At 41.1% G+C, this 56,873-nt stretch overlaps 2 protein-coding genes across 2 annotated transcripts; both read right to left on the bottom strand.

Annotated features, from left to right (window-relative positions):
* Positions 1 to 9,806: 9,806 nt before the first annotated feature.
* LOC114444314 (alpha-2-macroglobulin-like) lies at positions 9,807 to 22,670 on the bottom strand. Its single transcript, XM_028418774.1, has 37 exons — positions 22,517 to 22,670; positions 22,224 to 22,351; positions 21,941 to 22,121; positions 21,545 to 21,701; positions 21,346 to 21,398; positions 20,921 to 20,941; positions 20,568 to 20,733; positions 20,403 to 20,487; positions 20,180 to 20,324; positions 19,582 to 19,699; positions 19,374 to 19,483; positions 19,125 to 19,292; positions 18,762 to 18,989; positions 18,339 to 18,402; positions 18,106 to 18,251; positions 17,796 to 17,945; positions 17,476 to 17,619; positions 17,198 to 17,288; positions 16,920 to 17,109; positions 16,605 to 16,830; positions 15,884 to 16,010; positions 15,636 to 15,757; positions 15,442 to 15,493; positions 15,177 to 15,260; positions 14,867 to 15,043; positions 14,706 to 14,781; positions 12,584 to 12,740; positions 12,234 to 12,308; positions 11,776 to 11,938; positions 11,514 to 11,701; positions 11,084 to 11,296; positions 10,862 to 10,980; positions 10,632 to 10,722; positions 10,482 to 10,550; positions 10,299 to 10,404; positions 10,132 to 10,173; positions 9,807 to 9,985 (listed from the first exon to the last, which is right to left on the bottom strand). The coding sequence occupies exons 2-37, from the start codon at positions 22,307 to 22,309 to the stop codon at positions 9,981 to 9,983; spliced, it is 4,395 nt and encodes a 1,464-aa protein (XP_028274575.1). The 5' UTR covers positions 22,310 to 22,351; positions 22,517 to 22,670; the 3' UTR covers positions 9,807 to 9,980.
* A 394-nt stretch (positions 22,671 to 23,064) lies between these two features.
* On the bottom strand, positions 23,065 to 40,082 carry LOC114444317 (alpha-2-macroglobulin-like). The gene is made up of 36 exons (XM_028418777.1): positions 39,903 to 40,082; positions 39,513 to 39,693; positions 39,256 to 39,412; positions 38,433 to 38,485; positions 37,855 to 37,875; positions 37,446 to 37,611; positions 37,290 to 37,374; positions 35,735 to 35,834; positions 35,061 to 35,196; positions 34,869 to 34,978; positions 34,637 to 34,801; positions 34,035 to 34,259; positions 33,194 to 33,257; positions 32,855 to 33,000; positions 32,209 to 32,358; positions 31,862 to 31,936; positions 31,686 to 31,770; positions 31,364 to 31,592; positions 30,849 to 31,074; positions 30,210 to 30,336; positions 29,887 to 30,008; positions 29,729 to 29,780; positions 29,505 to 29,588; positions 29,103 to 29,279; positions 28,842 to 28,917; positions 28,563 to 28,719; positions 28,250 to 28,318; positions 27,954 to 28,116; positions 27,692 to 27,879; positions 26,990 to 27,202; positions 26,750 to 26,868; positions 26,576 to 26,666; positions 26,418 to 26,486; positions 26,234 to 26,339; positions 26,055 to 26,096; positions 23,065 to 23,898 (listed from the first exon to the last, which is right to left on the bottom strand). The coding sequence occupies exons 1-36, from the start codon at positions 39,986 to 39,988 to the stop codon at positions 23,894 to 23,896; spliced, it is 4,320 nt and encodes a 1,439-aa protein (XP_028274578.1). The 5' UTR covers positions 39,989 to 40,082; the 3' UTR covers positions 23,065 to 23,893.
* Between the last annotated feature and the right edge of the window lie 16,791 nt (positions 40,083 to 56,873).

Raw genomic sequence — 56,873 nt, forward strand, 5'->3', positions numbered from 1 at the left:
TGGACGTGCTGGCGGGATGATAAACGCATGAAGGACTGTGCAGAGCATGGGGATGATAGCGAAGGTAGCGGAACTAACAATGGTTTCGCCCAGCCTCCAGCCCGCACTAGCACGCCACAAATCCCAAGTGTTCACACTGCTCCACCTGTCGATTTCAGTATGGGACAAGGGAGTAGCTTTCCTCATAGTGGCTCGGGGGTGCACGCTGGGGTAGACAACAGCTATCAGTGGGCTCGGCCTAAAATAAGGTTGACACCTATAAGTTTACCAAAGTTCTCCGGGGATAGGAGGGACTATTGGCATTGGAAAGCTGAGTGGGAGAGTATCCAGGCACAAGCAGAACCTACAGGGTCACTGGAATGTAAGAAGCTTCATTTGCTAGACAGTGTGGGTGAAGTAAAAAACAAACTCAGACTGTTGCGTTGTAGAGATGCAAATGAGATATTCAGAGAGCTGGAAGACCGTTATGGTGACAGAGCGCAAACAGCTGAAGAGATCATGTTGGCGCTACAGTCCCACCCGGCTGTAAAGAATCACCAGCCACGAGAGACGCTAGAGTTAATCCTAGCAGTGGAGCGGGCAGTACTGGACCGCACAGATCTGGGGTGTGAAGACGTCATACATAACCAGTTAGTGATTCGTTCTTTGGAAAGTAAGCTTCCTGACACCATGAAAAGAGAGTGGCTCATGTATGCAGGAAACCCTGTTAACCAGGTTCACCCAGGGAACTATTTCAACAGGCTTTTGCTGTTCTTAAGGGACCAAAAGTTGTTACTTGTGAGGCTGGAGCAGTTACTACCCAGCAAGCCATGGTCTACCAACGCTCCTGAGAGACCAAGTTACCGGGAGAAGCTAGATGAACGAAAGAAATTCAAAAAGTCGTTCACTAAGACAACAGCATGTGAAACCAAGAGAAACCCTAAGCAGGTGCCATGTTCTCTATGTGGTGATAAGGAACATGGAGGAAAACTGTTTCGCTGCAAAACCTTCAGGGAGGCCAATCTGTCAGAGAAAAGGTCACAGGTGAAAAGGGCGAAGGCCTGTGTAAAGTGCCTGGATGTTCACAAGAGCGACGACATCTGCACTCCTAAGTTTCTCTGCCGGAGGGAGGAGTGTAGCCAAGGTGACACTCTGGCAGATCACCACTATTTCCTCTGTCCTAAAGCATCGGAAAGGAAGGAGACCACTGGGAGGGAAACCAAAGCAAAGATGTGCAAACAGGTAATGAGTGAGCTTCCACTCGAACGGACTAAGCCTGCTGCACCTTTCGAGTTCACGACACTGGACCTCTTCGGCCCATATGTCATCAGAGATGCTGTAAAGTGGAGACCAAAGATGAAAGTGTGGGGGGTGGTGTTCAGCTGTATGGATTCCAGGGCTATGCATGCGGACATAGTGGAAGACCTGTCCACAGAAGGATTTCTAAAAACGTATCAGCACTTCACAGCCCTCAGGGGCCACCCACGGAAGCTCTGGTCAGATCAAGGCACCAACTTTGTGGGTGCCAGACCGATGTTACAGGAACTGTATGAGTTTCTAATGGACATTAACAGGGATCAGATCCAGAAGAAGGCAGCAGCTACAGGAACTGATTGGACGTGGGTATTTCATCCAGCGGACTCTCCCCACCAAAATGGGGCGGCTGAACTAGCTGTCCGGGTATTTAAAAAGGCGTTGAGCAGTGTTGGTGAAGAAAATAACCTAACAGCGTTGGAGTTCCAGACCCTCCTATACTTGGCCGCTAACCTGTCAAATGAGAGACCAATTGGCGCCAGGGCCCAAGTACAAGATGAAACCGTGGAAGTCATCACCCCTAACTCCCTCCTGCTTGGCCGTGCAGGGCCTAGTGGGGATACCAAAGGGTTTGAGTATCCAACTTTCCCTACCGTGCGACTGAGAGCGATCCAGATCGAGGTTGATAAATTCTGGAAGCGGTGGAGTCAGCTAGCAGGTCCAAACCTCTTCATCCGTCAAAAATGGCACGTACCCTACCGGAACGTCACGGCGGGGGACCTAGTATGGTTAGCTGACCAGAATGCATGGAGGGGTCAGTTCAGGCTGGGTCGGGTGGTGGAAGCCTACCCCGACATAAAAGGGGTGGTACAAGATGTGAAGGTGAGGACATGCCAAAGCTGTCCAGTTTTCAGTGGACAGTCCAGGAGAAACCAGGACATTGAGAGTTGCCCCTCAACCATCCTTCACAGGGATGTTAGGAGGCTGGTGGTTTTGCTACCAGTGGAGGAGCAAGAAAAGACTTCCCCACTATGGTGTGTTCCGGTTTTGGATCAAGACCCCCCCCCCCCCTGCTGGACATCTTTGAGGCTGGTGGAGTGTTTCAGCGAAGGATCTCACAACGTCAATAAGAACAATTTGTGTTGGACGTTAGAACCACTGTGATTCCTTTGTTAGTTATGTTAAGATGTAGCATCTCCATATAAATATAAGTGTAAGCATGGGGTGAAATTTAACATCACAAACCCGACATGCTATGGTGGCCTACTTGGATCTCGGGATCAGTAGGCCAAGTGGGAGGTGTAGGATTTTCCAGTAGAAAACTGTATTTCCTGATGAGGGTGTGGGAAGTTCAAGGTACTGTGTCATGTGTTTGACTGTAATAGTTGTTCATGACTGTTAGATGTATACATGAATGATGCAACTGCGGAGTATGCGCAGTTGTAGTGCAGCTATAGCAACGATGTTTGTAATGTAGCCATAGCAACGCTTGTTGCTTTGGAGTGCAGCTATAGACAGTTTGTTTATTATTTCTGATTGCCCGTCGAAACCCGCACGGCACGTCGGTGAGTGGGCATTATTAGTTTTGAAATGTTACAGTCAAAATGTTAGCCGTTAATAACGGTTTGTTCATGTGTTTTATTGCGGGTTTACAACCTAATACCACTAATAGTTCTAAGACTTACTAATAGTTCTAATGGCTTACTAATGGTTCTAAGAGTTACTAATAGTTCAGCTGGAAGTTAGTTCAGCTCACAGTTCATGTAGTATGTGTGTGTGTGTGTGAAATAAAGAGTGTGGAAACTACGAGTTGTATCCGCCGTGCTTGTTCTGACAACCCATCCAGAGGGGAGACTAACGAAGAGTAAATCTGGACAATGTAAACCGTGGTCGGAGCCGTGCAAGAGAGTACACAAGCCCCGAGCAGAGAGCGACAGACAGGATTACCAGATGGGACCGGAGACCCGGAAGGAAACTACGGTCAATTACGCCTTACAACGGGAGAGCTGAAGAAGAGCTAATAGTTGTCCTCTATGTAAGACAAGCCTAGAGCGCCCTCTAGCAGCTTTCAGTGTGAAAATAACAAACTTTTGAAATTATATATATGAAATTATATATTTTAATACCTACTCAGCACCTGAGTAAAAGTTGCATACCCAGCCAAAAGGATGAATAAAAGTGCAACTTATAGTCCGGAAAATAACAAAAAAAAAAAAACAAGCCAGCCTCACTCAAGGTTAACAACAGCAAAGTGCTATTCGGTGGTTAGCATGTGGCTAACACACCAGGAAGATTCAATAACCGTCAGCTACGTGCTGGCTGCTGTCCGACTGCTCGATCGTCTTCGCAGATGAATACCACAGAAAGACCGGCACACGCTCTGCCAGCTGCCTGTCTCATCCTCGCCACTAGAGGGCAGCAACAGTCCATTATAAAGAGAGGTGTACTTATTCGCCAGCAGGGGGCACCACAGACCACAAATGGTTGATGAAGCACTTCTTGCTTTTAACGCTCATTGAACATCATCTACACACACCTTTGTGAGTTACACAGCCATTCAAATGTTGAAAGACTGTATAATAAGCAGAAAACATTTGTAAATGTTAATTTTCACAAAGAAATAAACAGCTGTTAAAAACATTAGTCAACTACTACCATATAGTTGTGAGTTATTCTATATATTACCTTTTTTCAATTAAATTAAATAAATTCAGTTTTATTTATATTACGCATTTTACAATCAGAAATTGTCTCAAAGCGCTTCACCGAAACTCAGAGCATGAGACCCAGAGCCTGAACCCCCTTAAGAGCACTTTGGCAAGGAAAAACTCCCTTTCAGAGGAAGAAACCTTGAGCAGGACCCGTCTCTTAAGGAAGAACCTTCCTGCTGCCAGTCGGCCGGGTGGAGGAGGAGAAGAAGAGGGAGACAGGACAGAGAGGATGAAGGAGAGAGAGAGAGAGAGAGAGAGAGAGGAGCAAACATGATACAGTACAGAGCAAACATGACAAGCAAGATGAAACGGTGATTATATTATAATGGATATCTATATATATCGTCAGTACATAAGTAGTAATAGTAATTTGATAGTAATCAAAGCAAAGATGAGCAGCAGAGGCTGATGAAGTCAATGAGCACAGGAGAGTTCAGGGGCCGGACTGCAGGTCAGCATGCAGGTCTTGAGACCTGCAAAGAGAGAGAGAGAGAGAGAGAGAGCACAAAACTATGAGGAAGACAGTAAAGACAGATTATGAGACGGTATTAACAGTATGAGCCAGACTAAGGAGAGTAGAGGAGAGGTCAGAGGGTGAGAGGGAAACTGCTCAGTGAGTCATGTTTGTGCCCCCCTGACAACTTAGGCCTAGAGCAGCATAGCTGTGCTAAAAGAGGCGACTGTAACTATACCTATCAGCCCCACACACTAGGTCTAAGGCTAACTGTACGCCTTACTAAACAGAAAAGTTTTAAGTCTAGTCTTAAAGGTGGAGGCAGTGTCTGCCTCTCGGACCCAGATTGGTAACTGGTTCCATAGTAGCGGTGCCTGATAGCTAAAAGCTCGTCCTCCCATTCTACTTTTATGAATCCTAGGAGCTACAAGTAAACCTGCACTCAGAGATCTGAGTGTCCTATTAGGAACATATGGTACAATCAGGTCCTGCAGATATAATGGAGCAAGTCCACGAAGAGCCTTGTAGGTTAGAAGAAGGATCTTGAAGTGTATTCTTGAGTCCACTGGGAGCCAGTGAAGAGATGCTAGAACAGGAGAAATATGATCCCTTTGGCTGCTTCCTGTCAGAACTCTGGATCAGCTGCAGACTGTTGATGGAGTAATGTGGACATCCAGAGAATAAAGAGTTGCAGTAGTCCAGTCTTGAAGTGACAAAAGCATGGATGAGCTCCTGATCTTAGCAATATTACACAGGTGAAAGAAAGCGGTCTTGGAGACCTGTTTAATATCAGAGACAAACAACATGTCTTGATCAAAGATAATCCGAGGTTCCTCACAGTCGTACTGGAGGCCAAAGTAATTCCATCCAGAGAGGAAGTATTATCTGATAATCTAGTTCTGAGATGTTTAGGTCCAAAAACAATGACCTCCGTCTTGTCCCAGTTTAATAGTAAAAAGTTGGAGGACATCCAGTCCTTTATGTCCTTTAGACATGCCTGTAGTCTGACTAGAGGCTCCGTTTCTTCAGGCTTCATGGATAAATACAGCTGGGTATCATCAGCATAACAATGAAAGTTTATGCCGTGCTTCTGGATGATGTTTCCTAGAGGGAGCATGTAGAGGGTGAACAAGATCGGTCCGAGCACAGAACCCTGTGGAACACCGTGATTAACCCTTGTACCTGTGAAAGAAACATCGTTAGCATGAACAAAGTGAAATCTGTCAGATAAATATGATTTAAACCAGCACAGTGCTGTTCCTGTAATCCTAATCTCGTGTTCTAATCTGTGTAGCAGGATGCGATGATCTACTGTGTCGAAGGCAGCACTGAGATCCAGTAGAATGAGAACAGAGATGAGTCAATGGTCCGATGCCATGAGGAGGTCATTAGTGACTTTAAGCAGTGCTGTTTCTGTGCCTGTGATGGGCTCTGAATCCAGACTGGAAAGCATCGAGCAGACTGTTCCTATGCAGGTGGTCATTTAGCTGATTTACAACAGCTCTTTCAAGTATTTTAGAAATAAAGGTGAGGTTGGAGATCGGTCTGTAGTTTCCTAAGACGTCCGGGTCCAGTGAAGGTTTTTTAAGTATCGGAATGATCACAGCAGTTTTAAAAACCTGTGGTACATATCCTGTTTCCAGAGACAGGTTGATCTGTCCTAATACAGAGTCTCCGATCAGAGGAATAGCATCCTTGAGGAGCCGTGATGGGATCGGATCCAAACGACAGGTCGTCCAGAGTTAGATCAGGATCCGTTTCCAGAAGTGGCGGTGTATCCTCAGCGGTTACAAAGAGATTGTGGTTGATTAGTTGATTATCAGTGAAGAAGCTCATGAAGTCTTCACTACTAAGAGCTGCAGGAATATGATGCTCCACAGAGCTGTGGCTCTTTGTCAGCCTGGCTACAGCGTTAAAGAGAAAGTGCGGGTTGTTCTTGTTTTCTTCTATTAGTGATGAAGCTCTAAGTAAGCTGTCCTAGCTTTACGAAGGGCCTTCTTATACGTCAGAAAACTGTCTCTCCAGGCCCTCTGGGAGTCATCTGATTTAGAGGACTGCCACTTCCTCTCCATCCTTCATGTAATCCGTTTCAGTGATCGGATATTTGAGTTATACCATGGAGCTAGCCTCTTCTGATTTGTAGTTTTCTTCTTCAGTGGAACAATCCTGTTTAAGACTGAGTGTAATGTGTCTGCAGTGTTGTTGACCAAGCAGTCCATTTCTGCAATATTTAAGTTGGTACCCCCATCAGTACTTATACATGGGTCTGTGAGAAGTACTGGTAGGTTTGCTGTCCTAAACTGTGATACGGCATCTTCAGACAGACATCTGCTGTAGTAGACCTTTTCCTCAGATGCTGGTAGGTCTGAAAGAGAGAAGTCAAAGGTTATTAATGAGTGATCTGAAAGAACTGGATTTTGAGACCACACTAGCAGATTCTCAGCTTCCAGGCCGTAGGTGAGAACCAGGTCGAGGGTGTGACTGTGACAGTGAGTGGGTTCATTTACTAACTGAGAGAACCCAACTGAATCCAAGAGTGAGTTGAAGGCAGTCTTCAGACTGTCAGAGTCGTCCATATGAATGTTAAAGTCACCCACTATAATGACTTTATCTGTGCTAAGCACTAAACTCGATAAGAAGTCTGAAAACTCCAGCAGGAACTCTGAATAAGCAGCAGCAGGTGGACGACACTACGACGAGTAAAACAAATTCAGACTTTTTCCAGCTTCCGTGAGACAGGCTGAGAGTGAGACTCTCAAAAGAAGTATCAGTAGACTTAGGTTTAGGATTCATCTGAAGACTGGAGCAGTAGATTGCTGCTACTCCTCTGCGACCTGTAACTCGAGGATCATGACAGTTAACATAAGACGGAGTTGATTCATTTAAAGCAACATATTCTTCATCCTGTAACCAAGTCTCAGTGAGACAAAATATATCAGTGTGATGATCAATAATTAAGTCATTAACTAAGAGCGACTTAGAGTGGAGGGATCGTATGTTAAACAATCCACACCTGAGTGTTCTGTTACCTTGTTCTATGTGTTTGTGTGTGTTAGTGTGTATTTTTATGAGGTTATTATGATTAATATATCTTAACTTGTGTGCTTGATGAACTGTAGGAGGACGTGCGACTGACACTACTTCAATAACATTATTAAGCTTAGTGTTTCTATGTGTATTTGTATTTAATATGTTTTTAACGGATGGCGGCAGTCCTCCAGAAGCAGCAGAGAGGTGTAGGCGAGCGACTCCGCCTCCTGGTCTCGACCCTGGGTTGTCAGGTTGCTCTAATAAACTTGGCTATGTGATTAGAAATCAGAGCTGCACCACCCTGGGTGGGATGAATGCCGTCTCTCCTAATAAGACCCAGAAAGTTTCCCAGTTATCTCTAAAGGCCACGTTGTTTTCTGGACACCACCATGACAGCCAGCGACGGAGCGAGGACATGCGGCTAAACATGTCATCACTGGTCAGAATCGGGAGGGGACCAAAGAACGCTACGGAGTCCGACATGGTTTTAGCTAAATTCCACACTGACTCAATATTAACTTTAGTGACCTCTGACTGGCAAAGCTGGGTGTCATTAACACCGACATGAATTATAATCCTACTATATTTATGCTTATCTCTCGCCAGCAGCTTCAGGCTACCCTCTATGTCTAGGCCTGGCTTAAATGCCTGTCTGTCTGCCACAACCTCCAGAGATAAAGGTATGTGCATTATGTCTAGTTTGGATTATTTACATTGTTAATTATCAGGCTGATCGTCATGGTCTTATACAACATAGGTCATGGGGAGTGAACAGGAGTTAAAACAGCTAACCACATAGACAGTCAATAACCGAAGGATGTCTAGGATCGTCAGGCAGGCAGGAGTAAGGAAAAGCTGGAAGCTGGAAAAACCTTCCCTTAACAGAGGTGGTGGACTCAGACATCATCTTTCTACCACATACAATGCAGCTTCCATCCATCCCAGGAAGTTTCACTCCAAGTGCTCACAGCAAGAACAAAGGGCTGTCCACTGGTCCCACCACCACAGCCCCCCTGTAGTCTCATAGTCATCAGCCAGTCATTAAACACACCAGACACAGTCAGCCAGACCAACACAAATAATTATGGAAACATTTACAACTATTGTTTGTGAGTTTCACACAGACCCACCCACATATAAACCATGTTTCCCCACCAAACAGTTAGAACTGATGAAGCTGCTTGGAGGAGCAGAGAAACATTTATAAGAAAACTCTACAAGTCCAGATGTCCAGCATTAACAAAAGATAAAAGGAGCACACATGAACAACTAAATACTGCAACTCAGAGTGACAATCCAGGAGTGAACACTGACAAACTGACAAAGACGAGCACAGGAATGCAAAAAGATTACAAGACATGATGAATGTCTTGCAAGACAGGACAGATGAGAACAATCAGGGCGAGGCAGGCAATCAACAAGGAGGGAACCACGAAGTAAAACACACAGATACACAAGGAAACCAGAATTTCAAAATAAGACAGGAAGTCAAACCAAATCAGGACAAAATAAACCAAAATGAGAAAAACTACTAAGACAATAGAACATACAGTAAAGTGGTATGATTAAGGTCCCATTAAGATATATCCCACCAGACAGCTGAAACATTTCAATCCAAACTCAAAACCCACCTGTTCCAGTCCACTTTCAAATCAGAATCAAAAATACTTTATTGATCCCAGGGGGAAATTGCTTTCATTCCAGGTGCTCCATGTATAAAAACAATAAAAAAACAGGTTAGAAAAATAAAGTAAAAAAAAATAGTGTAAATAGAGTAAAATAAAAATAAAACCTAATAAATCACCTTGACATTAGCCACAACAGGGGGCACAGGTGACCCCATGCTGCCTGTGTCAGCCATATTGTATAGGACTGAATTGGTGCTGCTTACAATGGGCCTAAGAGGAATTCCATCCTTATGTATTATAGGGAGTCCATACATCTCTGTGTATATGAGTATTTCTGCAGCCCCCTTTTGATGTCATAAGGGGGACAAGTCACACCTACGATTGTATAGTTGGCAGCAACAGCTCATCAGCATTTAAAATTACAGACCACAAGCACATTTCAAAGAGGCTATAGCCAGTTATTATGATGTAATAACATCATCTCTGTGGTATTTTGAAAATTGTAAGGACATGACCCTGTTAAAGGGGGGGACCTTTAACTTTATTGCAGTGAAAAATATGTGTTCCTTCTCAGGAGTACCACATTTTTATAGTCAAACATAATGTGCACTCTCACTTTCCCCCTACATGATTGACTCAAAATAAATAAGACTTCCTGCTTTTGTGAGTTTTCTTCCACACGAGGTTTTGTTTCTGGTGACAATGCACAGAATGCTACATACAGCTGAAACTGTAGAAACAGAGACCAGATTTAAGCTGGATGTTCACATCACTTTACTGTATTTTAGGATTGATTTCAACATTGAACACAGTTACAATAACCAGCAAACACATGTTTAACTGCAAAATGACACATTAAGACATGGAGGTACAAAACGTCAGTAAAGGAATCTTTACATCACACTGGAAACAGTGATGAGCTCTTCAAGCTGCAAAAGAAAGAATAAAAAGTGAGCACTCACTGAGGAAGTGTGGCTGATGTTAAACACATTTTGTGTTTAGCTTAAAAAAACAATACCTTCACTGAATATTGTGAGAATTGCTGCAGGGTTATTGTGTTTAGATGGTTTGTTACCTGTAGCACACGAGAAGATGTATTCTGTCTCAGCCTGGTCACCTGAAAGAAAAAGAAAACAGTAAAACTATATTCAACACATTTTAAACTTCAAACAAAACTGTGGTCAGTTTGTCGTCTGGCTCAGTTTCAGCATGTGGTGTCAGTAAAGGGGTTTAAAGGTGTACTTGGTTGGTAGTAGTCATAGATCTTGACCACGGCTGGCTTCAGGTTCTGCACTGGGAGCTCCTGTATGAGGTCTAAACTGTGGTTGATGGGGGTGGCCTTCAGTAACTAAAGAGACAGAGACGTCACAGTCAGTCCCAAAATCATACAGCATCAGTGACTGTGTCTCCACCGTGGATCCTCACCCCTCGTAGATACATCAGAACATGATCGTCCTTCTGTTCTACACGATCCACCAGGAGGGCACTTTTGAGCTGGTAGAAGAGAATAATCGGTTAAGACAGAGGTGACACCCACTCTCCGTTCTGTTAAGGTGAGTCAGCGTAATAACTCACCATCTCCAGAGACTTTGGGTCTGGGACAAATCCAGACAGCATTTTGATATCCAGGATCACCATGTTGGTGCTGTCCTGCTCACCACTGTATCTGTAATAGAACAATAGCAATGTTAACGTCACGTCTTACTCTGAGCCTGTGGAGAAGTAACTACTTCATGTCTCATGTACGTCCACCACACTGACAGATGCACACTTTCCTCTGTCACATCAGCGTGTCAATCACTTACAGGGACTTGAGCTTCAGACTGAGTTTGGGTCTCTGACTGGTACAGTCATCCTCTGATTGGACCTCCACCCCAAGCGTGGTGACATCACCCAGAGTTGGGATGTTGTAGAGGAGACCCAACTGGAAGGTTGGTTTGACATTGTTATATTTATAGAAAACATCCACTAGATGAAAAAGGGGGCTAATTATGGTTAAGCAGTAAACTCTCTCACATGTCACTGACCTGCACTGAAGCACATGCAGTGCCCTTCACCTCCAGGCTGTACTTCCCTTTCACGTCCTGCAGCAGGGTCTCCTGGTAGAGCAGCTTGTTGTCCTGATTCACATCAAATGTCAGCTGGCCACTGGGAGACTGGACTGTCACTGTGCTGGAGCCCTCTGGACTGAAGACCAGAGTGGAGTAGAGAGCCAGAGCCTGAAGAGCCACCACAGTGTCCTACAACACACACACTGTGGTTTGTAGAGGCAGCAGGTTTCATGTGTAGGAGTCTATATTATCAGCTATAATGAGCATTATCTTTTAGAAGCAATGCAACACATATCATCAATAAATCCATGGATTTAACAAAGCTACAACAAATTTGTAAAGCCTCAGAATGATGTGACACTGAATTTGGTATCCATGTGTCCCAGACCTTTGAGTTCTGTTGTACCTGTGTGGAGGAGAATCCTCCGTAGTAGTTCTGCTGCTTCGTCAGCCACCTGACGATGCGGGAGGCGTAGCCCAGGTCTTCAACAGTGGGAGAGGTGCCGAGTTTGGCCAAGAGAACATAAGAGCTGATCTCCACAGACAGAGAGGCTGATGTTTCCTTTGCTGTCTGAGACCAGTAGAGGAGACCCCCTGCAAACAGACACAGTGTAAGAAACATCCAGGTTATTGTGACCTGAATGATTTCCTTCAGGACAATGACTCACCGTCTGTTACTGAGACTGTGTCCAGGTGCTGCAGAAGCTGAGCACGGGTCTCCATGTCTCCTGCCAGTGTGAAGACGTACGCCAGCAGAGCTGTGGTGTAGGTGTTGCTGAGGTCACTGAGGGACTCCTTTAGGCAAGACAGGCTCTTCATCACCACAGGATTCTACAACATAAAAAAAACAAGTTTAAAACTGATTTGGCTGTTTACACACAGATGTAAAATCACGTCCACAAACAATGCTACTGTTCACTCATTACTGCTTCCACTCATGACCATGATGTCCTTCTAAACTGATGGTCATAATAATAGCAAACAGCATTTATGTATCTTTCCCCCTCTTCAAGGAGAAAGACAGTCTCTGCTTGTTATTGCACAGTAGTACATAGTAGTGTTATATTAGGAGTGATGCTTGGACTGATACAATTTAAGGATATTTGTGTAGATCATGTGTACTCACACTTGCTGACATATTCATCTCCAAGAAGGCTGCAGTGATGTACGCACTGAGAGTCACTACATCTGACACACCACCCTGGACAGACAAAGCATCACATACATAATTCAGTGGTCACACAAGACCACAAAAGAGATGTTATGCTCTGTTTAACACACTGCAAACAGTGGCAGAAACCTGCTTTACAAACAATTGACAGTCAAGCCTGACCCGTCAGGAGAAGCTAGCATGGTGTTAAAACCTGTTCATGTCTACCTGAGAGGGGATAATTAGTGGTTACTGTCCAACTATGCATGGAAGAGGGCTCATGCTGCTAGATGTCACTGTGTACGTCTCGCAGACAGTCAGCTTGCCTTCATTCTGTTGTTAAATAGTGTTCCAGATTTCCTGAAACACCCATTTTCCTGTTGTTCCTGCTCCAGCCACACTCTGGACTGCTCGATGGTTGCAGGATCAATGTAGACAAAAGCCTGAGCTTTGGCAAAAGATCTCATCACAAACGTTGTTAGCCTGAGAAGGAGCAGAAAGGCAGAAAGAAATGACTTTAAGATGCTGAACTGTAAAACTGAATCATGAAGTGGAGATGGCAGATAAATCTGTGAATTCTCTCATTCATCCAGGTCATAGTCATTTCCAAGAGTTTAAATTGAGGCAACTGGACTCAAGGATTGTTTTTCAAAGACGTTTCGCCACCCCCCATGGGGTCACCTGTATCCCCAATTGTGGCCAACCTTTACATGGAAGTGGTGGAGGCTAGAGCTCTAGCTTCCTTTCCAGGAACAGCTCCATCCCACTGGTTCAGATATGTGGATGACACATGGGTGAAGATCCGGGCTAGTGAGGTGGAGCACTTCACCACCCACATAAATGCAGTGGACAAAAACATCCAATTCACTCGGGAGGATGTTAAAGACAACAGTCTGGTATTTCTTGACTGCCTTGTTCACATTGAAGCAGACAGGGGCCTAAGCATTGAGGTATACAGGAAACCGTTTGACTCACACCACCCACTGGAGCATAAGCTGGGGGTCATCAGGACCTTACAACACCGGGTACAAACAATACCCACTAAGACAGAAGGTAGAACCAAGGAGCAAAAACAAGTAAACACAGCTCTCAGAACTTGTGGCTACCCAAACTGGGCCCTGGTGAAAGCTGGCAAAAGGAAAGAGCAGCAGACAGCCAAAACAGAACAGGACCAGTCACGCCGAAAAAACATTGTCATCCCATATATATCAGGAGTTTCTGAGAAACTGAGAAGGATTTTCAGTGCACATCAGATCCCAGTACACTTTAAGCCCAGCTCTACGCTGAGACAAAAACTGGTCCACCCTAAGGACAAAACTCACAGGGACAGACAGAGCAATGTAATCTATGCAGTTCAGTGCAGTGAGGAATGCTCTGATCTCTGTTGGTGAAACCAAACAACCACTACACAGAAGGATGGCACAGCACAGGAGAGCCACCTCGTCAGGACAAGACTCAGCAGTTCACCTTCACCTCAAAGAGAGTGCTCATTCCTTTGAGGATAATAATGTCCAAATTCTAGACAGGGAGGACAGATGGTATGAAAGAGGAGTCAAAGAAGCATCTATGTGAAATGGAAAAAAACCTCTCTAAACAGAGGAGGAGGGCTGGGGCATCAGTTCTCACCTGTTTACAACTATGTCCTTTCATCCCTTCCTAGCAGACTTCACTCACATTCAAACTCTAACAATGGGCCGTCAACTAGTCCTGCACATGGCCCAGGCATAGTTTCTGGTTGTTAACTGACCATTAACCAACTATAGGGATCTTAGTCATGTGAGTTCCTGCAAGATCCACAGACAGAGGTCCTGAACACATAAAACTCAAGATTCCCAACCAGAATAGTTGCAGAACTGAAGAAGCCACTTGGGGGAGTGGCAAAACGTCTTCAAAAAACAATGCATGAGTCCAGTTGCCTCGATTTAAACTCTTGGAGATGGCAGATAAAATTATGCTTTACATTATTGACATTAAAGTGGAGAACATTGGCAACAGTACATATCTAAATTGGTATGTTTAATTTTTCTTAGGATAAGATAAGTACATTACAAAGTACATTATTTACACAGTAACAGCTATACTGAGTATCATAACACAAGCTGCCTAAGATGAACGCTAGCTGCCAAATAGTGAGGTCATGACCTCACTATTTGTCCTCAAAGTGACTTTTGTCTTGATTTGTTTGTCTTAATAAAAGGTTGGTGTCATGATGTTTGAAGATGTGTGACAAAGGGGCAAGGCAGCAGAGAAGCCCATGTGACAGAGACAGGAACTATTTTTTCACCCACCTTGCCATTAATTTGGTATTTAAGGAGGAGTCAACCCCTTTCCCCTACCATGCTAATTTTATGTCTGATTGTGTCTGATTATGTCTGAGGTCACCTGTATGTGATGCTATGGTATAAATGTAATTATTCTGTGTGGAATATTGATCATTAATGTTCTCACCAAGTGTTCCCTGGTCCCGATCCAAAAGTAGTGTAAGCACCTGTGCTATCTTTGTAGTTCAGCTGTCTCTGGTAGCCTGTGGAGCAGACAGAACAAGCTTTGTCACATCTTGTATGGTATAAGTATGAGCTGGCACTCTCAGATTTGAATTTCAAACTCACCGCTGGTCAGGAAGTTGGCTGCCTTCTCCATGATGGCTGGGGTCAGCTGCTGTGTGCCTTTCAGGTACTGCAGGATGAAGATGTTTGGAGCCAGCAGAGCCATGTTCTGTTCTCCACATCCATACGGCATCTGCAGCAGACCATCCAGGTTCTTGAGGGCCCGACCGAGGATGTCACCTTCACAAAAAAAAAAAAAAAAAACAGGATGAGTGGATCTAATCCAGCCAGCAGGATACAGGTGGTATAAAATGAGATTAGGAAACACAAAGCTACAGCACAGGAATTATACTAAAACAAATGAGAGGTTTACCCAGCACTGATACTGAAGCACGAGCAGATCCATGGATCACATTCTCAGGGAGCTGTATGTCCATTTCCTCGGTCAGAGCATCTCCTGTGTGCACACAGAAACAACTGTCTAACAGAAACTGCAACAGCAGGTCAGTACCTCTACTTGAGTGCATGACAGGCCATACTGGAAATCCAGGTTACAGAAATGGGAGTATGATCAGTTAGTGAAATGAGGAAAATGTACTGAAGTAATGGCATTTGAAAACGGTGGAACACACACTGACCTTTGGGGCAGAGCAGCCAGTTGTACGTCTTTGTCATTTCAGTTCCTTCAGCCTGCAGAGAAGAAGAAAGAAAACAATTGTCGACATTAAATCCTCAAAAATGCATCATCAACTGAAAGTGAAAAGTGACAGCTATAATGTAATGTCAGGTATAATATCTTTATTTACACCAAAGAATATTTTTTGGCACACACCTTTACAATGAGAGATTTTGTGACCACATCGATGCGACCTCTCTCAGGGACCTCCACAATCTCATTGTCACATGAAGCGTGAGAAGGCACAGCCTCAGCACGCACCGTCACGTTCAAGGCCCCTAAAAAAGATTAGTAAAACAGTTATTTGGTGAGGTGATCTGATTTCATACAGATGATATAAAGGACATTCGTTAATCCATCTAGTCACCCTTCACACCAGTGAGGGGAAAAACCCAGAATCTCACCTAAGACTGAGGGGACCATGGTCCAACTGAGGGTCTTGCGTTCACTGGCGCACAAACAGGATGTGTATTGGTCACCAGATAGAGGTGTGAGGTTGTACTCCAAAGAGGGTGTGGGAGTCACACTGATCTGTTCAGGAGACGATAATCACATCAGAGATGGAACGCTGAATAAAAGCAGCAGGCGTTTGGTACATTAAAGATGGATTCATGAACACATGTAAACAAGTACGATTTGTAAGGGACATCATCCTCGCTCCCTGAAACTCTAATGGTACTTAAATGCACCATGTGGTGCCAAACAGACAAATTTAAGCATAAAATCCTGATATTTATTCAGAACCACTTTATTCCACCCCTCACTTTAAAAATCTGCATGGACTAACAAAATCCTGAAAAAACAAAAATCCTTGTGCACGTAAAAAGCCATGTTGGAGCAGCAGTTAAGTTGTTTTTTCTACAGTTGATGTGCATTACAGAGTGAAAAACTGTTCTTTGGAGTTGTAATCGTGTAGTTACAACTCTTTATTATTATTTCACTCTTTATTTATTTCAACATCTGTAAAATAAAGGGATTCACCTTTCCTTTTCAGTGATTGATATCTTTCTAATTGTTTTACACTGCACAAAGACATGTTTGAGTTATCTCTACTTGAAGCCATGATTGTTAGCAATGAGGTGCAGCCTGACACAATAATTCAGTTCATGTAGAGTCATATTTTACCATGATGCAGCTGGTCAGGTAGTTGAAGACAGTTGCCTTCAGTTCAAAGTGCTCCCCTCGGATAATGGAGTACGGCATGGTCAGCTCCAAGAAGAAGGGCTGGAAGACGGTGAAGTTTTTACGAGGAGCCAAACCAAAACCCTGAGGAGACAAACAGAAAGCTTCCGTCTCCCAGGTGGTGATGGTGTCTGGGACAGTGAGGGACACGTCCTTCTTTCCAGACTCTCTAAATGAGAGGTGATACAGACAATCCACGTGAGTGAGGTTTGTTCGTTCCATCAATGTGCTCATCATAATGCCCCTTTCAAAGCTCACCCAACTTCCACCAGGTCCCATATCCAAGTCTCAGGGAAGAAAGTGCGGATGGTCTCTATTGGAGGAGGAGGAGGAGGAAGGTATCCAACAGCTCCCCCAGCAGGACCAGGTGCTCCCCCTAATCCTACCATATCCATTCTGGCTACATTAGGAGCTGCTTCAAAACCAACATGGTATCTATAACTAATGCCTGAAAAAAAAGCAGAAAATAGTGAAGCAGATGCACAGATCACATGTAAGTAGATGTTCTGTATGTGACAGAGATGTTAAAAAATCACCATAGTGGCCCTGGTAGTACTCTTTTCCTTTGTATTTCAGACATGAAGGCATTCGGATGGGTATGTTTGTCGCCATTTTCAGTCCTACATTCTAGATGATACAACAACAAACAACTATCACCACAAAGTTCATTACAGCTACAACACAAAAACTATTCAAAGTATATTAAGGCTGTCAGAGGTAATCCTCTAGTAATAACAAGGAATTTGTGATTTTTTTTTTACAACCTCATATATACAATATTATTCTTCACTCTTCACATTTATTGTAGAAGTACCTGAAAAACTGAATAAACATCCCCTCTCTCTTGATTAGGAGGTGGCAAAATGTATCTTCTTGGTCTGACATGCAAACACTCTGTAGGATCTTCAACCTGATATGGGATGTATGTCATTTTCCTAACAGGCAGCAAGTCAAAGATCTGAAAAAAATAAATAAATTATAAAGTAAAAAAGCAAACCTTAAATGTTTTATCTCTATCTTGTATATCTACAGACATGTTTATCCCAACACCAGGTGATTGGATGATTTGTGACAGCTTGTGATCCCACAAATCTCACAATTCTAGATGTATTTGTGGTTGATTCCTCCAGTTACCTTGGCTGCAGTCAGAGCTTCCCCGGGCTCCTTGATGAGAACACTCTGGTCGATGGCGCTCACACCGCACAAAGAGTCTGGATGGGCCGTCACCTGCATGCTGGTCTGCTCTCCTGGCACAGCTGAAGGAGGTGTAAACTCCACTGATACCTAAAACATACAAGACACACCTTCTAAACTTTGACGTCTCTACTATATACAGTGGAGCTGGTACAGTCAGTGTATTCACTGCAACCATCTATAATCTTGTGTGTTTATACAACTAACTCTTAAAAGTGCAATCAGTACCCCTTTGTCTTCTCACACTGACCTTGTGACTGAAGCATTTCTCAGTGGAGAAGTCAGCACTGTGGGCGATCACACTCTCACTGGGGAGGACAGCATAGACCACAATCTGGATTTCAGGGGACATCTCTGGAGACACCTTGAGCTTAAAGGACACTTCACCCTCATTCACTGAAAAACACAACGATTAGAAATCTGATCATCCACACAAACACAAAATCAATAACAGTATTCAAATATGACTTGAACATTACAAACCAGGTTTATCCTGCACTTCAACCTCTTCATGTCCTTGCATGACAATCGCTCCTTTGGAAAGAACCTGGTGGGTTTTGGAGAAAATGACACCAACAGTGAGTAAGGCAGTTTCAGTCATTCATACATAAATATGGCAATAAATACATACATTATTCCTTGGAGTATATTTCACCCACAGTTAGCTTCTCATATCCTCTACAGTCATATTCATTCATTCATTCATTCATATTGATCACATTCACATTCATCACAGTCAAGATTCAGTTCACAAGTATATCTTGATGATTAATCAGAAGTTATCAGCACAATGACATGTTTGAAGAGGAACATACCATCCTCACTTTTGCCTTTTAAATTAGTGTGACCCAAAGGTCATTCCTTCCACTGAATGTGGCGGCTTTTGAGGAGTAAAATGAGCCTCACCAGATACACCACATCCACAGAGCCCCTGGCTTCTTTTACTACAGTGTACTGGACGGAAATGTCTTCTTCTGTATCACAGCGAAGTGGTGCATCCTTTGTCTTCACCTCCAGTGAGCTGACTGTTTTAGTATAAGGAGAGGAGGCTTGGGACAGAGGCAGTGTGTAAAGGCCATTCTCATAGAAAGGAGTTCTATATTCAACATACTGCTCTGTTGGATTGCTCTTAACCTGGATTAGAGAAAAAATATCCATGAGCTCATGATGGATGTGAGATCACTTTTTGTTGATGAAAATGCAAACAAACAGCTGTTGGGCTGCGTTACATGTTGATGACAGACTGCATGTGTGGTACTTTTTACTTACATGGAGACTAACTTCCTCTTCAAAGAATTCTGTGCTAACTGAGAATGCAGCGATGCCATTGCTGTCAGTTGTGAGATTCAGAAGATGATGGAAAGATGATCTTTGACTCTTAAGCAGGTACACCGGCATGTCAGGAATGGGTGTGTTATTGTGGTACACTGCTTTGATCTGAAACCACAAGATAGTCAGACCATGTGATTTGGGTTCCCTGTGTGATGCAAGCACAGCAACAGTGAAGACAAGATTTACCTTTCCTTCCACATTTGATCCTTTTTCATAAACTTTGGGCATGTCAAAAAAAGACAGTCTCCCAATAACATATGAAATGGTTAATCTCTTCCCCTGTGAATGTGTAACACCTGAAAATAAAAAGCCTCCATGTTACAAAGCCGCAAAAGGTTTACGTTTAAATACATGATCTTGCATTGTTTTCATTCACTGTCCATTAATGACGTACCTGTTCCCTCCTCTTCCACTGACACACTGACATCCAGATTATCTTGCAAAGCCTTTTTGTCAATTGTGGTGAAAGCTGACATCTTAAAGACAAACTTAGCACAGCCGCTCTTGTCTGCCTAGAAAGTAAAATAAAATAACATTAAAAACAGCCTGAAATACATTTAACATTCAAACTCAGTGAGCCAACAGGCCTGCTGCATGCTTGTACTAATATATTAAACAATGGTGATTGTCTGTGTAACGTTATATAACCACAATGTTAGTAACGGTAATGGAAAAAAATATCTTGTGATATAGATTTATGTTCAACTGCAGAAAAAATATACCACCTTCCTCTTTTAGCAGGGTTAGCAATGTCGCTATTGTCAACGTTCCTCGTTTAACGCCTGTTATACAGCAGAAACTACTACAGCCCTGGTCTGGACCTTGAGAGCTCTCAGGATCACTTGACCACACAGACTGCCACAACAAAGTAGTTGGCATGAGACTGGACATAATACAAAGACACAGTACTACACTAGTTTGTGTGTGACACATTAACTATAACAGTAAGAAGAGGAAACACATGCATGTGTTCTGTCACTACAGCAACTTACCTGTTTGGTCTCTGTGGTGCATGGAGGAGATAATTCCACTTCACTGTTTTTAATGCTGACAGCAGGGTAACCATAAATATAATGATTAATAGGTCGGCACATCTGGACTGTAACACCCCCTGGAACAGGCTGTCCGTATGTGTACCTAAAAATATACAAATAAGTCATTTACTGTACAAACTGAACCTGCTGTTGACATTTTGCCAAAAAGACTTTTACTCACGTTCCACAAACCTCAGCTTCAACTTCTTCCTGGACAATGCTAACCTCTTCCTTTACTTTTATATTTATGTCAAATTTTGGCAAAACTAGGGACAAAATAAGCATGTTAGTGTCCATTCTCCTACTTTACACAGTGAGAATGAAAAGGGAAAAATCACTAACTTACCATACTTCTCCACCTTGAAGCTGTGATACTTTTGATCTCCACCCACTGACACAGTGATCTGGTACGATCCTTCTGGGGCCTCCGAGTTCAAGGAGTAGGAAAGCTGTAAAATGTTACTATTGGATGTTACGTTCAGCCACTGTCCGATCCTGTTGTCATGACGATCCTGTCAAATGTAATGAATCAGAGAAAACATGCTCTCATGACACAAGAAGGAAAATACAGGTGAAAATACAGATAGGCTGCTTCTTTCAATTTGATCATATTACTATTAGGTATAAACACTGTAGTAAAAAAATCTGACAGAAAGTTTGGCTGTATTGTGATGCAAAGTAATAAAAGTAATTTCTCACCTTGAGCTCGATTATGTTGTACTGTGAGAAAAAAAGGGGGAGAGAGGAAAAAAAGGGTGTGACTACATATGAATCCATGTGGACAGATAACACATTAAAATGAAAATGAGCATCTTTCATACTGAAGTTTACCACTGTACAAATATCCAACATTCTCTGCAACAAAATGTCAAACTCGTCAGCAACTAAAGTTCTAACTCAGCACATAGAGGTTTTCATCAAGAGGTCCTGGTTCCACTATTGATCCATCAGAGCAAACTGACTAATGCAACTCAGGTTAAAGAGCATACCCATGTTGTTCCCTTCATTGCATAACTCTTTGACTCCACACAACACTCTGCTAGTGTTTGTACTCCAGTTCACTTGGGCACATATAATATAAGGCACAGTTATCACATTGTGTCAAAAAGAGAGTTCACACTCACCAGCTGATTGACAGGTCTCATCTTGGTGTCCAGAGAGACTACTCTGAAATGCACTGACAGGAAATAAACAAGATCATATATATCATCTACAGCAGTGTTAAGAACACTGACAGGCACATGTAACACTGTCTGTGGATAACTGTATACACCTCTTTCCAACACTAAGGTTTACATTGATGGCATTTTAACAACCGATTACCTGTTTGTCCTGGAAGGTAGATTGGTTTATCCGTTTGGATGAACGTCATTGGTCGATATGTTTTGATCATGACTTTTCTGACTTGTCTTGAGTGAAAGGTGCCGCCTCGAACCTCCACTTCAAACTCCTGCACTGCTTCATTCTGCACCAATGGAACCTGTGACAAGTGGGGATGATATTTGACTTATTATTATCAAAGTTCTGGACTACAGTGGAGACATGGTGGTGCACACATGGCAGGCTTCATGACAGACCTGCTCCCTTGGAGATATAAAACTCCTTCTAAGCTAGTGAAAGTATTTTCCAATTCATCAAACAGATCCAACACGCTGATCCTTCAGCACAGTGTCTAAGAACGTTTGAGGAAATTAAAAAGAGCGTTGCCCATGTGCTGACCTGAAACTGAAAGCAGGTGTGGAACTCTTTACTGGAAGTCTGTGTGAACAGAGTGGTGTTCTTCTCCTGGGATCTCAGAGTGACAGTCATCAGCAGAGACTCGGTGGGCTGTAGGAGACTTGCACAGAATTTGGTCTCAGCTCCAGCTTCAAGGACTGCAGGAATGGCCACCATGTACTGCCTACAGACACATCCACACAGCTGTTAACTAGCTGGATCTGACACTGAAGAAACTCCAGTACTATTTTCATGTTATAAATCAGTACAGTACAGATACACTCACGGGTCAGCCGCCGCTCGACTCGCACACATCCAGCTCAAAAAGACACATATTGTCCACGTCCACATGTGAGTCCCAGGACGACCCATGACTGACTGCAATGATCCTCAGAGTCGGCTTCTGTTAAATATCTGCTGACAGAAACCCACCCCTGCTTCATCAATACCAACACACCTACTCACCACACAGGCCCTTCTGATTGATTTCCATGTAATCATTTACAGATATAGTGTTACTAGCTGCAATTAAAAAACAATGTTAAACAGTTAGCAGTTTGAAAATAAATCTAATATCACCATTATGATGATTCTGTCCATGCAGCTTCACTTCAGTATAGTTTCCCTTCATGATGTCTGTGATCATCACTGTCACTGAAATCAGTGGGAGGCATTCAGGTTACAGTCAGCAAAATCCTGCAACAGTGCCCTTTACCCAGCGTGGGATGTTTGAGTTTGTCATGCAAACAGCTTTTAACCTCTGTGCGAGTAAACTTTTGCGGAGCGATAATGTCCCCAAAGACAACTCTTGGATTACAACACAGTAAGGAATGTGCTTACTATTTAAAATGGCGCCACTGACTGCACTAACTTACATGCAGATCTTACCCCCTTCAGAACAATCGGAGCATTGATGATTTCATTGTTCATATTCAACTGTACCTCACTAGTATCTGGATGGAGATTCTCAGTCAGACTTGATTCCAGTTTTCCCAATTTTCTTTTGCCAACATCTTTACAACCATGATCTTAAGATAACAAAGCCTCCTGTGTTGTGTTTTCTCATGACAAAGAGTCTGTTGCATAGAAAATTGTTGCTTATTATTTAAAAGTGTGATGACGCTGAAAATGACCAGGCAGTTTTAATTTTACAGTTACTTGACATTATCATAGACCTTTTTTGCTGGCCGCAGTGGAGGATCTAACTGCAGCAAACAAATCTATATGCCTTCATGTATTGGTACTGCTCAGTGATGGACTGCCCATGACAGCTATGACAGCAATCCTGATTGTAATTAAATATTGTTTTCTCTTAAATTGTCCTGTGATAATCAGTTTAAATGTATTTCACTGAAATCTTTACATGAACAATATCTAAATGAAAGTTTTGTCACTCAACAATACAACTGAATATTTACTCACTGATGGGATATGGATATGGATTGGGATACAGAACACAGAGGTTTTTAAGTCATTCTTCATTGTCACACACAGGGGATGACAGCCTTTGTGTACTGTGATGATCTGATTCAATTTGCACTTATAACAAATCTGTAACAGTGTTGAATGAACATACATGAGCTGCAAACTTTGAAATCACAATCTTTGTCCACATTGTAACAATATTGTTTTAGGCATCGAGTTATTCTGATTTGAAAGATTGGATGATAATTAGTAACACATACAGCAGATTAAATGTGTGCAGGAATGGGTTGTTATAAATTATTTCAGCAATGTACAGAACTGTGTATAGAAGAGACACAACAACTGCAGTGTCCGTCCAACTACTAATGATGAGTTGTAGGTGCTGTTTCTTGAACCCCCTACAATTATTACGGCACTATAAATCATTCAGAATGTTTCTTCGGTCAGATCTACAGGAAGATGCAGCTTCTGTTGTATTTATGGCATAATCTTTGAGGATCTGAAGTCTGAGTGTTGACCACAATTCACTCTTCAAGCTAGAACAGAGAAAAATATCTTAAATTACTATTCATTTAAGTAATGGAAAATCATTGTATCTGCTGGTTAGACTACATCAAAAAATGATATATGTCTAAATCAGCAGTTTTGACAAATCTATACATTGATGACCATTGATATGTTTATGGCCTAAAGCAGGAGATGAAGTGCACAGTTGTCACTATATGCATGTTCAAATCTACCAACATTTGAAAAAGATTTCCGTTTCAGGCGCATGTGTGAAGATTCTCAGCCTCAATGGTATAGCCACTTATGGGTCATTTACTGTCATGTTCAAAAAGTTAGTACCAACTTTTACTTCTATGTTTCCATACTTCCAGAGGTTTCCATTTTGAGGTATGTGTGAAGAGTGTCAGCCATCCACATCACATGATACCCAAGAAAATGGATTTTTGTTTGAGATGTTTTACTTCTCATCCAACAGGGCAGTTCAACTGTTACGGGATGGTGGAGAGTTGAAGGTTTGTATTTAAGGCAATGCGTGGTGGTTTACTTGAATCTCCCATGACTAAAGGCTTGTTAGAAAAAGCTCACCTCACAGATGAACTGTAACATCACTGTGTAAACAGTGATGAACCTGCCTGAAGACTTATCATAAGACTGCTTCATATAGCCATGTTCAAATGTTAGTAACTCCACGTTAACATTTAAACTCCGAATTGGTTGAACCTCCTTAACAAAATGGACCCCTGTCTGGAGCATTTAGGTGTATGTTAACACAGCGCCAGGCATAAACAATGTTGTTAGAGAAGCAATTGTTGCTGCACAGTGAAAAGCTGTGTGGTGATTCAAATAGAGTACAGCCAACAATCTACACTTTATGTTGTACATTTAAACATACAACATAGACAAGACACAAGGTTACATCGCCATCGGTCCTGCATCCTTCTTCAGTGGCTCTGCCATAACACCCACTCAGACAAAAACAAGCTACAGAGCTCCATCTTATAGTTGGCTGCCTGCTTAGCTCTCTGAATAGCTATAGTGATCAGAGGTGCCACTTGTCAACAGGCAATACAGGCAAATTCTTGGGGCCCTAGGCCAGAAGGGGGTCCCTAAGGGCTGACCAAATTTGAATCACTAAGTCAGTGACAAGTTTGCAATGACAGTGATCGACTGGCGCACACTCTCTCACTTTCAGCAAGTACAATCAGTCTTATGTAAACAAGAAGTGAGAGCAGTATTGTGCTTTAAAAATATGCTATGCACTGAAATAAAAATTGTTTACATTTCATATTATTTTGTTAGTGTCAGATTATTTATTATATAGGGGTATGTTGATGTTTACTGTAAAGCAGATTATGTGTTGTTCCCTGTGTGTTCCTACCAGAAGCACAGAACTGCATAGTACAGGTGTCAGGGTTTGAGCCAGGGCTTTTATTTTGTTAATCTGTTTTCCGTTTGCATTAATTTGAGTTTTACTAGTTGCTTCCTGTTTTATTTTGGTACTTGACTTCTCTCCTTGTGTTTCAGATCTGTTGACTTCCTCATGTGTGCACCCTTCCCCCTCCCGTGATTACCTGCTCCGCCCTAATGTGCTTCACCTGTGTCCTATTGTCTTCCCGCCCTCCTGTGTATAAAGCCTGTGTGTTTCCTCCCTCTTGTTGCCAGTTCGTTTTGTGAGTTATCCTGCGACACAGCTGTCCAAGTAGCCGTTCCGCTCTTGTGATTTTCCCTGCGAGTTTTTCGAGTAACTTTTGGATTTTCTTGTGTGTGACTTGGTTTGGATTTGACTACTGTTTTTTGCCTTTGCCCTTTTGGATACCTTTGCCTCGTGGACTGAACTCCTGTGTACCGAACTTTGCCTGCATTAAAACACTGAGAATTGCCTGATACTTCCGGCTCTGCTGCATTTGTGTCCTCCATCTTATATCTGCCCTGACACCAGGTGCTAAATGCCTGTGAGTTGTAAGGGGGAGGGGCCAGTGACACTATTGCAAGTTTATATGCCATCAAAACATTTTGTAAGCATTATTTTATTGGGAAAAACAAGATTGTATCACTTTACACCCTGGGACCAGGGTCCACCACTTACAACCACTGACAAAACAACATACTGTAATCCTACCTCTGTGTGCTCTGATATCTTACATTGTTTAAATGTTCCTGTATCTTTTGTATTATAGGGGCCTACCTGCAGCGCAATCGTACATGTATTCTGTCTCTGCCTGGTCACCTGTCAATAAGGAAAAAATAATTAGCAATAATATTACTTGTGTACATGTGAATTTTTTTTGCGTTTAATATATGACACCTCCTATTTAGTATTTTTAAGAGGAATGTGAACATGTAATGTAAGTATGTAAGTTTTACTTGGTTGGTAGTAGTCATAGATCTTGACCACGGCTGGCTTCAGGTTCTTCACTGGGAGCTCCTGTATGAGCTCTAAGCTGTGGTTGATGGCCACATGCTGCAGTAACTGTTGGTATTTAACACACAGTCAGTCTTAAAGCCACAGAGCCTCATTGACTGTTTAGCCGCAGTGAATTCCTCTCACCTCTCTTAGATACACCAGAACGTGATCGTCCTTTTGTTCAACACGATCCACCAGCTGACCACCTTTGAGCTACGACAACATATTCCCATTGTTACTATCACAATGCCAAAAACATTTCCTTACATTTTATTCAGGTGAAAGTTGCAGTGATAGCTCACCATCTTCAGAGACTCTAGGTCTGGGACAAATCCAGAGAGGATTTTGATATCAAGGATCACCATGTTTGTGCTCTGCTCTGCTCCACTGTATCTGGTATGTTGATGTTTGTACATGAGATTATTTCACGAGAATTGCAGCATTATAATGGAAAATGGATCTGCTTGTTAACTCACAGGGACTTAAGCTTCAGAGTCAGTTTGGGTCCATCAGATTTGTAGCTGCACTCTGGCTGGGCCTCCACGCTCAGAGTGGTGACATCAGTTGGGATGGGAATGTTGTAGAGGAGAGAAACCTGCGAAATAAGTAACTAGGAGATTCATTATTGCGCCAATGTGGAATGTTATCTTATTTAAATAGTGTTTTTAATGCCACAGCTGACCAAGGCTCAAAAGAAACAGTAAGTGTTCACTGACCTGCACTGAAGCACATGCGGTGCCAGTCACCTCCAGCCTGTACTTCCCTGTCACGTCCTGCAGCAGGGTCTCCTGGTAGAGCAGCTTGTTGTCCTGATTCACATCAAATGTCAGCTGGCCACTGGGAGACTGGACTGTCACTGTGCTGGAGCCCTCTGGACTGAAGACCAGAGTGGAGTAAAGAGCCAGAGCCTGAAGAGCCACCACAGTGTCCTACAAGTGACATTAATGACAATGGCATCATATGGCCTACAGGTATAGCCATATATCACTTGGTCAACTTATCTTCACAAGCATTTGGCAAACTATTCAAAACAGAGTAGAACAGACTTTAGTGATAACCTAACCAACATGAGGTTCGCGTTTGTAGTTCAGAAATTATAACTACAGGCAGCAATCCAATATCACACTGGAGAAGGGAGGCAGTAACACTGACTTTATTGCTGTTTTTCTATCGTCTCTCTTTAAAAAAACAAGATTTTCATACGAGTCCTGAACTGAATCTGATAAATATAACTGATAACAAATGGCTACAATCGGTGCTTAACAGGATGTTTAACACTACCTTCAACTATTAAATCAACCAAACCCCCGGTGTCTATGAGTATTAGTAAATATGTGGTACTGTACAATACAGCAAAAAACCCAACACTGTCCCAAAGAGAATAAATGCAGCAAATCCCTTGGAAGGCTCTGTTGTACCTGTGTGGAGGAAAATCCTCCATAAGAGTTCTGCTGCTTCGTCAGCCACCTGACAATGCGGGAGGCGTAGCCCATGTCTTCAACAGTGGGAGAGGCACTGAGTTTGGCCAAGAGAACATAAGAGCTGATCTCCACAGACAGAGAGGCTGATGTTTCCCTTACTGTCTGAGACCAGTAGAGGAGACCCCCTGCAAACAGACACAGTGTAAGAAACATCCAGGTTATTGTGACCTGAATGATTTCCTTCGGGACAATGACTCACCGTCTGTTACTGAGACTGTGTCCAGGTGCTGCAGAAGCTGAGCACGGGTCTCCATGTCTCCTGCCAGTGTGAAGACGTACGCCAGCAGAGCTGTGGTGTAGGTGTTGCTGAGGTCACCGAGGGACTCCTTTAGGCAAGACAGGCTCTTCATCACCACATGACTCTACAACATAAAAAACAATGTTACAGTTGTTATGATTTAATGATTTATTTTATGATTTAAGAAATACAGACACATGCATTTAAGTGTTTAGTTTACTACAAATCTTCTCCCCTGGCTGATGGACTCTACTTACAGATTCTGACATCTCCAAAAAGGCAGCAGTGATGTATGTGCTGAGAGTCACTTCATCTGACACTCCACCCTGGACAGTAGAAGTAATTTGAACATATAACCAACATTGGGCCGAATCAGCACTGCAGATCTTGCTGAAGCTTTGAGCCATTGTGAAAAAATAACAATGTCTTTACTGAAGTCACAAGCTGACTGATATCATTTTCATCTATTGTATTGGATCACATCATCAAACATTAATACATCTTAATAATGACAGGACAGAGTGGGAGACAAAACGCAGGCAGCAGCCCCATCACATTCTTCACACCTACCTTCATTCGGTTGTTAAGGAGTTTTCCCGACGATTGGAAGCAGCCATTTTGTTTTTGTAAGCTGATCAGCCAAGTCTTTGACTGTTCAATCTTTGTTGGCTCAATGTAGATGAAAGACTGTGCTTTGACAAAGGATCTCAGCACAAACGCTGTCAGCCTGAGAGAGCAGGAACAATGTTAGGGCATTTACAAAATAAAATGCAGCCATTGGTATTACATGTGTATTTATATGCAAGGTCTCTATACAGATCGTATTGTGTGGATCAGTGCTGTTCTCACCAAGTGTTTCCAGGTCCTGATCCAAATGTGCTGTAAGATCCATCATCATGTTTGTAGTTCAGCTGTCTCTGGTAGCCTGTATGAAAAGGACATGTTGCTATTTTTATACTAGAAATCACACATTTGTCATAAATACTCATTGTAGAATCGTGTTTAATGTTTTTGTTGTAAAGTTGTTTAAGTTGCACAGTTCCTGAAAAAGGCATTAAGTCTACATACAGTAGACTTATTTTTCTCTGCATGAAAAACAAACACACTCACCACTGGTCAGAAAGTTTGTTGCCTTTTCTATGATGGCTGGCGTCAGCTGCTGTGTGCCTTTCAGGTACTGCAGGATGTAGATGTTGGGGGCCAGTAATGCCATGTTCTGCTCCCCACATCCATACGGCATCTTCAGAAGTCCATCCAAGTTCTTCAAGGCCCGGCCAAGGATGTCACCTGCATGAAAACCCACATCTTACTGGCACTAAACTGACCCTGTAAAGCCTTCCTAGGGGGTGATTACCCTTCTTTTTAGATGTATGATTCAAAAAACTGAATCGACTCAGGACAACAAATCAGTACTTTGTCTTCTTTTCTATACCCTCTCTGCCCATGTGTCTCACAATTTTACTGCTTAAAACAATTCAACAAAAAAATAAAACCAGCAACTCTCTCCTTTACCTAGCACTGATAGGGAAGCTCGGGAAGATCCATGTATCACATTATGGGGGAGGCGGATCTCTGCTTCCTCTGTCAAAGTGTCTCCTGGGTACAGAGAAACTCAAAACAATGCGGTGACTGGGTTTGTCTTTATTGACAGCTTTACAATGTTGCAGTTTGCCATAGTGAAGTCACTCATTCAGCTTTTAAACCATTTTGAAACTTGTGGTCTAAATTATACTGACCTTTGGGACAGAGCAACCAGTTGTAGGCTTTAGTTATTTCTGTTCCCTCAGCCTGACAGAAAAACAAGTCAGAAATCATTTAACTTGTATTTGATAACACCATACAAACAAGATCCTAAATAGTGACTAAGTTTTTATCTTCTCATCCTAACACCTACCTTTACAATGAGAGACTTTGTGACTACATCGATACGACCTCTTTCTGGCACACTCACAATCTCATTATCACATAATGTTTGGGACCCCACAGCCTCAGCACGCACTGTCGCATTCACAACCCCTAAAACAAATCATTTGTTAGTGAGAGAGCAGTTTTGCAGGTTGCCGATATATTTTCTATTTTGTTTATGTAGACTCTATTCTAGGTGTAAAAACGAATACCAGCGTCCCACTAACAAAGTTACATATGACAACCTGAAGAGTGTTTTGTTTTTTCAGACAAGAAACTATTATGCAACCCAGATCACCCAGACTCTCTCACCCAAAGCTAAGGGGGCCATGTTCCAGCTGAGGGTCTTAGTCTCACTGCCACAGAGACAGGATGTGTACTGGTCACTAGAAAGATAACTGAGGGAGTAATCTGAGGAGGAGGCTGGGGTCACATTGATCTGTTCAAGAGAGACATGCAAACAGTAAAAAGACATTTCAGTAGTTTGGCCCATGCTATTGTTTTTATTTAACACTGCTGTACAGCCTCAGAGAACAGCTAGCAAAAAACAGAGTATATGCAGAAAGAATACAAGAGAAGTCTGAGCACTGACAGTCGTGATAGTAGAAATTAATCCATTAAAAAATATGATGAATTAATTTAAACAACAAACCAGTTTCAAAACTACTAAATTAATTTCAACAATTTCAAAACTGGTCTTATATTACTAAAAACAGTGATCGAGGTAATAAATAATTAATAATTAATTAATTAATAAATACCTCACTTGTTTAAATGATGAATGTTTAAAGTTATACAAAGTTTGACTGATTTAACTCACAGGTGGTTGGTAATGGGTTTAGGAAACTTCAAAAGTTGAGCTATACAGCCCATAGCACTGTAATATAATGCTTAGCAGTATCACTATTTTCCAAATAGGTGTGTAATGTTATCAGAGTGCAAACTGATTACCATGATGCAGCTGGTCAGGTAGTTGAAGACAGTTGCCTTCAGTTCAAACTGCTCCCCTCGGATGATGGAGTACGGCATGGTGAGCTCCAAGAAGAAGGGCTGGAAGACAGTGAAGATTTTACGAGGAGCCAAACCAAAACCCTGAGGAGACAAACAGAAAGCCTCCGTCTCCCAGGTGGTGATGGTGTCTGGGACGGTGAGGGACACGTCCTTCTTTCCAGACTCTCTGTATCAGTAGATAGATACTAATACATTTAGTGAGATGGAAAATCAAGTTTTTATTATATAAATCTGTCAGAGATAAACAATGTCAGTTAAAATAAAACAGAAGCTTTACTGTGTTATTAAATGGACTAGTCTGACATTCAGAAAACATTGAAACAAAATTATTGAGCATCATGAGGGAAAAACTCTTACACTCACTTTTAAATACATACAGTGTTTTGCTACTATATACACACAGTCAGTGAGTCAACAAGTTAAATGAACTTAGAATAATTTTGACAGAAGCTCACCCAATTTCCACCAGGTCCCATATCCAAGTTTCAGGGAAGAAAGTGCGGATGGTCTCTATTGGAGGAGGAGGAGGAGGAGGAGGAGGAGGACTGGTCTCTGGGTAGGTCTCTATGCTTAGAGACTTAGGATTTGTAGAATAAAATCCCCTCTCTTCATAATCAGAGTACCTCAGATTGTACCTTGAGCTTTGTTTCCCAAGAAAAGGACGACCCCTGTACTTAAGAAACTCTCCAGAAAACAGACAAGTGTTACAGTGGCATTTTTCAACCTAACGTGATAAACACACACATCACTGTGGTTAACTGCAGTTAAATGTCTTACTCGGAACACGAGGGATGTGGATTTTCCTCCTCTGGACTCTAACACATGATGTCAGCAAATTTGTTGCAATCTTTAGCTGCAAACTCTAGAGGAATCACAAAATTAAAAATGCACTGAAACTTCACAGATGTAGAGGTCATTCCTCACTAAAATAAAAAGTTGTGTTTTTGTCTTACATTGAAGCAAGTATAAAGATCTGCAGCCTCTGGCGGGACACTGGATATTTTCTTAATAGGCAGCAAGTCATATATCTGAAATGGCACAGTTCTCAATCATTAGTGATGTGTTACATCTTTAATCTTATAAACAGACACATCAATGTTGTCAGTGCCACTGTTAAAAAATACATTGTCTTTCTTGCCAACTTCTTTGTTTGTTGTTTATGCTGCTGACAGTACCAGCAAACAACCAAAATCAGCAACGTGTGGAAAATGACAGACTGCATGCGTTTCTTATTTTTCCTCTCATGTTTGGTCTAAGGTATAAATACAATGAGAAAAACACAAAACATTTTAAATGTTACCCTGTCTTCATTTAGAGTCTTCCCTGGCTCCCGGATGAGGACACTCTGGTCTACAATGTTCATACCACACAGAGAGTCCGGCTGGGCTGTCAACTGCAGGGTGGTGTCTTCTCCTGGTACAGCAGAAGATGGTGAAAATTCCAGTGATACCTGAACATGCACAACAAATACACAGATATAAAGATATGACACTCCAAGGGTCTCAGCTACAGCTCATTTTATTTTGAAAATTGCCAAAATTGACCACACACCAGGTAGCAATTTGGCAACTTAGCGCCGGGGTCGTAGTGTCGCATTGGGCGGTCATCGCGGTTTATTCAAACACACTTTCTAAAGCTGCTATAGATTAAATATACACCATTATGCTTATCTAATGACCATTCAGTTCAATCTTATTTCTCTAAGTTAGTTCTTAGTGATAAGACAAATACATTTTCACTAGAACCCAGCCTGGCAGCCTGGACCTTCCCCCACCTCAACTCCATACATTACAGGGCAGGCCAGTGGAATTAGTTTGTTCATACAAATACCATGAAAAGTATAGTATAATAGAACCACATAGATAGCATATAGCATAAGTATTTGTACTTTGCCAGGTAACATGGGTTTAAGTTAACAACACAAACCTAAGCCTTCTTACACTGACCTTGTGACTGAAGCATTTCTCAGTGGAAAAGTCAGCACTGTGGGTGATCACGCTCTCACTGTGGAGCACAGCATAAGCAATGATGTGTATATCTGGTGCCATCTCTGGAGACACTCTCACCTTGAAGGAAACCTCACCCGACTTCACTGAAACCAAAACACAAGCAGCACATCTTACATCTTAGAGCCATCTTAAAAATATTTCCCAGTACAAAAATAAACAAAAAGATTTCTACTAACCATCTGTCATATAAAGATGATAGAAGAATAAACTGTGAATGCTTAATGTGTGTTAAAGTCTAAAACTAAAGTCACCAGGAAAGCTAAAGTTTTTACTTACCTTGCTGATTCTGTACATCAATCTTTTCAAATCCATGCATGACAATGGCTCCTCTGGCTAACACCTGAACAAATAAAGGTACGAGGGTTCAAGTGTAAACAATGCCATTGCCATACATATACATAACTGTCAATAAGCATCAGCGGGCTCATAATTTGAATATGGTTCCAAAATATATTTGGAAATGTGTTAAAATTTCTTCTTGTATTAAGCAGTAGGGATGTAGGAAATATTTGAAAATGAATTTTAGAGGTGGACTAATAACTGTGTTATAACATTTGTTTGGTGGAACTCATCATGAGGTCTAAGGAGAGTGGTAAATACATCTGAAGCCAGAATACAATGTCTGATGTAGCAGCAGCTAAAGCGCAGTGAGTAGCACCAATGGTAAGGTCTATTCAGGGAGAAGGTGCTGGAGAAGAGTTCAATCTTAGATTCGAAAGCAACAATGCAGGTCCTGTATTGGTCATGGAATACTGAACCAGCTCTTAACTCTAACTTAAGAACAAAACTGCTCTCACATGTATGTGACTTTATTTGGTAGTGTTGTTTGCCTATATTTCCTGCCAATTGGTGGATTGAACTGCAGCCTGCACTGGAAGCATCCCCACAGTAGAGGTGTGCAGCCAGACTGTACTGAAGTTTTCACTCAACAGCCACTATGAATTACTAACTGAAGTCAATCATTCTTAGATGAGTCCCCACACTGTGCTCCTGTATCATGTACCTTTCTTCTAGTATCCAAAGGAGTTTCAAAGGGTTCAATACTAAGGCCATTAGTGTCCTCCATTATTGAAATTAACTTTTGTGACTAACTTTACATTTTTATGTACCTACTCACCAAATACACCACATCCACAGAGTGCTGGTCGATTTGACCAGCTATAGTATACTGAATGATGATGATCTCTTCACTGTCACAGCGAAGTTGTTCGTTCTTCTTCTTCACCTCTAAACGGCTGACTGGTTCAACACGAGAAGATGATGGGTTGAAAGACAAGGTGTGAACTGCTACCTTATAGTGTAGCTTTCGGTACGATATCTGTTGTGTCTTTGTGAGGCCAGCCTGGAACGTAGAGAAGAAGCTCTATTACCCACCCATTCCTTGTTGAGCATTGCTTTGGCAAGCTTGTCTGTACTACAACAGAAGGAAACGTTTTCATCATGGTCAAAAAGGATTCAAATTGTTATTGGGTCATTCCATGTGAAATAACCCAGCTACAGGCAAATTAGCCATATGACCCCCACAGATATTTTTATTATACTAATATATAACATACATATTAGTGATATAGTCCAAAAAAGTCAATTATATACTGGGTATACTTAATATATAGCATTCTGCAAAAAATGCTAAAATTCATTTTTGGAGGAAAGGTCAAATAACCTTTTTAGCTACATGTGTATTAATTTCAGTGTAAGAGAAATTTAGGAATATCTTACTGTGATTTTGATGTTCCCTCTGGAGTTGGTTGTGTTTAGTGAGAAAGCTGCAATACCATTCATATCAGTTATGATGGTCTCTAGCAGCACAAAGAACCTTTCAACGTAAACCAGGCAGACCTCCCTGTTGGGGATCGGTGCATTATTGTAATCAACTGCTTTAACCTGTTGAGAGCAAAAGGTTATATAAGAAAGCACACAGCTTCATTGGTTTTGTGTATATGAATCACACCTTTCCTTCCACAATTGATCCTTCCTTGTAAAAATTGGGTGTGTCAATAAAGGTCAGCGTCCCAGCAACATATGAGAGAACTGTTGTTTTCTCTTTTGAGATTGAAACACCTGTAAGAGAAGCTTTCACATTACAACAATGAATGTGGACCACTGTTAACAAAAAGATTTTACAAAGGAACTTAAAACTTGCCTGTCCCGTTCTCTTTCAATTTGGCATTCAGGAATAGTTTATCTTCTAGCAGGTGAGTAATGTCCAAATTATTGACACTGGATTGTGTGAAAGTGGACATCTTGAATATGAAAGGTGCACAGCCTTTCTGGTTAGTCTGGAAAGTACAAAAAAAAGAGTAACATCATGTAAATGTGAACTATCATTATCACAGTGATTTTAACAATCTAACATACAAAGCTCTACTGAAAAAAACAGTTGCAGTTTTAACTGAACAATCTTTGGCTGAAGTTTGGTTGTAAAACCTCTACAACAAGGTTCCTAGGTTCATTTATTTCTGAAACCAATACCAAATACCAAATCAATCAGGTACCATATTAATCAAAAAGTAAGCAAGATCACCCAGAAATTCATTATACAATGTACTCTAATAAGACAGTGGTAAATTAAGTGGAGAATCTTATGGTTTTCTGCAGTATTTATATGAAGGAGTTGCAACAGAAGACAATTGTGTTCCTTACAGAACAGAGGGCAGATTTTAATTGGACAGAAGCAGAGGAGAAACGATGCCTTTTTTTAGTCATGTATTTCAGACTCTGGCAGAAGAATTGGATTGTATGGAGCATACTTTCATTTACTGATGTCTTATCCAACAAGTATAATGTTTCTGTAAAGATAACAGTAGGTAGGCTTACCTGTTGGATCTTTGTTTGACACACATGTGGATTCGAACGTCTTCCAGGTCTGCAAATCATAAGTTCAGCAGTGCCTGACACAGGCTGTCCATACGTATACCTAAGAGTAAAATTAAAGAATTATTTATTAATAATTTAGAAATAATTATTTATTTAATATGGACAAGACAATTACATTGGACAAAACCAGATGCATGGTCAGTTTTTCCCAACTTTTATTGAACCACGGCATATATTATACATCTTAAAAATCCCACAGCACAGGTGAGGATGCATCAGTAGGTTTCACTCCAGGGGTCGTATTCACAAAGAGTCCTAAGAGTCCTCACAGTTTTATCTTAGCCTAAAAAATCTTAGTAAGGACTCTTATCTTAAAAGTGATTTAAGAACATTCTCGGAGCGGCTCTGAGGAAGGAGCAGACTGAAAGTTTGATCTTAGTGAGGAGGCATGGTTGACCCCATTGCTAAGTGACACATTGTTTTAAGAGATGTGATTTATTGACAGAAAAACATGTGATCATAAACACATGGCTTGGATGTGATTCGACCTATATGATATTATCGTGGGACTACTTGTTTAGCTGTCAACAACTTTCTGTGATTGCTGTCTGCTAAATAGGGGTGATGGTTGGTACATATTTAAACAAAATGTTAACAGGTGAAAGAATTTGAACACCAAACTGGACATAGAAGCAATGCTCACTCTGAGCACAGAAAGCAAAAACGCTCTACGAGCAAAATTCAGCCCAGTTATTATACAGTAGTACAATCCAAGAGACAGGCAATAGATGTCAGAGCGCAGCAGATCAACGCTTCCTTCCCGACATATTCCCTTTAAGCCTAATGGATTATTTTCAATTTTAAAAATGTCACAATTCTTTTGCGCATCTGTAGCATTTTAATCATTCATAGGCTTAAGACTATGAATGATTAAAACGCTAAAAGTCCTCCTCTTTACTCTTAACAGTTTTTCACCTTTAAGACCTCTCTTAAGGGCTAAGATGTTTTTCTTAGAATTTCAACACTTAAGGGAAACTCTTAGCGCTAAGAATCTTTGTGAATACGCCCCGGGGGGTTCTATTAGATGTTCTGCTTCTCTGGAACATATGGGTGTGATTACAGTGGTTTTTCAGCTCCGTGGGAATGTATGTGACCATATTGAGATTTGCTAGATATGTAACAAGATGAAGTACGCTTCATCATCCAGACATAGCAAAGTGTTTCCAAACTTGTTTGCTAATTCATGTCCTGAGTTGGTGAAGAAGTAATTAAACACATTTGCAACTGACTCATTGTTATTAATAACATTTCCATCCACTTAGAGACAGCCAAAAAGTTTGGTGCTTCATCTTACTCAGGTTCGCACTCAGGTTTACGTCATTCTTCAGCAACAAAATCCCAGTTTATTTGGTTTAAGTCAAGTTTAAGATCATTTAATTCCAATTTTGGGATTCCTGTTGTTTGAACTTTAGTTGCTATTTTGTTATGGTAGCATTTTTAGTTAACTAGTGTCATGTTTATGTAGTGTCATGCAAGATAAAATCCCACTACTTACGTTCCACAAACATAAGCAGTCACTTCAGTCTGTGCAAGACTTATTTGGTCAAGTGCATTTATTTTCACGTCAAATTTAGGCAGAACTGTGAAGAATATGAAAAAAAGTTAGAAACCTCCTGTCATTTAAACAAAAGGGAAAATTAAAGTAACTTACCATATTTTTCCACTTTGAAGCTGTGATAGATTTTTTTGCCATTAATTGTCACAATAACTTTGTAGCTTCCTTCATGTGCCTCAGAGTTTAGGGAATAGGAATGCTGCAGTATTGTACCACTGGATATTTCATTCAGCCATTGTCCAATTCGGTTGCCCTTTGGATCCTGTTTAAGCAGAGGTTCAAAATAAAATGACACCAAAATGATAAAACATCATATTATTTATTTATCCTTAGTTCACTCGGTACATAACCATATATATCAAGGGAAAAACATGGCTAAAAGAAATAAAACTTTTTCATGCAAATAGTGCTCCATATTGGTTGATAGCCAAGTCAACTTAAAACTATTTATTAATAGTGTCTTTACAAAAGTACAACACAACAACAACTCAATAAGTTGCCTTACCTCAATTTCAATAATGTCGTACTAGAAGGGGAAACAAAAACAAGTTTGTAAGCTTATAAATGTTATATCTGACTTGATAACTGACTTGTTTACACATAATATCTGTACTCTGTAAACTCATCTCTGACTGAAAAGTCAAGTTAAAACAATCAGTATGTGTGCATGTGGTGCAGTCTTGTTTTCCGGTTGTGAACCTTCAGTAATCAGGCTTCATTCCTGCAGAGGTGCAGACTGTGTTGCACTCAGTAAACAGTACCACTGTATTACATGTATTATTAATACCACTATTTACTATGATTATTCAATCACTTGTGCAGGAAAGTACTTTTTCTCCCCCTCAAAATGTCCAAAAACAACATGCTATGGTTTCACAGATGTATTGCAACAGTTAACACAAATATTTAAAGACCTTCAACTCATTACGGGAAAGTTCAACAAAGCTGGTTGTGGATGTACTACTGACCTTCCTGCTTAAACAGGGCTGTAGCTTTGAGATGTTTATGTAGACTGATTAGATACATTGCTCAGGATAAAGAGAACATTCTACTTCAATATATAAACACTGTGTTTTTACTCACTGGTTGATGAACAGGTCTCAAATGTGTGTCCAGTGTAATGACTCTGAAATGTACTAACAGAAGAACAAACACACATCACAGTACAGGAAGGTCAGTAGTCAGTCAGTTTGTGTTCCATGCTTAGTGTACTTCACCAGCTAACATGATGCAATCTTAATATGTCTAAGAGGGTGTATGCTCATTGCAACAGAAAAGACTGATGTACAACAGATTCTGCAGATAGCCAGCTTGTATTTTGTATTTCAACTTAAACGCTGTGATTAATCACTTCCATCTCTGCTCCTATTACTGCGGATCTCAATTTTTTCAATATTCTTCAACTGGAAAAACAGGAGCACAGCAAATTAAATACATAATTGTCAAAGAACAAACAACTGTCAAAAATGATGCCTAAATTACAGAGGTTGTCCCTAACACAGCTAATGATTGCTCCCAAGTGCAGGTGTACTTGGGAGTATAGATGTATGATTATGAGGGGTTCTGACTTTTAGCTGGATGCAGTCTGGCCATCCTACACTCAATGGCTTACAATCAGTAAGTTAAAACGGCCATTTGTCAGTGACACGAATCACTGCTGTACTGTCTGACTGGTAGCATATATAAGCAAAATAGAATGGGACACAAGACAGAGCCTTGTGGGACACCACATATAAGAAGAGCAGAGAAACAAAGGTGAAGACCAGAGTCAGATATGTAAGATATGAGGAGACCCAACCTAGTGCTGAGTAACAAATCTTTTAAACTTTTTTTGGAAGTTACTCTTAGTTTTGTTTACATTTGCTCCATCAAGACAAACACTAAATTATACATTTATAATGGTTACCTGTTTGTCCAGGCAGGTACATTGGTTTATCTGTTTGCACGAAGGTCACTGGTTGATAGACTTTAATCAGGACTTTCCTTATTTCTTTTGAATAAAATGTGTCACTTTGAACCTCCACTTCAAACTGCTGCACCATATTATTGTCCACTAATGGAACCTGTTAAGAGAGAGTGCATTAGTTATCCAATCTGTATGTATTTATTGTACATTTCCAAGAAATTCTTCATTAATGTTTGAGGAATAAATATATGTTGGACCTGAAACTGAGTGCAGTTATGAAACTCTGTGTTGGATATCTTCTTGAGAAGAGTTGTGTACATTTCCTGGGACCTCAGTGTGACAGTCATCACCAGAGTCTCATTGGGCTGCAGGAGACTCGCGCAGAATTTGGTCTCAGCTCCAGCTTCAAGAATCACAGGGATGGCCACCACATACTGACTACAAACACACAAACATGTTTATTCCAAACCAAATATGCACAATGGACAGATTAAACTGGACAGGACTAACAGCTCCTTCAAGAGGAACCCAAGGTGAAGCCTTATGATCAGTGCATTCTTTTCTCATACCCCTTCACAACCCCTTAATTGCACAGCGTAAATAAGAACTAACAGATCAACATTGAACAGTCCATCGGGTGAACTTACGGTTTTGCCCTGACTTGTTCTAAATGCAACCAGCTCAAGAAGACAAACAGTGTCCATGTCCGGGTATGAATCCCTGAGAGACCCATGACTGACTGACATAAGCCTCAGAGTCAGTAGTCTCTTTTTCCCCACCACCAAATCCCACACACATCATTAGCCTAGTATACCTGGTGTCAGATCATCTGCAGGAGGACTATTTGTCAATCATTTATAGACTTTATGCAGACACAGCTTTGAGTAAATAAAGCAGCTTTGATAAGATTTGGAAGTCTGAAGTTTAGCAGCTATTATGTTGACAATGGATAAATAGCTATAAACCTGTTCAACACTACACAGTGAGGTGCAGTACAGATGTTGCTGGTTATAAAGGTAAAAAACATTGATTTTAAACCTGTCTGCTTTTCGTTAACAGGCTTTTAAATGCTTGTTTGTGGTCGTTATGTTGCGTGACAGCATCTAAATACCAAAATATTGGGATCATGATCATGTGGGAAATAAAGAAACAAGTGAAAAAAAAAAAGTCATCCAACAAAATGTCTAAAAGACACAGGGCCTTCAGACAGGAGGAATCATACAGTTGAGATATTTATGTTGACAATAACAAAAGATTCTGAGCAACATGTCAGCAAAGAAACTGAAGTCATATTGAAAGGTACTGATAAAAACATACTCATGGACATGACAGGACGGCATGGTAATTGACAGGCTTACTCAGAAGAATGAGTCAGTGAAAACTATGCTCTTCTGACATAATAAACTGAGATAAAAATAATTAAAGCTCTGTTTTCTTCAAGCCTGAACCCCGCTCTCATCTTTGACATGATGTGATTTATTAAGCATTTCCATGTCCGGAAAACACCTAATCTGATTAATCATTTATCTTTTGCACTCACTTTCTGTCTGTCTTTCAACTGTCATTCATTATATTTTACAATTTATGTGTTTCCTATTAATCTCAAGCATTTTTAAAATATATTTTGTATATTTAGATTTCCAATTATTTTACAGAAAAGCTTTTTCACATACAACAGCTGCAGCAGATCTTTCCATTTCTCACAGTGTGGCTTCTAGTTTCTCTTTGGGGAGGGAGAGCCAGGAAATGAAATGAAAACGAAGGCCATACCCATTATCACTAATGCACTGATGACTACAACACAGTTAAGAAAACATACAATTTCACAGGCAGAGGGCAAACATTTGTAAATACACAAGGTCACAAGGATTTATTTGCCAAAAGAAGTTAGTTATTATGAAAATTGTACACACTAAACTTTTTGATCATTCATAGTTCACCATCAGAGCTCACCTAAGAATGGGAACATAAGCAACCAAGCCACTGGGAGCCACTCAGGGTTTAGTGCAATAGTGTCAACAGGAATAATTCTGTGTTATGTAGAACTCCACAGACAGCTTTTAGGCTACTTTGCATATTCAGTCAAATCAATAAAACACAATCCAGATTGTACAATTACTGATGAAGCCAGTCCCTCCGTGTGGCTACAAAAAGTTTCAATCTGCTTACCTCGGTTATGTTGTGCTTTTGCAGAATAGCAGAACGACATCAAGGTCTGTTATCACAAAATCACATTTAGCCTCCAGCTGCCTGTAGCCATCACCTTTGGCTGTGGACGGAAAACACATTACATTTCTTTTTAATCTAATGAATTATGTATGTTACAGTTAATGGAATACATGCTGTCTATTCCAAGAACATTGTTTTTATCCTGTATTGACACACCTTGGTGCAGCATTAAGATACATATGTATTCCAAATTATGGCTAGTATTTAATTACCCTACTCATAATTGAATATGCTGTAAGACAGTTGAAGGATGGAGTTACAGGAAACAGATGATTCCCTGTTCCCCTTACAGAAACGTCCGAAAGCAGATGTCCCACAAAATGCAATAATTCTAAATGTCTACTACAAAACATACTAAATATTAGGCATCTCTTTATCATTTACACAGTGGTGCTTACTACCTGACTAAGCTAATCAGTACACCACACGCTTAACCTAACATATACACAACCCTTAATTTTTTGAACAATTATAAAGAAGAAAATCTTTATAAATTTATAGAATTTCGTTTTTAATTGTAGCGTAACATGTTGCTGTTGCTTGCTCAATTGAAAGAACTTGCTAAAATTTGGAAACCTGTTATGTAGCATTGGCCCTAGCTAACTCGCTCGCTAACACCTAGTTAAATAAAAAAAAAAACATTTCAGGTTCACCGTCACAACGGTCGCCTTGCCGTTACCGGGATTCCGAAGAGTCGTGACACGGAATTGTCGGGACAAATATGCGTCAGCGTTTTTGGTGTGACGTTGCGTTGCAAGAAGCCACTTTTTAAGGTGTATATTTTCTCCACAACGACGGCAAAACTGCCCAATAATATGCGAACCGCTTGCTAGCGTACAAAGAGGTCACAGAAGCAGTGAATCTTCTTCTTCTTCTTCTTTTGCTTTTAAGTTTAATGGCGGTTTGAAACAAAGTTGCGAGGTGCATTACCGCCACCTATTGGACTGGAGTGTGGACAAGATATTTGAAAGGAAATAAAACTTAAATTTAGTTCCTTAGCCCTAAGAATTTAATGTAGGCTACACTTCAGGCTTTTTTTATGTTAATGAGCACTTTTTAAATAAGTTTGCCCTAGAATACTGTGAACAGCACAACAACAACAAGTTTTTATTTTTTGTCTTAACCAGGTCCATTAGTACCATTCTTTTTGTTTGATAGGCACAGCAGTCAATCATAACGTGAGCCTTTGCAGTGAGTCTTCAGTGAATGCTCATCTGTTTGGGTAAAGATACCTGTTGCAAACAGTGATTGACAGATGGTTCATCCAATCACCTGCTCAGTCCTTCTCAAACAGGTTCCTCAAAAAGCCATCATGTCACAGCAACACAGCAAAAAGCAAATACTTAAAACCATATATACTGTCATGACATGAAAGTCAGAAACCAGGCTATCATTTCTGTTTATGAAAGCATTACACTGTGTGCTGTGTCACTGTAATGATAATAATCATCATAAATGTATTTCTGAGAGTTTCTGAGCACCACATTGCATTCATCAAAGTCAATATAACACGCAGTCTGTATTTCTCATTAATGGCACAGAGCACTTTCTTTCTCTTTCAAACAACAATAAATATTTCTACAATTACTACACCAGCAGCACTCTGCCTTTCAGCTAACCCTCCCACTCAGCCCACTCCAGCTGCTGCCCTAATCAGGTGGAGCCCAGTCCTGCCCAGATCCTGTCATGTCTGCTTCACACAGCTGCCAGAACAGACAACACAAGCAGGAGGTAAGACACTGTAATATATTTACATCCATATTTAAATACTTATGTGTAGCAGCGCATGGCAAAGAAAGTGTTATGTAGTCTGCTGACTGGTAAATAACTTATTTAGTAGCATGTTTTTTTCTGTTTCAGACAACAATAATGCAAATCTCTGTGTCTCTCCTCCTCATCTTCATAGGTAAGCCTGGAATAATCTTTTTTTTATCATTTTAAACAATCTGGTTAGACAAAGCTTCATAAATGATCTTGTCATGGCATATAAGAAGCCGAGGGTGGGTCATTTTCCAGCTTTGTGATTCAGGAAGATGCTAACAGCATTTTAGTGGCTACTGTTGCTTTTGTAACAAGCTCATCAATCAGCAGAAGCAGCCTTAATCAGATTTGAGAGATTGGATTATATCTCTGCAAGCCTGTGGCTCTACTCCACTCTCTGCCCTTACACTTGTTCTGTTGTTTGTTTGCATTCCTGTTGCTGCTGTTGTTGTTGAGGTGTAGAATTTTTGGATAAGTTGTTGTTCTCTAGTGGCACAGAGGCTCCTCAGTGTGGCAATAATTAAATTGAACTTTTAGGAATTATTTGCTCTCTAAAGTCCAACAATTATACCATGTCACTAAAAATAATTCCACGTCATTGAAACCTGAGCAGGAAACAATTAGCATAGTTTGATGGGAGACTAATTGCACATCGAAGCAGCAATGTGTGTTTCCTATTCCTAAGAATTTGATGAAGTCATTTGTGGCTGATCAATCACTTCAAGTCATGTCTCTTGAGGCTACACTGATGTTCACTTACAACAAATACACTGTTTGCCAGATGATCAGAGTGACACACTTGTAGCAAAGTTTATTCATTATATATCATATATATTTTGTAAACACTCAGCAGATTTCACATCATTTTGGCATAGTTCATCAACAGGACTGTGCAACATGCAAGTTCAGAGTTCTCTTACCAACACTTACACACAACACTAAAATCCATGGTGGCTACAGAGGCAGTTTTGGCTATATTCTCAATTGGGACATAACCAACTAGTAGACCTGTTAATACAGCTAACAACCAGGGTGTTTGGGCTAGCTGTGCAAGTTAAGCATAAGCTTATATACTTTAAATATGAAAGTCTAAGCCAAAGTGTCATCGACAGTCTAAAAAGTCTGTTCCAATACATGATTACCAGCTTATCTTTTGGTTTACTTAACGAGGACACAGACTATAGAGGCAGGCTTTCAAAGCAAACTGCTGAAACTGCCAACAACAGTGATCGGTTGACTCCAGATTTGACCACAGTGCAGCAACGATCATGGCAGAAGGAACCCACATTATTGAGGCTCTTTGCTGATGAGGACTATATGTATACCCAGTGCTGGAGCAACCACAGCTAATTTAAATTGACTTTTGAAATGTTTCAGTTGTATTATTTTTAGCTGTAATGGACTGTAAGCCTCTGCAAAAGTGAGTCTCATAAAAAATATTTTCTGTTTTATGGCTATTTTATTTGTTATTTTGGGGAAATTAGATGTGTGTTTTGAAAATTGCAATCAATAATACAAAATAAAAAAACGAATTAAAACAGTTCTAGTTTATAAATAATTCTAAACTACTTGGTTTGTGTTAATGGTGAATAAGTTACACCAATAACCCAGAATAACACTAAAATGTATTTTTTATTCATGCGGAATGAGGAAAAACTAATACTTCTAATATAATGTAGTTTGGTTACAAGTTATTTCAGTTTTAAAATCAGTTTTTTTATATTGTTTGTTGTTCATCATTCATTTTTAGAGTAGATGTAAGCCCTCTTTCAAAGTTGAAGAATGAATGAAACACTTGAAAACCACACACCGAGCTAGTCTGAAAATGAGGATTATTCTTCCCATCTCTCCATCCTTCATGTACTTTTCCAAAGTACTCTGAATTAGCTGGGGTTGCTCAATATTGATGAGACACTAACAATCTAATACAGAGTTGTTTTGTCCAGTTCACTCAGTCCTAATGGTTCAGTTTTCCTTCCTTATGCTACTGACAGGATGTACTTGAATGTAACACTTATAATTGAACGTGCAGTGCAGAATACAGTAGGGACATGTAACTGCTTATATAGATTTACATTAGGTAGTCAGTCTGCCTTATTGTGGTGGCTAAAGTGTGAAATGTTCATACAATTAACTTGCATTCTGATTACAGGCTCCACTACTGCCAAAAAACAAGGGAAATTTGGCATTTTTACTGCCTGTACCATCAACAATACCCTCAGGTTGGAGCATCCTGTTCATTCATAAGTGACACAGTTTGACCAGCTGACATTAACTATGTCCTCTCACCCTTTGAAAGGTTGGAATGCATGTATGCAGTCTGTAAAGACTCTCCATCCTACAGCTGTGAATTCTGGAAAGGAAATGAGACTCTGGCTAAAGCATCAGATAAAATGTGCAGGCACAGTATCGAAGACCACCGCAAGCATCATGGCAAAGAGATCACAAACTACACATGCAAGCTGACCAGGGTGCAAAGGGTGGAGGTGGTTAATATCACCATTGACTATGCAAAAAGAACAGGAAAAGGTTAGTATCACCTTCTATTTACTAAATCATTGATCTTGACATTTGGGATGTTACCTTCTTATGTATCTACATTATGCAATCAGAGGTGTGCTGTGTGCCAGGTGTTTCCCATGGTACGTTCTGCTGTACTGCCTCACCATAAAGCTGGGGACACATTATGAAACTTCCAGTCTTATGACTTTTTTTGAACACATACCAGTCTGTGGCGATCAATTTCTGGTTTGCCAACCACCACCAGCTGAGGGAACTTTTAGATCTTTCACATGTTTGCTGCCAAAGATGCAGATTGCCCACTATGGCCATGCGAGGAGGCAAGGTACAGGTTCTGCAGGAAGGCTGAAAGCCACCATCCCCTGGCCCCCAAGGTGGCTTCTCTATAGTTTCAGCGGAGAAGACATTGATCTACAGTAGCGCCAACAGCATCAGCAGCTGCTCGGGTGCAGTGTTTGAATTACGGGGAAGCTAAGGGGAGCCGAGCTCCCCTGAAAAGAACACAAGCTCCCCTAAAAGCCTAATTTGAAACATTTAGGGGGAGCTCTGAAATCTTGTCAGGTTTTTGGTCACCGGTTACAAATCTTTTTGTACAGTCAGGTTCCTAAAATAAATACAGTGAAACATGCAGGTGCATGTTTATTTGCCATCTCCATTAATAAACACAGTGCGGTGTCTATTCTGTTGCCGACCATGAGAGGCGGGCCTACTTAAATCACTACATTTTTAGTAGTGGTGTGGCTGCAGGGCTCTCAAGTCTCATGCCTGGATGTGGTCTGGCCAACGACCTGAGTGACAGTGATCCCTGCAGTAGAGTCCTTTACTCCCTGTGGTCTAGCATACCCATCAAAGATGGACTCCTGTATTGTCGCTGGGCATCCCCAGGTGGAAATTGCAAGATATTGCAGCTGTTGGTCCCACATGGGCTATACAGCCACGTCCTTGAGCTGATTCACGGAACACCAGGAGCAGGACACTTCGGAGTGACCAAGACTTGCGTCAGCTGAGAGCTTCTACTGGCCAGGGTGTTGATGTGGTCAGGGGAAGAGGCAGCACCGGCTTACACCTACAGGACTTTATTTTGGACTCTTAGGTTGTTGGGGACAGGCAGCTCAGCTAGGTGGGGGCAGAGTAGCTTCCCAGAAGTGCTGGCCACAAGGGCTTCTGGGAAATTCCTGTACAGATGTCAACATGCTCATGAAAAAAAAAACAGACTGCTCACCATGTATTGATGCAAATTTGATGTTCCGAATGATGATCAATTACGTTAGCTTCTTTAATTCCTTAACAATAATGCATCCAATCTCCTAATGGGTGCTCAGTCCCAAAGTACACATGTACGACCACCTTTATATTCTGCACACGCTGAGTTTCTGTCACACTGTAACCATATTTGAGCAGATATGATGCTGCAACAGCCATGTCTCCATTTTATGATTACAGTTTGGTCCTCATCCATTTCATTCATGTACATTTACATGTCACTAAGAGACTTATTGTTGGAACAACAATAGTCTCAAAAGCTCCGTGTAATGGCAAAGAAAATGTAATGCTGTGTTTCATGGTGTTTTCTTAAGCAATTGAATAACACACTTGCACATTTGTTGATCTTTTTTCATTTATGTGCTTAATGTAATATGAATCAATGTGTTTTAAGACAAACCATGATCTTTACCTGCCCTGCCTAACCCTAGCCAGTAGTGGAAACAACTTTTACCCTAAGTGAAAACTGTTCCATCAACTATGAGCAAAATGAAACGTAAAAGTGAGTGAAAAAGTTAGCAGTGTGATGGAGGCACGCAAACCCTGAGTGAAAGTATAAAGCAGCATTATACAAACACCACCCCATCCTCTTATGTGGACTTCTGTTCCCTAACTGTCCCATGATCAAGTGACGTGTGCAGTGGCATCGAACAATACATCACCAGTGTTTTGTTTGACTATAAACAGCATGAAATAACACACCAGTAGCTTTAAATGCTTAAAACACATTAAATCTTATTTATACGTCATGGTGTGATATCACGTTGATCTGTGATCTGTAAGGCAACATGTACTTAAAATTGCCCCACCACTTCACAAGTGTAGAAGTGGAGATTAAAAAACACATACCTTATGTCATCACAAGTTAATAACAAACAAAAGTTTAGTAGCTCAACATTTTATTTCAACGTGTGTGTTTTTTTACAGTTCACTATGATGTTATGGATTAGTCCAGCATCACTGTTGGGCTGCAGCCAAATGAATGAGACCAAATCTGTCTAATCACTTTCTCTTCAGGTAAAATCAAGGACTGTCGTGCCACCACAGGCTTACTGCTACACCAGACTCCAACCTTACTGTGGCCTGTTGTGATCCTGCCTCTGTGGACAGTCCTTGTTACAGACAGACAGGCAACATGAGGGATCAGCTGTGGAAGCAACTACATTTACAGCAATCTAATCTTTTCAAGTTAGGTTGCACTTTGTTTTTGCTTTGTTTGCATACACAAAAAATGTTTATGAGGAGGGAAAGAATATTTGATATGGGGCTAATTTATATTGGGATGACGAAAAATGTTTTTCACAATTGCTAACATGAGTTTAGCAGGCATTGATGAACAAGAGGCAACCTCTAGGATGGAGAAATGAAGCTTAAAGTCAGAAACTGCAGCAGGTCCCTCGATGGCCAGTGACTGGCTCCAGAAATGAATCAATCTGCATAAAGATTAAGATTAACTTTATTAATCCCCATGGGGAAATTAGGTATAAACATCTCACTTTATAGCAGCAGACATAACCATGTCTACATCCTGGAGGGTTTTGGTCTCTTCTTCTGTAAGACACCTGCACAGGGATTAATAAAAAAAACCTCACCATCACTCGTTTTGTTAGATTACGAATTAAAATTTCAAATAATTAAGGGCATGGCCACTCTGAGTGACAGGTGAGCTTCCTGCTTTCCCGTCCCCTCGGCTCTGCTCACGCTCCACCTCTTTGCCCATATTTAGATTACTGGCACTGTGTCTGAAATCACCCACTCACTCCATTCTCCCTATATGAGCATATCATTGTAGGGTACTATACTGTGGGCTCATCACACAAATATAAAGAGCACTTTCCGGCACTGCTGTCTCATTATTAAAACATGCGACATCAAATAAATATTGGGCATAATGCATGATGATACATCATGCTAATGTAGTGATCATCTGTTTCACTGCTTTTTATGATGCATTATGAGTGCACTCACTCATAAAGGGTTCAATGATTCTCGACACACATTTGGACAGCACTGCACAATGACAAACACACTATGTAGTGCACTACAGTGATGGGGTGATTATCTTTAATTATTATTATTATTAGAGACACTAATGAGGGCAGTATAGTTCCTTACAATATTATATAATACAATATATTTAAACATATGTTGACAATCAAAAAACAAAGACCACTACTGTGTCCACTTGCAGTTCCATGATTTACTGTACTAGATCACAAAGTTGCTGTACCTACCTTGTCCATGATGAGTTCCTCCTGCTGTCAGGAGAATGTAGGGCACCTTCTACAAAAAGGGAACAAAAACAACTTTAGTAAAATCTACAATGGAAATATCTGTACACAGTCAATTTACAATGACAAAAATATATAAGTCTCCTGATTATATTAGAAACAGAGAATCCGCATATGAAGTGTTTTTGGTCTTCCTCCCGCCTCTCAGACTATCTTTGATATCATCTTCTTTCAGCTCATCTGTGCACTCTGAATTCCTTTTTAGTGGCGTCAACACATCATTAGCAACAAGGTGCTTTCAGCTGCGACACCCGTGCAGTGACTTAGTTTAACTTCTACCACCTGCGGTTATCACTGTGCATTAAAAGTGCATCACAGTGAAGAATGCCTTACAGAAATTGAAAAGGCACTGAGATCTGCCTGTGTGCCTGACAGGTTCAAACTGTTAAAAAAGTTAAAAATCAAATCCAATAAACCGCTGACCATTTGAAAAGTGCAAAATAAAAGGAATAAAGTCATTGTGTTCCTTAACAGGTACAGATATTTCCTTACTTACTAAATTGGCAGATTTCTACATAGAGTTTGGTGCAATGCTGTTTTCAGATACAACCTAAACCCAACAACACCACATAAAACCCCTTTTAATGTTTGTTGTATTGTTCAGGTTAACTAAAAAATAATATTACATCTATTTACAGTTAGAATTGTAGTATTTTGGTTAGTTAATATGCTCACACAGAAACTGTGGGTTGCCCCAGGGTTCCTTCAGGTCATAACACAGGACTGTTCTTGAATATCTATATATATGCCTTATACAGACACCTTGCACTTACCGTTTGTGTTTACAGGTAAGCAAACATTGATATAAAGTGAATGTGCATGCCAGCTTTTTTTTAAAACACACAGCTATGTAGGCAAGTTGGTTGCTTGTTAGAAATGTAAATGTATAGACTGCCTCCAGTGTATGAGTAGTCTGCTGTATATCTGCAGACATGTTGCACTTCCTGTATGAGTTCCTGTTTATTTACCAGGCCAGATGATGTTTTTTATTTTTAAATTGTGTTAAAACCTGACATGTGAGCTACTGATTGTTGATCCTGACATGATATAATATGATATCCTGACAGTAGACTATGCATCTAGGTTTAAATATGTGATTATGTGCCTTGCATGATGCATACTATACACGTCATACTGTATGTCACTGCCTTTAACATAGCTACTCAGGATGAAACCGATGAGACAGTGGAACGCGTATGTAAATTCAGAAATAAAGGATAGGTTTTAGGTTTTCTCTTTTTTTTAAGCATTGGGGGGGGGGGGGGGGGGGGGGCGCTAATCCAGCAGTATTTCTTTATTGGCAGATGAAAGTTCACCCCAGGTTAAAACAGGGTGGAGTATAAACATCCTGGTTTATAGCTAAACACATCTTCAACAAATTAACAAAGGAAAAACACACATTAGCATGGAAGCTGCAGTGTTAGCATCAGAGCTCAGTGACTGTGTTGACAGCAATGTTGTCTCACCTTGGGACAGCTTCCCATTGATCCGAATCTGCTTGCAGATCTTGGAAGTATTAGACGGTTGGGCCGGCCTTAAGCTGGAGGGTCATACACTGTGGTTTCTATTAAACACAGAGAGAAAGAAAGAAGGGATAGTGAGCACTGACATCATCATCAGTCTCATTAAGAAACCACCCAACAAGACATTTTATGTAGCAATACTGACAGAGGTTCACATAAACATGTACCCTAATATCTTGAAGACTGTCTAGTTAGTAGATATTCTGAATTAAACACTTCTTTTTACAAAAACTCATGCAGCTTCTAAATCAGTCTTCAACACAACTTAAACCATCCTTCACTTCTGGTTTCCTCTCACCTCAGCCAATCAGCGTTCAGCAATGCTTCCAGTCGAACTCACTGGAAGTCACTGGAGAATAATTGCTGGAATGCGCTGAACAAAGACAGAAGACGATTTGTCAAAACAGTGAGGGAAGACAGTTTAGACACAGGTGAGACACATTAGGGCAGGTAATCAGCCGGAGGAGGGAGCACATGAGGAGGGGAAGACCAGGCACCTGAAACCAGAAGAGAGAGAAAAAACTAACACATATGCAAAACACAAAAGCTCAGCACTGATCATCACGCTCCCATCCCACTGGCTGGAGCACAGACGCATCCCTTGCATGCCCACAAGTTGGCCTGCTGGCCCTGGCCATGTGCAAGCAGCCAGTTTATATAGGTGTGCTGATGAGAACCAAGTGGAATCAGCTGTGATCAATCCACTTGTGTGCACCCGAAGTGCACCCGGGAACCTGGACACAGACATACACACAACAGAAACTAATACCAGCACGTAACAGTTCAGAACATTTAGAAACGCTCACTGAGGATGTATCTGCTCTACATCCATTAAAACATAACTGCGCTCATGTAATATTTACAGTATTATATGTGTGTATCCCACCCTCCAGAGCAGCAGCAGACTTCCTGCTGTGAGAGTTTAGTTTATTGTAGTCCCTCTGAGGATCTATGTGAGGAGTCATATAATATGCAAGAATGTGTAGCTCTTTCTTCTCTGTCTTTGCTGACACTCACTATCAGTGACCCCTCTCTGCAGACCTGTCTTCATTCTCAGGTTAACAACATTTAGACTTATTATCACTTATTACGAGGATACTCAAAGTTTCCTTCCTCACTCCTCTCCTCCTGAGGAGCTGTCCGACTCATTTCCTTATTTATTCAGCTGATATTAAGCTACAGCGCATATCAGACCATTAGAAGTGCTTCCATTAAGTGTGTATGGACAGCTCTGGATAATGTTTTTCTCATTATTTTTTTGAAAAAACCTGTCTCTCCACTGTCCAATGTTTGGTCCTGTAATATCTCACCAGCTCACTCTAAAGCTCAGGGTTAAGTTTGATTTAGTAAATAGCCAATCTCTTCACTGGTTTGAGATGAGCACCCCTATACGTGTCACTCCCCTTTGTAGCCAGCAGTCGGTCAGTCTGGACAGCTCTCTTACTTTCTTGCAGTGTGACAGGTGAATCCAGGTTGGTCTCTCTGTGATGCAAACAGCAGTGGGTGTGGACAGCAGCACTTGGAAAGGTCCCTCACACCTCTCAGAGTACCAAGTTTTCCTTTTTGTCACCTTAGTGAACACCCAGTCCTCAGGTTTTGTCTGTGAAGATGTGGTCAGGCACTTCCTGCTGAGGAGAAAAACAGAGAAGGTAATATCTTTTCCTCTCAACATTGCTGCCATGCAATCAGCAGACCATACAACATTTCAAAAGGTGACAGTCTTTTACTGCTGGGTAAAATATGCATACTTGGTAACACTAGAGGTCAGCATTTTACTCAATCCCACCCTGTTTCAGTCAACATTATCTTTAACTTTGCTTTGATTGTGCCATTAGTTCTCTCCACCAGCCCTGTTGACTGTGTGCTTTTTGCAGGAGATCCAAACACAAATCATGATCAGCTTTTAGTATAGTGACAGTAACTGTTGGGTTCCTTTAAAGTTAGGCTCAATTTTGTTGATCATGTAGCTGAGTTATGTCATATCGGGACTATTAACACTTGTACTATACTCCTCTGGCTGGCTGCACTGATTTTAAAAAGCTGAGACACAGGGACAACTTAACATACACTAGTGTTAGGCATACATAAAAGATAACTGTTATTTACTCAAGTGCTTTTATTTTTGCAAGAGGAAGTCACATACACAGAGAGAAGTCACTAAAGGAACGCTCACGATCTCTCGTGAGCAGTTCACTTCTTATATCATATTCTTATCTAACAGATGCTTTCTTCATATATCAAAGTAACATATCATATGTGAGGTCACAGGAGCACAAGTTTCATCTTTCCCAGGAGTCAGGTCAAAAGGACATATGTCACATTCTATCCTACACAAACATATGAACTTAAACACCAACATGCAGCCAGACGTCACATAAATCAGGAGTCTGCAGAACAGCTGTTCCCCAGGGAGGCAGCAGAATTACAGTTTGAACAACAGACTAGAATTCTTCCAACACATCCCTCCTGTTTATAAATAGTGTAAATAGTGTTTAATGAAATCAAAGGTCACACTAAAAGCACTTCATATCATATAGGTGAATAAAAGCACTGAGAATAAATGTGATTAGTAATAAACGAAGTGTAATTGAAATTATTATTGACATGTCCTGAATGAGCTGAATCTTTTGATGTTTGAATGGTTTGAATCAGCCCAAGCATTCTGAAGATATGCTGAGCCAACCGAAGACATGGAAAATGTTTAATTTAATATTATAATGTTTGCAGTTGTTATTGACGGTTTCCACACATGTCCTGAATGAGCTGAATCTTTTGATGTTTGAATGGTTTGAATCGGCCCATGCATTCTGAAGATATGCTGAGCCAAAAAAGTACAGAAAAATAATAATAATAATAATAATAATAAAGAAAAGAAGAACAAGAGTTTGCTTACTTTCTACTCCACTACATTTCTACAGTGTTTGTAGTTACTTGTTCCATGTGATGAACACAGTGCTGGACTGATGAGAGGTCAGACTCTGCATGGAGGTGGTGTCACGCTGCCAGCTGTGTTTCTATAATGAGCCTCAGTCATGATGCCGGTGCTCTGGCTCAGTTAGCTAAATAGTTGCTGCTTCTGGACTGAACATGTACAATAACTACACATGGTCCATTTTAATTAATCATATAACTTGCATTTCCTGAAGAAAATGCAAGTTTGGTTGCCACAGCAAGTTTGTTTTTACCAAAAAACAAACTCTGCTGTCACCATGGTAACAGCAGAAATGGTTTCTCTATCTTGTAATTTGTAGGAGGAGTAGCATTTTGCAGAAGACATGAAAAATGTTTAATATCTTTAATATTATAATATTTGCAATTATTATTGACGGTTTCCCCAAATGTCCTGAATGAGCTGAATCTTTTTGGATGCATGGCAACATCATGTAACATCAAGTAGCATCAGTCTGTCACCATGGTAACAGAAGAGGAGACCTCAAAAGTCCCCAGCCATTTGAATTGCAATTATTATTGACATGTCCTGAATGAGCTGAATCTTTTGATGTTTGAATGGTTTGAATCGGCCCATGCATTCTGAAGATATGCTGAGCCAAAGAACGTACAGAAAAATAATAATAATAATAATAATAATAATAATAATAATAATAATAATAATAATAATAATAATAATAATAATAAAGAAAAGAAGAACAAGAGTTTGGTTGCTGGGCAACCAAACTAATAAAAGAATAAATGCAATAAAAGTAAATAAACATCAAAACAAGAACAGGGTGATGTTTCCTCTAACATGCTGTCTTCATCAACCAACACATCATCAACTTGCAACTTCACCTCTGATTTTCAGCAAGTGAATCATTAAGGTGTTACAGTTCATCTTCAGAGAACATATGGATGTCAATATTAGTAAAATACACATCTGGAACATCAGACATGCTTGAGTTTTCATCACCGTTTGGATTTTTATTTCCCCCGAGCACCCCACACCAAATAGCACTTAGTTAAAGCTGTGTCAATCATTCTCTGCAACAGACAGATAATACAGCAACAACCACAGTATACGAGTCTAGCAGTCAGGGTGCATAAACCAGTGAAAACAGCCACAGCACAAATCTTCCATTTAACAGAGCAGTCCTCAAACAGGTGTGTGAAAGGATCATCCACACCTGAGTTCTCAGCCAGTTCAAGGTGCGTGTTTCCAGTCCAGCTAGGGCCCTGGTGACAGACCCATCCGGTGCAGTGTTGTTGGGGATGAATGTGCAACAGGCTGTTCAAAACATCTTTCACACTCCTCTCTCCTTGGCCAGATGCATGTAAATCTTCTTCCTGTTCTGCCGAGTCATCAGACTCATCCTGCCAAGCTGCTCACTCAGTCCCTTCACAGCATCACAGGTGAAGTTGATAAAAAGCTGCTGACTGTAGTAGATGTATCCAGTCGACATTTTTGTTTATTGTAATCCACCAAAGAACTGATTCAAGGCCTGCTCCAACCTGATTCCAGGATTCAATTCATCCGGCACTCCACCGGGAATTCCAATGGCGTCGATGTAGATGGAATTGTCAAAGCTTCCAGCAGGTGTCTCTCTTCTCCTTCAAGACAGGCAAGTGGGCTCCGTGGTCTCTTTTAGCAGATGGATTCAGAAGTCTCTTTATCATGGACCAGTGTCGTCTCTTTGTGATGTGGGGGTTAGTCCATGAGTCATCCTTTGTGGACAGGAAAACCCCTCCCCATCCTCTGCAGGGAAAGCCATTACACAAGTACTTATCATGTATGGAGAAGAAGATTCCTCGTTCCCCACAGGTGGAACACACATGGACCTTGAATGTGGTGTCTTGTCTCCTACAGGGTTGTACATAGATGATTCCTGGCATCACCAACTGCTCTTTGTCTTCTTACTTTGTTGGTGGTGTTCTTAGTCCGGTCAAAGGTCCTGGAAGTGGCATTTCTGCCTGGGATTCTGTCATTCTTCCAGGACTTCTCTAGTTCCTCCAGCCAGAGAAGAGAAAACATCAGGATGAGAGCAATTACTGTAAAAACAGTTATCCTACCTCACAGTCCACAGAGTCCTGGCTGTCTGAAAGGGTGCCATGTTTGTCCTGGAATCATGTTGTCTCTCTGCCGTCCAATGTCTGGTCCTGTTATCTCACCAGCTCACTCTAAAGCTCAGGGTTAGGTTTGATTTAGTGAATAGCCAATCTCTTCACTGGTTTGAGACAAGCACCCCTATTGGTGTCACTCCCCTTTGTAGCCAGCAGTATTACCCACCACAGAGCAGTTGTGATTGATGAGACTACACGGGCGGTCTGGACAGCTCTCTTACTCTCTTGCAGTGTCAGGTGAATCCAGGTTGTTCTCACTGATGCAAACAGCAGTGGGTGTGGACAGTAGCACTTGGAAAGCACTTTGATGAACACCCAGTCCCCAGGTTTTACTGTGGAGTTGTGGTGAGAAGGTAATATCTTTTCCTCTCAGCATTGCTGCCATGTGATCAGCAATAGTTTCTTTTGCAGAATCTTTCTGTGCAAAAGGTCTCAAAAGACGACAGTCCTCTACTGCTGGGCAAAACAAATACTTAGTGTCACTAGAGGTAAGCATTTAACCCAATTCCACCCTGTGTCAGACATCGTTTTCTTTAGGTTTGTTTGACAGCCCTGCTGACTGTGGGTGAAAAGAACAGTGGTGTTTTATCAAAACACTGGCCAAGTTTTGGATCGCTTGGTTGACACAGTGTGTGCTATTATCACAAAAGATCTTCTCAGGTATTCCAAAGCGTGGAATGATTTGAGTTGTTGTCTGTGTGGAGTATGGCACTCTGAAGTCTACTTCAGTTTCTGGTGCAGAGGTTTGCATGCTCTGTAAAATGTCATGATCTAAATGTTCAGTGCAGTCAGTCACCCTGGTGTGCAAGCAATAGTGCTTCCTCATCTGCTCTCTGGTTAGCCTGTGACACTGGTTCTGTACCAGAGGTATGAGCTGCACATTTACAGACAGCAAGCTTTTTAGGACGCTGAACAGAATCGAGAAGATTCAGAATGGGTTGACGGTGCATGATGCTGCTGCCATAGGGATAGTATA

Source organism: Parambassis ranga, chromosome 13 (assembly GCF_900634625.1).
Source record: "Parambassis ranga chromosome 13, fParRan2.1, whole genome shotgun sequence".
Taxonomy (NCBI): Eukaryota; Metazoa; Chordata; class Actinopteri; family Ambassidae; genus Parambassis; species Parambassis ranga.

Bases quoted from the DNA above. Each gene is read 5' to 3' on its own strand.
- LOC114444314 (XM_028418774.1), bottom strand. From the start codon at position 22,309: ATGGGTCGTCCTGGGACTCACATGTGGACGTGGACAATATGTGTCTTT. The intron at 17,946-18,105 runs GTCAGTGTGAGA...TGTATGTTTTAG, and splicing joins AGAAATGCTTCAGTCACAAG to GTATCAGTGGAGTTTACACC. The intron at 15,758-15,883 runs GTGAGATTCTGG...AATCTTTTTTAG, and splicing joins CATGGTCCCCTCAGTCTTAG to GGGCCTTGAACGTGACGGTG.
- LOC114444317 (XM_028418777.1), bottom strand. From the start codon at position 39,988: ATGGGTCTCTCAGGGATTCATACCCGGACATGGACACTGTTTGTCTTC. The intron at 39,413-39,512 runs GTCCAACATATA...CTCTCTTAACAG, and splicing joins ATAACTGCACTCAGTTTCAG to GTTCCATTAGTGGACAATAA. The intron at 29,781-29,886 runs GTAGGTGTTAGG...TTTTTCTGTCAG, and splicing joins CAAAGTCTCTCATTGTAAAG to GCTGAGGGAACAGAAATAAC.